Below are 64,982 nucleotides of genomic sequence, written 5' to 3' on the forward strand. Positions count from 1 at the left end.
AAAAAAAAAAATATATATATGATATAATCATATATATAAATATATATATATACTTATCATATATATATAAATATATATATACATGTATATAGATATGAGGTATCTAAGTACTTTTATCCACGTACTGTGTATTTTCCATATATTAGGCCCATTACATTACATTGTAGATGTCCTTTATTCCTCCGTTTCATCAAGCTACAATAAGCAATTAATTTTATCGTCGCGTTAAAGATTAACATATCTAGAAGAAATGCTTGTCTATAATGAAACTAAACAATATAACAAAAATTAATGTGACAATAAGTTATATTCATTTTTATTGTCGAAACAAGTTTTCTCTATACATACCTGTATAGGGCCTATTTTGGATGAACTTTGGACGAATTCGTTTCGTATCATCAAAGAAATATTCCGCCTTTTCTCAGTCAGAAAATTGTAGGTACCCCAAATTAACAAGCGTTTGGAAGACAACGACCACTGACGAGTGAGGAAGATCTGCCGACTCGGGATAAATAAATTAACCTTGCTTATGCGTATCTAATGTGATTAATATTGGTAAGTGAGCATGCATTTGTGTAACTTAGTAATTTTATAGACGGTTATTGGAGAGTATACATTAATTTGTCCCCAATATACTGTCAAATGCAATGAATGTCTTTGGCGTACTCGGAAAAGTTTTCGGCACATGGCCGCCTCGCGCCATCTGGTTGGTAGTTTTGTGTCCATGTAGGAGCCAAAATATTCACTGATTCGGCCGCATAATATGAATTAATCGTATTTACCATAACATGAAATTATGGTACCAATCCAGCTTATTCGGCAGCAATACCAACACAAATTTTAATTGTTTTTATGCTACAAGACGTTTCGGACACAATAACCGAAACGTCTTGTGGACACAATATCGAAAATCTAAATTTATACAAAAAATGAGACAACCCATCTCGTCGTTTTTAACGCTTTATGAAGAGCAAGTTAAATATGTTTTAATCCATAGCAATTAGCATGCCATTGAAATTCTTGCAGTGCTTACAGTCACAGGTTATTTTTATGGCATTGATATTTACAATTTATTTGTAATTGAAAAATACACTTATTAGTTTACATGTAATAGTAAAATTTGCAAATCATACAAATGTTTCATGACTTTTACAAAAATGAAAATATTGGTTGGCAGCCTGCTGTGTGCTAGAAGAAGAGAAGGGGGTATTTGTTTGAAGTTCAGAAGCCATATTGTAATACTAAGATAAAAATTGACTGCATATAAGACAGTAACAAGTGCTGTAGAAGAACAGGGAAAAAACACATATGATTCCTGTCGAGTGCCCCGACCAGGAATGGAACCCGGATCTCCAGTGTGGAAATCTATGGCTCTACTGACTGAGCCAAAGAAGCATGCTCCATCAGCTGAGTGACAGCTGAGACCATATTTAACACTATGTACAAACCACACCTACCCGCTCCTTTTACACGTTGAGATATTGTAAGAAAAAAATGACCTGCATGGGTGTGTCTCTTTTACAGTTAACTTGAAGAATAAAAAATGAACCTTTGCAATATGGTGATGCATCAATATACATACAATCAACTAGCTAACATGCATGGATGCAGGATTTGAAATGAGCTCTATTGAAACATTGCATTTTAATATGATCACCATTAATCCACTTACTCAGAGTAGGGGTGGCCCACAGGTTCAATGCCTCTGAGTATTAGCTAATGAGATCTAGAAATAAGTTATAACATTATGAAGCAAATATCTACCAATCATATGTATTTGGACATGTTGATAGAAGGAGTATTTAAAATTATATTGATAGATAAATGTGTTTTATTTACTGTATTTCAGAAATATAATGTCGCAGTTTGGGGGAACAAAAAACCCACCCTGGGCTAGACCACAGTCTCAGTCAGGTAATTTGTAAACTATATTTGCAGTGTTCACCATGACCTGTTTTATGAAATTATGATGGTGGGCCGCCATGGTTAAATTATGCAGCGCCATCATAAACAATCGGTTGCGCCATCGTAAAATATCCCTTGGTGAACCCCCAGATTCTACCTGGACTGGCCTTCAATGTAAATGCTTGCTGGCAAATAGAACAATGGACTGTCGAGACCCACGCTCACCTGAGTGCCTATATCGTACATGGGTCAATGCACACACCACAGGAGATCAATTACTGTTAATTCATAAATTACGTACACATCCTAATTAGCAGGCCTAGAATGGTTGCGTATCTCGTGGGTTGTGGTTTCCATCAACTCACATCAATAAGATACTTTGTAGCGATGATAATATTTTTCTATTTGATTCAAACACAGAGCAATTTTTTTTCAGAAGCTATCAAAGATAGAAAGTGTAGACATTGTTCAATATTAATAGCATGTTGATGAAGAAAAATCACTAAACTTATCAGCTATTACAACTGAAATTAAAAGTTAACTGAATCTAACACAATCCATGATGAGGTGCAATGCAAGTGAGCGGTTACACCATAGAAGTTTATACGACTTGTGTCTGCCCAAACATAGGCCTACCGTTAGGTATGCACTTTGTGAAGGTTTAGCACACAATGGAAAAAATATTATCATGATCTCCATAAAATAATCAGGTAATGTTGTTGAAATGTCTATGTATTCTGCTCCAGTCTAATTTCATTTTTAAACAAATTGAACTTATTTAGAAAATCTATCTTATTTCCTGGGTCATCTGCAGGCATTTGATGCTAAAATACAAATGTCCACATGTCATAATGAATTACTAGCATAAATTCCATAAAATTAACTATACAATCATATATTATATGCATATTACATTATATGGTTAAGTTTCATTAAAGTACAAGGCTATTTTGCAGCAATAATATATTAAAATTTTTTTACATCATTGAAATATGTACATGATTTAAGAAATACAAGATGTAGAAGAGGCCACTCTTGATAAATGTTTAATGACCACAGACTTTTCATTTTATGCCAATCATAACGTCAATGTGATCACTTTATAGTAAAGCTTTGCTGGACTGATAATCATTAGCAATTGTTGGATTTTTGTCATAATAACTAATGATATAAGAAATAAATTCAACCTTTATTAAGTAATGTTGGTTGCAAAGGAAAAAAATCACTTTGATATAATTTTATTGTGTAATTTTAAATACCCTATAGGGAAAAAGCTTGTGCGTGAATTCTTCGTGACTAACTTTCATCCATCATAACATTTTCACCTGTGGTGATCCCTGAAAATTTTGGTTTGTGAGTCTGATAGATAGTATACAATGAATCCTAATAGGATGATAAACATGTTTAATCAACTCCTTTAACTTAAATATATTTTGATCTTGCTTATTTATAACAAGTTTTTTTACTATGATTGAATTTATGTGCATTAATATTGTATATATAGAGAGAGGATTCAAATATTGTGCATATATATCAATTAGATTATTTCTTCTGTCAAATTCAAAATAATCCGAAACACAGGACAGCTCTTACATTCAATTTTGATGCATTTTCATGTTCTGATTAATTCTCTGGGTTTTTTTTTTCTGCAGAATTTATTAATGTTTCATCAACAAACACCATTGCTGCGGCCAACTCTATCAACCAGAGCCAAGTGGCCAACAACACAATGCTTCCTCAGTCAGTGGTGGCCAACCCTACCATATACAGTCTGAATAACTCCACACCTAACCTAGGCACCTCTCAGTACACTGCTGCTCCACAGTACTCCGCCCAGCAGCTGGTCGGTCTCCAGGCACAGGTACCATAGTCAAATGAAGTCGAGTAATAGGCCTAGCCATGTAGGCAGTAAATCAATAATAAAATAAAGCTATCCAACAGGTTAAGTTAAACATGGCAATCGAGTAAATGTAATATGTAGATAATTTGATCAGCTAGAATTATGACAGTTAGGCAACTCTCAAGGTCAAAGGTATGACAAGAGATGAGACAGCCAACATGTTCTTAAGATAACTCTTAACAAATTCTTTTGGCTACCAATATGTATAGGCTAAACAGAGAGGGAAGCTAGAACAGAATTACAAAGTTGGACATGGATAGTGCAAAAAGCACAAGGCCTTGGTTGAGGACATTTGTCCCTGAAAAGAGTCAGATTAATACAACCGCAAGGGGATTAAGGTTTTATACAGATAAAGCAGACATGAGCAAGCCTATGCATATCTTTATACTGCCTATCAAAAAGAATAGGGTGTCAAAGTCATGATATAATGCTCAATAACATAGGCAGGTAGATTAGTTGTTCTGATTAAAAGGGACAATCCTCTGTTATCTAACAGCAAGCAGCAGCTCAGGCAGCCATGCAGCAGCCGTCTATTTCTTCACCAGCATCCACAGGACCTGTGATCCCTCAGCCTGGCATAGCCATACCCACGTCCCTGGCTACTACACCTAATGTTAGTTACCCAGCCCCCCGGGCAGCCCAGCCCCAGGGGCCCAAGCAGCGAGTCTTTACTGGCACCATTACCAAGCTTCATGATAACTTTGGATTTGTGGACGAGGATGTCTTCTTCCAGACGAGGTTTATATCCTGAGAAAATTCTTCTTTTATGAAATGAGGGTCATGTATTATAGTGGTATGCATGCTCCGTCCTATGCTGTACCATCACAAAGTAGGATCATTTGTGCCTTACAGACATTTCTGGTTTAACTAGGAAGAATGATAATTTGTCACTTTTGTATTATTTAGTAAAGAGTTCTTTAAAAACTTAATTATTAGTCTTAGGGCTTAGTTTAATTTGTTATGAAGAGATGTTCGAATTTCTATTCTTTCTCCTCTTCTTTAGAAAAACAACAACACAGTTTTTTCTGTTTAAAATTAATTAAGTTTGATATCTCATCATTTAACCTCAAAATAATATATATTTAATGTATGTCAGGTTTATGTTGTATATTAGACTGACTTCATCAAAAGCTTCATATTAATTTAGAATGTTACATGTTTTACAGTTGTGTAAAAGGGGCCCAGCCTAAGGTTGGAGATAGAGTGTTGGTGGAGGCAACTTTTAATGCTAACATGCCCTTCAAGTGGAATGCTGTCAGGATACAAGTACTTCCTAACCAGGTATAGTGCATCACACATATCTTACAGACTATAGTTAACAAATGAAAATTCTCTATCCATAAGTAAAATATACTTGTCAGTTTGTTTGAACAAGACGGTGATTGATTTTGTCTAACAATGTCTTTAGGTGATTGTATGTAATAAAAATGAGAAAATGAGAAATGCTTTTATAAGCTGTCTTCTTAATTTGAAGGGCCCACAACAGGCAGGGATGGGAGGTGGTTTTAACAAAGCCTGGGAGGTGGTTTTAACAAAGCCTCTGGGCCCATATCTATGGCTAACTCTATGATGCAGTCGATGGGCAGCAACATGCCCCCGTCAGGACCTATGAATCACGGTGGGAATATGAACCAGCCTCTACAGTCTCTTATGCAGACTCACCAGCCACCTCCAGGTGTGTATAAACAATGGGTATTATATAACCAAACAATAGGTAAATCTATAGGTACGCAGGTGTATGGTGGGAAGATGATCCTTATTCAATTCAGATTGATGCTTACACACAGATCATATTTCATATTGCCATTTGAGTGATGATAAAAAGAATTTTATCATTACTATCATTATAAGGCTGTTGTAATAAAAATAAAAAAGATTACATTCATTTGTTACAAGATTGCATTGAATGGTTGTTTCCAGCGCCGTTACAACAAGTGTTCCTGTTAACATTCATTCACTCGATAGACACGTTGGCTGATAGCTGATGTAGTAGGTTGGTAACTGATGCAGTAGGGCAGACAAGATCATCGACAGCATTGAGAAGTAGGCAGAGCCTGCAGATCTTTGATGTTCGAACCTGACTCTGTTGTACAATGTGTTTGATCACGTCATGTTCTATTTAATTGTTTACAATGTATACATTCAATCACTGTATTCAAAATTTGTTATTGTTTTGTTTCACTTATTAAGCGAATGTTTTGAGGATGTTTTGTTCATAAATTATTGGCCATTTCTCTCGACTTCAGGGAGTATTCAAACTGTAGTGTATATCTCGCTTATAAATCCATATATCAATGTTCCAATGGATCAAATTTTATTAATGTGTTGGGTTTAGATCTATTGCATCCATTGTAATGTTACATGTAATGTCACAGCCAAATCTAGCTACTGTTGTACCTTCTGACGGACTTTTCCCCTGCAAGGTCTTTGGTGTGGAAAGCAAATCGGGTAGGGCTGACAATAGATTATGTCATATCAGAATAAATTCCAATCAAATACAGTTCTGATACATACCTGGATGTTAGTACGGGATGTTATTCTAGTTGTAGATGTCGAGTTTGAATGCAATGCCTACATATTTATAATTTAATATGATTCATATTTGCGCAACCCTCACAGGTAATGTTCTCGGAGGTTGGCGCATGCGCGGCGGTAGTATACAAAATGTAGGTTGATTTTAGCCGAGAAATTGTCAACACTAGATTCAAATGCATCTTAATAAAATTAAGAAGAAAAAGTTTTCAAAATCTACGCCTACAGCTGGAATAGCTTTCCCTACTAACATCCAGTTGCACATGTTTGTGCCAAAGCCGTCTTTTATCGGAATATATTTTGACTAGACACGATTGTTGGTCGTACCTTGTACCCTATTTGGTTTCCCACACCTTGCGGTAAAGTTATAATTAGTCAGAAGCAGGTGATATCTTTTCAATACGTCTTCTGACTGACTTTTCCGCTTCAACAGTAGCTCTTTCCACAGGTACCTCACTGAGTAGCGCTGATTCAGAGTCTATACATGAGGTGATTAAAATGTACTTGTGTAATCTTTTTACATTATGAAGGTTACGATGCCGATCATCTTATATATATATACTGTCTGCTGGTACATAGTCCGCTAAATGTGCCTGTATTATAACGGTTTTTGTTTTGTTTTTTTGCCTAATGTATATTAGGCAAAAACAATTAAAATTTAAAAAAGCCTTATATTATAGGCAGGTTTAGCAGACAAACTGATACAGTACACGTTTCTGATCTTGGTAATCGCCAAGACAGACAGACATTTTCCGACTGTTTAGCTCCGTCCAACATTGAAGCGACAGCCAATGAGAGCTGCTCTTACCCAGCTTATTGAATGTCATTGGCAAACTGACAAGCTACCATGCAAACTGACTACCAACCAATCAATGGAACCACCTACTAGACTAACCGTCACATGTACGCTTATTGTAACGGCGCTGTAAAAGCCAAAAGCTAAAACTTATATATGATATGAATGGCATGATTCTTGCCATTATGTTGACTGACAAAATAGTTATGACAGATTTAGATATCATGAAAATTGCTTGATAAAGATATGTTGATTTTTTAAAGCAAATAGCTGTTATTAAAGACATTTTTTCCACACTGTAGGCCTAATGTCAGCTTCTGGAATGAGAGGTCCTATTTCATCAGCTCGTAGGAATGAACCGGCTCGGTTTGAGAGGAACCGTGAAAGGAAAAGGGAGATGATGCAAGAGAAGAGAGAGAGACAGGAACGTTTACAGGTTGCTAGGAAACGATCACGTTCTAGGTCTCCTGTTCCCAAACGCAGTGACTCTACACATCAACGAAGCCCTGCTAGAAGGAGGCCCCGTATAGTACCAAGATATGTTGTTCAGGTCCCAAAGATCTCTTGTGACTTGTAAGTCAGCTCCAACAGTTTAATTATGGAGTACCTATATATAGGTTATAACTTTTAATGACAGTTATTTTGAAGAGTCTGTATAATTTGAAAGCATTTAGTTGGTCATGAATAAACTTACTACTTCATATTCAACTACAATCAACTACAATATTCAGCTACATAATTAGGGTCTGTGATGGCTAACACTAATCACCATATTTTGTTTGTCATTAACTTTGATATGAAACGAATCTTACTTTTCAGGAAATTTGCCAATGTTATGTCATTGAAGGCACGTTATACAAACATGTACATCCCTAGTGACTTTTTCAATGCCAACTTTGCATGGACAGATGCCTTCCCCATCGTTCGACCATTCCAGCTTGGAAATCACTGTTCTTTCCACCTATTCCATAAAGATGTAGAGAGTGTAGAACCCAACACCGCAGTCCTTGACCCACCAGACAGCGATCACGCCTACAATGCCAAGGTCAGTAGTCGAAGAATTCTCCTCGTTATTGTTGACATTCATGGGGTTTTGATTTTCTAAATTTTTAGATTCCCCCAAATTCACAAACGTTTAATACCTTTTGAAATTCTGCATATATCATGGATAAATATGTCACACCATGTCACATAAATAACACTTTCAAAGGTGTAAATGAGTAAATCACAATTATTTCTGTGTTACAATTAGTTCCTTGTTAATTAAAGATATAGTGAGTTTGAGTTTCATTTAGTGCTTGTTTTCCTGCTTGTCTTGACCTCTAGTCTGTCAACATATAAAATTAATTTAAAATGAAGTAAATAACAATTGAACATCTGACAGTATTTAGGAAGTAAGTTTAGTTACTGTTATACCAATTTACCAGGTGACCCCCAAACATATTTTGGTCCAATCTCACCTGTCTTTGTGGAACACGTTACCACTTTGCCACATGACCACCAACAGTTTGTTTTCTTCTTCAGGTGATGCTTCTGTCCTGTCCCAGTCTTGACGAGCTGTACCACAAATCTTGCGCCCTGGCTGAGGACTCCCAAGATGCCCAAGAAGGATTTGTGCACCCAACCAGACTATTAAATTTCCTTGTAGGTCTGAAAGGAAAAAATGAGACGATGGCCATCGGAGGACCTTGGTCCCCTTCACTGGATGGTCCAAACCCTGGGGAGGATCCGGGTGTGTTGATTAAGACAGCAATTCGTACTACGAAGGCTTTGACAGGGATTGACTTAGCTGCTTGTACACAATGGTAAGAATTACAGAGAGGGACAAGGCTGCTGGGCCCTCTCATATATAGGTCAATGTTGATAACATACATAAAATAACTTCCGAAGTCCATTATTGATGTATTGTATGAATTGACTTAAATGATAATGTGTTATGATTTCAAGAAAATCAAGGTATGGAAATTTTAAAATCTATGATTAGCAGAAATTCTCCCATAATGACTGATATTTCTAATGAATTTCCACTCACTACTTTGTTTTCATGAATTTTTCAGAATTTCACAGATATAATAATAATAAAACAACTGAATTCAAAATTACAATATAAATACAGTACTTTTACTTACATTTATACTATGTACTTATATGACATAGTTTCATGGTCTTGGTCACAAATTAAGATACATTGGAGAAGTAGAATTTTTATTGTTGTTAATGATGTGTAACATCATGAAAGTTTTATGTTTTAATACAAACCAAATAAAACTACAAAAAATTAAATATATAGACTAAATATATACATCTCCGCCAGATATTACTGATATCACTCATCCATGACTGAAGGGTTGTAGTTTAAGCATATGACATCAGAGCTACATGTGATTTATTCCTTACTTTCACAGATAACCATTACACTACCACTGTTAGGGTATGTTTGATGGTAGACTGTTTCTTTATGTTTGAGATATCTTTCTGATAATTAGATCCCTTTTCTACCGAGACATCTTGTTATTTTATTGTACCCTTTTATAGCTTGTGAGATGCTTGCCATATTTCAACATCTTGATAACAATTTTCACAGAATATCTGCATGTCAAATAATTTTCGAACAGTTCTGTATAGAATGTATAAAATTGTAAAATTAGCTGGATTTTAGTAGAATCTTATACATACTAATTTACTTAAAATAATTCAGTCCATTTAAATCACTTGTACTTTGGTGTTGGTAAAATTGTATCAGGTAAAACAATGATGGTGTAAATAAATGGAAAAAAAACCCATTTAGAATATGTTGAACATGATGATAAGAATTGTGAAATGAAGAATGTAAAATGATTACTATGTTTAAACTTAAAATATAATATTTGAACTTGTAAAGAGAAAACAATCCTAACCTGGTAAGTATATTGTAGATAAGTAGGGACTGTACATGTGTAGGGCATTGGTTAATGAGTTTGTTTATAAGGATTGTAGTGATACCTTGATGTGTGTTTGTTGATGCATGTCATGGCCTATGGTTTGTTGTACAACTTTTGACAATGGTCTGTTTCCACCCCACCCCTTCTACAGGTATCGATTTGTCGAGATGCAGTACCTGCGGCCAGAGGAGACCCACAAGGGGAAACACGTGGCGGCCCGGGTAGAAACCACCGTCATTTTCTTTCCCGATGTGTGGAGCTGTACCCCAACCCGCCTCGAGTGGGCCACTTTGCAGGCATCCTACAAAAAACAACTTCAGAAGAAGTTGTCTACGGTTTGCAGTTCGGACAAGGACGACAACTCACAGGCACCCACCATTATATATATTTTTATTTATTTTTTTCTCAAGTTATAGGTGTAACATAATGTACAGTGCGGCCCTTGTGGTCTGCTACAGTACACACAGGCCTGAGATGTACCCATACAGCCATGGGACAACAGATACATTTAATCTCTAATAGCTCATGGTCACTGTAGTAACCCACAGGTAGGAGCAGTCTGCAGATGACCTTTGACCCCGCCGACCCTGTAACCCATTACCTTGCTGGCCCTGTAACAGTCAGATCATCTTATCTGTCCAATAAATAGTTTGTCTTTTTTGATTGTTGAATGTGATCAAAGTCACATATTTCAAAATTGGATCAATTTTCTATAAATATTTTAAAGACCAATTGTTTTATTGAATCAATATTGTAGTGAATATATCAATCGTCTTTCAGGATTCTGCCCAGAAAAAGAGTCATAATAATGCTGCAGCTCCTTACCATTGTGGAACATTTAAATATTTCAGTTGCCTTGTATCAATAAGAAGCAGATACCTAAATTTTCTGTTGATATGAAAATCACAGCTGACTGTCTTCACAACCAGTCAATCAAAGTTTTAAAATCAGGGAACTGATACAGGCATATGAGGTGAACGACTATGCTGTGATTTTCAGAAGGAAAACCCCAAACCATGTAGGAATGGTCTTGCAACTCCAACCAGTTCGTAGCACAGGAGGATTTCTCATACTAATGCTAATTTCATGATTGTAGGAAGAAGAAAATTCAGAAGAAAATAGTGAACCAACCCATTTTTCTGAACTGGATCCTAAAACAATGAAGGTAAATATTATCTATAAGATTCTCATTTCTAGCTCTTAGATAGAACCTTTGGACCTTTGGGTTACCGTCTACAAATCATAGTAGGATATATAGTTGCTAGGTACTGAGTAGAATTCTTCAACTTCCTAAACCTAAAAAAATCTTTCAAGACTCTGAATGTTAATGTAATAGTAAATAAGAATAAACGAAAATGCTGTTTTGTGGCTCTTTACAATGGTGTTTCATGTGAGTTATTTTGCTATAGATTGTTGACCTGAGGAAGGAACTTGAAAGTCGCACTCTCAGTTCTAAAGGACTCAAATCTCAATTGATCGCTCGTCTCACCAAGGCCATCAAGTCTGAGCAAGAGAAGGAGGAGACACAAGAGCACATGGAAGTGGTGAGTTAAAGAATAGAGAGGGGCGGGGGTGGGTGTGATTTATATAGAATAGAGAGGGGCAGGGGAGAGTGTGGTTTATATAGAATAGAGAGGGGAGGGGTGAGTGTGGTTTATATAGAATAGAGAGGGGTGGGGGTGAGTGTGGTTTATATAGAATAGAGAGGGGGGGGGTGGGTGTGGTTTATATAGAATAGATAGGGGCGGGGGTGAGTGTGGTTTAGATAGAATAGAGAGGGGCGGGGTGAGTGTGGTTTAGATAGAATAGAGAGGGGGGGGGGGGGGGGGGGGGTGAGTGTGGTTTATATAGAATAGAGAGGGGAGGGGTGAGTGTGGTTTATATAGAATAGAGAGGGGCGGGGTTGGGTGTGGTTTTAGATAGAATAGAGAGGGGCGGGGGTTAGTGTGGTTTAGATAGAATAGAGAGGGGCGGAGTGAGTGCGGTTCAGATAGAATAGATAGGGGCGGGGTGAGTGTGGTTTAGATAGAATAGAGAGGGGCGGGGGTGAGTGTGGTTTAGATAGAATAGAGAGGGGCGGGGTTTGATGTGGTTTTATATAGAATATAGAGGGGCGGGGGTGAGTGTGATTTAGATAGAATAGAGAGGGGCGGGGTGAGTGCGGTTCAGATAGAATAGATAGGGGCGGGGTGAGTGTGGTTTAGATAGAATAGAGAGGGGCGGGGGTGAGAGTGGTTTAGATAGAATAGAGAGGGACAGTGCAGTGATTTACAGGACTCGCCTAGACAAGTCCTGGACTCATGGTTTTTCTGTGGGACAATACTCACCAAATTTTGAGAACCCGCTATATATCTTTGTTTTTTGACTCATCAATATTTGAAATTTAGTCCCCTGGATTTGTCTTAAAAAATCCTACTTAAATTGCTGCAGTGGTGGGTGTGGTTTTTATAGAAAAAAAGGGGGCAGAACTCTATTGAATGCTTAGGATGATTGTATTTTATGAAAGTAGAGACTAAGATGTTTTGAGAATAGAATAGAATTTATTCAGATAAACTACAATTTGTATTTTCTGGTTCCTACAGTCTGTAGGATATCAACATTCTGCTATATATAAGGGAAAGTAAAGAATGGATTTTAATTCAATCTTTCCTGGTACTGAAGAATCTAAATACTGGTACATTTTATTTTGACTGCTCTGTTTAAAATTACGTTGATGGTGATTTGAATGTTTAGGAAGAAGAGGTACCAGAGGACCCGAAAAAATCACAGGAACCCGAAGAGAAAACGGATGAGAAGAAAAAAGAGGTAACAGGCAGACATATCTTGCTTCAGATATATCATATTTAATAGGGCTGCCGCGATACGACAGAAGCGTACCACAATATATTGTGATACACAACAACTGTATTGTGATATATATTGCAATATTTTGACCTTAACATATGTGGTGTTTATTTTGTATATATTCCATAATAAAAACACCCTTTACATTATACAAACATACAGTGCTATGTTATGTAGTTTTACATCGATTTCAACCATGTTGTTGAGTAACAAAAATGTTCAAATGTGAGGTTTTTGTAAAAATTACGAGTCTGTGAAAAAGCTAGGCTACAGACGATCGTAACCTAATAATGCAATATCTAAACATGATAGTGTCTGCAAATATTTACACTTTTGAACCTAAATAATGAACAAATTTACGTACAATTGTCCTGGCAAAATACGTTTACGATCGTGATTAAACTTCAAAGGGCTGATCGGCTTGCAGTGTTGTTTTGACACGTGTAGGAATTCGAAAATGGCGGCGGACGATGAAGCCTGAAATAGCTGGCAAAATCCCTGCAGCCATTTCTTTAAATTATTACTTTAAAATAATTTGAATATATGTTAGACTACATTTAGATTAATGAATACAGATCGTAATACTGTAAATGTCGACTAAGACACATTGCGCACGGCTTTGAAAATCCTAAAATACTAAAAGTTTTTTTTAAAAATATGATAAAAAGTAACTATAAACTGACTCATTTGTATGTCATAAACTAAAATCCAAAATTTCTTACGAAAAAAATATCCAGAATACGTAATTTTGTGACTCTGAAAAAGGACGAAATTCAAGATATTGGAAGTACTGTACGTAATGGCTGCCGTGCGCTTGGGGTGATCTAAGAAAGCAAACTTTAATTTGGTAATAATCACACATGCTTAAAGCTGACAATGCAAGTTAAAAACATGCATTTGAAATTTAAAAAAAATATATATTAGCGAAATATTTTTTTCAAAAATTGTTTCTGAGACATCCCCTAGTTATGACAGTGTGGTATCTAAGGAAGTGGCAGCCATTTTTCTTTTGCTCTGCTTAGTAACCTTCACTGGCCAACCCCCTATATAAAGCACGGGACACTTGACACACGTGTGTCATTCTAAACATGTCTTGTCTCAGATACACATGCCCCGATATTGCAAATAACAATGTCAAATTGAAAATAAACACTGCACTCACCTGACAATATTTCATTGATGTAATAGATGAATGTGTTGTCAGCTATATCCCAACATATGTCCAATACGAACTAATAAAACACTTCAATATACACCAAGTTTTACACGTACATGTACATCGACACGTGTGTGTCCTTGATAGTTGTCGCTCGTTCGGGTCAGGTACGTAGTCACGTGTACATGGTCAGTTGAGTGCATCGAGTACGATGATATACGTGGAGATATGTGGACGGATTATTGTTTGGATTTCTATTCACTTGCGTTGGAATTTTATTTTGAGAAACATCTAAACGACAGCTTAGAGGAGTTGACTTGTGTTTTCTTGCTAAAAAAAAGTCCCATATAGTTTTACAGGTGAGGGATTCGTTTACCTATTTGTAGGTGATATATAGTGTGGACTGCCAGCTAGGTGTATGGGTACATGAATGAGCGCACGTGTGTCGATTCACGCACTTTATATAGGGGTCGGTGAGTCGTCGGAATGTAAAACAAAAATGGCTGTCCTCAACCGGGGAATGTCTCATAAACGATTCTTGGAAAAACGAGTATACTTATTTAAAAAAAAATCATGTTAATAATTTTTAACTTGCATAATCACACATCTTAAGGTGTTTTACAAAATAAGACTAAGAAAACAGTAATCGCTTATTAAAATTTCAGTACGATATTTGCATAACTTGGAATTTATTTTGTAATTTCAAGCTGATATTTGCAATATTCTGTCAATGTTTATACATAATGGCGACCGTGTTTTTCTCATGCAGTCAGAAATGGAGTATAAACATCATAAAATATATGAATACCATATGTTTATATCTATATATTATTGTTACATATTTGTATTTACACCTTTTGAAATTAGATAAAGCAACAATTGTCTGATTGCCGAACTATTTATTATAATAAAATGTAAACAAATCGAAGCGGCTGTGTTCCCACCATGTTAATGTGTACAGATATACGGAGTTGTACCTTTGAGCGCCCGGATGTACCTTTGTTTGACGTCATCGCCATCTTTTCTGAAATCTCCTATTAAATGCCTCATTATTTGTTTGGCAATTTTGGAGCATCCTGGGCACTAATTTGGTCAAATACGGTATATATATTGATTTACATATATAACAGTGTTTGTATATGATGTGTTGTAATTTTGAAGGAGGAAGAGGAGAAAAAAAAGGAAAGGGAGAAAGTGTCATTGGAGAGGAAATATGTGTTGCCAGACGATCCTGCTGTCATCGTACACCCAAATCCCACGGCAAAGAGTGGAAAGTTTGACTGTGCCGTGATGTCCCTGAGTGTACTCCTAGACTATAGACCAGAAGATAACAAAGAACACTCGTTTGAGGTATATCATAGGCCTTGGTATTAGTGTGAACATCAAAGTAAGGCAAAAGAAATAAAAATAGTTGTAGTTGACAAAGGTAACTGTTGTAGAGAAAGGGCATTTCCAAGATAAAAAAAATGAAATTATAAATTCATTCTTCAAAAAAAAAAAAAAAAAAAAAAAAAATGTCACCCCCTAGACATCATGAAACTACAATGTGTTACCATATAGGATATAAGTCTTGTCCTGTCACAACCCCTCCCATTTAAATATCATATGGAAGGGGGGAATTATGTTTTATAGACATTCCTAGTTTATATAAAATGTCTTTAACTTAGTACATCCCTTTCAATTTGATGAAGACATATTTTCTAACAACTGTGTTCATTTAACTTTTGAATTGCACTATTCTTTCTTTACTTGAAGAGACATCAGGATAAATGAATATTGTATAAGAGGAGCTATTGATGACATTGCAACTACTATTTGTAGAATATAAAGTTGTCTTGTTCATTTTCTGCCTTGACAATATGGCTATACATATACTTGATCACAGATAAGTAAGATTCTGTTATGAACTTGTATTTAAATGTGATACTTCTATTTTAGGTGTCCATTTTTGCTGAATTGTTCAATGAGATGCTGATGCGTGATTTTGGGTTTGAGATTTACAAAGTTCTAGTGAAGGCTCCAGAGAAAAAAGAAGAGGAAAAGAAAGAAAAGAAAAAAGAAGAAGAGAAAAAAGATAAGGACAAGAAATCAGATGAGAAGTCGTCAAAGGTATTCACATACATTGTCACGTGCTACTCTAATTTTAGCAATGTTTGTTTTATGAACATAACTGTACATGTTCATTTAAATTGCTGTTGTTTGATTTAATGTTATACTTACCTATCAACCATTTACTCAATCAGAAGATTTTCCAGGTAACCACTCAGCAAATCCTGACCTGTTTGACAATATTAGTATATATTTAATTATATACAATAATTTAATCTATGACTAGGTAAAGAGATTATATTGAGGTTAAGTGTTTATGCATCATAAAAACACTTTTGATAGCTCATGTAGCATTCACTCTTTGGTATTAGAGATATATGATTTAATTTCAAAATATTTCATTTGCAATCAACATATCATTGATAATTACAGTAAGTTATTCATGTACAGAAAGTAGTTCAGTTATCTACATCGTAGGAGGTAGTGTTTTGATAAACTGTAAAATTCTGAGGAGATAGTAGACAGACTTTTGATAAACTGAATTATTCTGAGGAGACCGAAAGCCTTTTGATATCTGTAATATTCTGAGGAGATATCCTTTTGATAACTGTATTACTTTGAGGGATAGCCTTTTGATAACTGTATTACTTTGAGGGATAGCCTTTTGATAACTGTAATACTTTGAGGAGATAGATATCCTTTTGATATTTGTAATACTTTGAGGGATAGCCTTTTGATAACTGTATTACTTTGAGGGATAGCCTTTTGATAACTGTATTACTTTGAGGGATAGCCTTTTGATAACTGTATTACTTTGAGGGATAGCCTTTTGATAACTGTAATACTTTGAGGAGATAGATATCCTTTGATATTGTAATATTTGAGGATAGCCTTTTGATAACTGTATACTTTGAGGGTAGCCTTTTGATAACTGTATTACTTTGAGGGATAGCCTTTTGATAACTGTAATACTTTGAGGGATAGCCTTTTGATAAACTGTATTATTTTGAGGAGATAGCCTTTTGATAACTGTAATATTCTGAGGAGATAGCCTTTTGATAACGGTATATACTTTGAGGGATAGCCTTTTGATAACTGTAATACTTTGAGGGATAGCCTTTTGTAACTGTATTACTTTGAGGGATAGCCTTTTGATAACTGTATACTTTGAGGGATAGCCTTTTGATATTATACTTAGCTTTGATAACTGTATTACTTTGAGGAGATAGCCTTTTGATAACGGTAATACTTTGAGGAGATAGCCTTTTGATAACTGTAATACTTTGAGGGATAGCCTTTTGATAACTGTATTACTTTGAGGGATAGCCTTTTGATAACTGTATTACTTTGAGGGATAGCCTTTTGATAACTGTATTACTTTGAGGGATAGCCTTTTGATAACTGTAATACTTTGAGGGATAGCCTTTTTGCTGTATTACTTTGAGGGATAGCCTTTTGATAACTGTATTACTTTGAGGGATAGCCTTTTGATAAACTGTATTATTTTGAGGAGATAGCCTTTTGATAACTGTAATATTCTGAGGAGATAGCCTTTTGAAAACTGTAATATTCTGAGGAGATAGCCTTTTGATAACTGTAATATTCTGAGGAATAGCCTTTTGATAACATTTGTGTTGTTATAGGATGGTAGCAGCAGCAGCAAGAAGAAAAAGACAGAAGAAAAGGATCGCAAGGACAGTGATAAAAAGGTATGAAATCCTCTTATTGTTTGACGTTATGTAATGTTTAAAGGGAGACAACCCGTACTAGTTGGATTATATTACAATGAACTTTATTTTGATATGTCCACGTTACAATAGCCCAATGTTTATTGTTTTAATGGATCTGTGAGAATGTTTAAGTTCTGTTTGATATATGAAATATTCATAGAGCTATGAATATTATAAAACCTCAATATTTATCAACCAAAATGGTTTTAATATTATTTACAGGACAAAGACAGGAAAAAGGATGAAGACAAGAAAAGTGATAGTGACAAGAAAGAAGAAAAAGCAGATGATAATGATGGAGAAGATGAAGGAGATGACAAAGGTAAATATTTCTTATTGGTGTCCATTACCGCCGCTCCACTTATGTAAGTCTAGTAATTATTATCTACATACTCTGACTCATTAAGTTTAAGTAGTCGCTGGATTGATCTATTAAAGGTTTACTAAGATCCATGATGTGTATTTGTTTGTGATTCATAGTATTTCTGAAATCGCATTTCAGATTCAATTAAAATTGTTGATTTCACAACAATTTCAAGCCTAATACTAAATTCCAATTTGAATTACAGAATCAGGATCTAAAGTTCTTTATTTACTTATAATATTTACATGTGGATTAGTTGTCTGTTTAGAAATTTTATCATGGCATAAAGTAATGGGTTTGAATATTTTATCCTACAGGAAAGAAGGACAAGAAGAAAGAGAAAAAGAAGCTCTTTACTAAAGACAAGGATGTACTCCTATCATTTACCTACTTTGACCAGAACCACACTGGATATTTGTTGGATAAGGATGTGGAGGAAATCGTTCATACAATAGGCCTTCAGCTGTCTCGGGCTCAGGTAATTATCTGTTACTAAAAGCTCCTTTGATTTTATTGGCGGCCTCCACTGGAGTTTTCGCAATACATTTTGACATGAGATTCTTGGAAATATAGGTTGTTGTATTTTAAATGTGATAAAGAGTATCTTTTGTGTTCATTTCAAATGAGATTTTATCAATCTTGTCTCAAAGTTTTAATTTTTGCTCGCCAAGACTCGCAAAAATGTAAGCTACATTTCATAAAATCTCTGAAGCATTGAACGTCTGTTCTCTCCCACATATTGTACAGTTTTAGGTAGTGGTGTTCCAATTAATCAAGTTTGTCAAGTATTGGTAGTTCGAGGTGTTTGATCAATTAATCGAGTAAAAAATCTGTAATTGAGTTTTATCAGAATTTTCCAACACCATGATAAAAGTAAGCTGATCAGTAAAACATGCAAAATAATCATAGCCAACTTCTTAAAATCATTCCCTCATATGTGGTTGTCACTCATATCATTTCAAATTTCAAGCATCTAGAGGAATTGAAGAGCGCATAAGCACTACGTAGTAATGTAAACATTCAGATGCGCATGATTGTGAAGAAATAAGCAACATGAAAATAAGACAGCTCAGAGAGGCCCCGCAATCGTAAGCCTTTGAAGAAATTTTTATATGAGACTTGTTTATACATTAAGGAAAAAAATAATCAATTTTAATCGACCATTGATTGGTTAAACAAAAGTAGTGATTAAAGAGATGTAAACAAACATGTAGGTGAACCCATTTTGTTATGAAGAAGGCCCTATAGTGGCTGAATATATATTCCATAGAAATGATTTTTGATTTTTGATTTATTATGGCCTTTTATTTCAGATTATCCATATACTATCTTTATATTGTTTTTATCTCATTAAACTGATGATCGACCATGGAATTTGAACTGATTCCCAACATTAGTTTGAGGCTTATCTCTAACTCAAAGCATAGCAACTATTTCACTGTATGGTAACGGGATCCGGCCCCGGTTGTTTGGTATCTACTTCCGGAAAAATCATACCTAAACAAATAAGAGGGGTGCGTGCTAAATCGCTTTAAAAACTCGATAGTATTTCATTTGTTTATTGAAACCTATCAAAAATTAGGACAGTGAAAGCTTAAAATTGTAATATGTCCAACTATTGTATGTGAAAATGAGAATAAAGTCTCTCAGTTTGTATTCAAACATGTAACCTGGATGGTTTTTCCATGCAAATCTGAGGAAAAATGCGTGAGAATATGAATATATCTCGAGATATCGGTTGCATTTCTTTAAGGTAAGATGTTGAATGAAGAATTAGGATAGAACAAAAACTTTAGTATACGGTTTGGTGTAACAACCTGGATCACAGTGATTTAGCACGTACCCCTCTCATTTATTTGGGTACGATATTTCCGGAAATAGATACCAAACAACCGGGGCCGCGGATCCCATTACCATACAGTGTATTTGTGTTAATAAAGTCCACTTTAATTTCTAATATAAGCCTCTTTTTTTTTTTGCTTTTGTCTATATGAGCTCAGGTAACTCACATACTAATATGCATTCAACCATGAAAAATCAAATATAGACAATGGAAACATAGAATTACCTTTGCCAGTGTTAAATGTGATGAATAGCAATTCATGGACGGAATGCATGAAGCATGCTTTTTGGATGGACAATTCCTATCTGTAAATTACTTTTACCATGTCCACCAATAGTGATGAAAGGATATTATTTCTCAATTCAAGCGATTTAATAAGGTGATTTTACTGACTTTTGTTGCTAAATTGAATGTCTTTCTAATACGTCTGATGTGGTAGAGAAATGACATGAAACTAAACCAATATAGGCATTTGTTAGAAAGGGTCCTGCTAAAATGGTCGCATATAGCAGTGATTTCCAGGCCAGTTCTAAACAGTTGTTGCCCCCCAGAACTTTAATTGAATTTAGAGGATTTAAAAATTTAGACCTCCCTTGGGACCATCTTGGATTTATTGGGGAAATACAAAATCACTATGCACACATGTATCTATATACCATGCACAATTTCATTCAACAAGCCGATGGGATTTAGATGAAATTTCAATTCTGAAATATAATTATTGAAACAATATCAAAATAAATGTAAAAGTAGATAATTTGTAGATTAAAAGTCAAAAGTGGTATACAAAAACACAAGTTTTCAGAAAACAGAAATTGGAATTAATGCTGTAGATAAGTGTTAAAATGGTGAATTCATAAAAAGAAGGGAAAACTCTTGAGATATATATATACAGAAATTCTGTCGATGTGTTTAATTCCGCATCAATAGAGGATTAAATTCTCTTCATATTTGTTGTTTGGATGTTTTTTCGTATTTGGATAGAAAATAATGGAATATTCTGGCAGGTTGTGTATTGTGTATTAACTTCATTATGGAATTATGCCCGGAGACATACTCGCCAGTATTGTGTTACTCTCACATATGTTTCCTTTTACTGTGTTATAAGTATCTTATATTAGAGTCACATAAGACAGTGAAAGGTAACATGTAGAACAGTTACAGGCAATGGTCCCATAATCAGAGAGTTAAAGTACACAAACAACAATAGATCACAACTATGTTTTAATGTTCAATATGCTTTTCTGTAACGAAATTGTTTGTCACACTTTATTATGATGTATAATTCCAGGTACGTAAGCTGGTACAGAAGTTGGTGTCACACTTTCATATACATGTACTAACGTCATTATCATGTGTATTTGCAGGTACGTAAGCTGGTACAGAAGTTGGTGTCACACTTTCATATACTTGTACTAACGTCATTATCATGTGTATTTGCAGGTACGTAAGCTGGTACAGAAGCTGGTGTCCCGAGATGCCCTCAACTACAGGAAGCTGACCGACTGCCCTGTACCTGGTCAGACAGACAATAAGGAGGATGTAGAGGATATGGCTAGAGAACTCAAGGTCAATGAAATAGAAAAATTAGCCACAGGTAAATATACTTCTCTCTGTAATTCACCAAATTATTTCAATGTCCGACGTCAGCCTGAAATGATCTTTTACATGACAAATTAATATATTTGCTATGCTTTATAATTGTTTTGCATTGACACCTAGTTTTGTTTGATACATTTTGTGTTAGAAGGTGTATGAGTTACAAATGTACTGTAAAGGTTCGGAGGGTGTGGTGATCGCGGGATTTGTAACATTGACTTATACTTGTTACATATGCTTTGAACATCTGATATTCTAAATTTGCAATGGAAATGTATGGAGTACTTTTTTGTAGGCAATAAGACTTATGTACAGTCGAGAGTTAAACTGGAGGAGGTCCAGCAGAGCCCCACCAAGAACACGGAATCAAAGGAGGACATGACCACATCCGTTGAGGACCAGGACTCTAAGGAGGAGGTGAAGGGCTTCGTTATGTACAAAGGCAGTATGTTAGATATCAGCAGTGTGATGCAGAGGTTGGACCGGAGTGAACGCACACGCAACGAGATGGAGAAACAGATGCAAAACCTCACTACACAGAAGGGTACGTTTTCCGTAGATTTCGGTGTACGTAAAAGATTTTGTAACTTGCAGTACAAAATTTCAACATTTATTACATTAAGTAAACATTCTATTGCCTGCATCAAGCTGATGACTTATACGTATAACTATGACAGTAGCAACACGAAAAGTACAGTTCTGTGCCAATAGTAAAAATTAATTCCCTTTAGTTGATCACAATTCATACACTCCTTCCTTTGCTAAACCTGCTTGCTAAGGATCGTTTTTCAGGTCTGTTTCCATGATATTCTTGAATATTATCTCATACTGTCTGCCTGTTACTATTAACTTGCCCCATAATACACATCAACGAGTTTTGGAACTTATAGATTGGGATATTAAGAGAAACATTGTTGAAGAGATCAATTAAAGTGTAATGGGATATCATGATTTTATTTGTAAGGGCCTAGTTCATCTCAAGCTTACAATAATTTTTATATATGCTTCCAGATGGTCTGAAGAAGAATTTAGTCAGCAAAGAAGATTCCTGTCAGAGATTGGCTCTTGAAGTAAAACAACTGAAACAGAAACTACAGAGTCAAGAAAAATTAACGAACTTAAGTGACACTGCGTGTAAGAAATACCTGTCGGCTTTGCAGGAGTCTCGTACGTGTCTGACCAGTGCTGTGGACACCATTGTAAATGCCCTCTCTAGTGACAAGGCCAAAAAGGAAGAGGAATCTAATGGCAGCTGATTATGTTTTAGATTAAAATACAAATTCATGGAATATCTAATGTATGGTGGTGCATGTATACAGTAAAACTCGTTTATAATGAATTCCAATGGACCTGTCGGATATACAAAAACCAATAATTAATTATGTTTATTGAAAAAAATTCTTATCTAGTCAGGAAATGTGGTTTCAGAAATTATCATATGTTTTCTTGTAAAAGTTAACCATACACATTTGCTTATAATCTAGGTTGATTGAAAATTTGCTATAAAAGTGTTAAAGGCCCACTACCTTTCCGAAACGGCTTTTAATTTTTAAAATGGGAATGTAAAACAAGATCGATAATTTTGTAGAGTCCTAAAAATTATTAACTTACCGTTGATACTACATTTATCATCACCTTCTGAACGATTTGATTAAAATAAATAAAATGTTTATTTTCATAACGCGGGTCGTATTATGTTTTCCGCCGTCGTTCTAAATACCGCGCGGTAGTTGACTATCACTGCGCCAGACGGCAAAACAGCGAATTGACTCTCCACTGTTTTCATATATTACGCAGGCAATCTTGCATATGTTTGGTGTCTTAACCTTATTTTAGATCATCGGTATGCATTTTCTAGTGTTATTAATGTTTTTAAAGAAACCTTTATATTTTGCTCTGGAAAGGTAATGGGCCTTTAAATGAACAGATGCGAAACTGAATTTGTTATGAACAATCATATAATAATATAATTAGTTAAAATGTGAAGTACAAATGGTTACATTACTAATTCTATATAGTGCTGTGGAGGGGGTTAGTTTTTATTTCTTTATACATGGTACCATGTTTTTCCTATTAAGAGCGCCTCCTTTAATAAGAGCGCCCCCTCGTTTTTTGCTGGAAAAAAAAGAAATCAAATTTTTGTGGCAGCTTGTGACGATTTGTCTTTGCTGGTGCTAATAATATACTGTTTCACATTAGTTAAATCCTTAACATCTATAAATCATCTAGAAGAACTAGATTTATTGCATTGGACGAGGTAGGGCATTTTTGTCGAGTGTTTACACATAGAAACAGCTGCGAGATTGCTATGTTCAAAACAAAACGTGTCATTGGCAACAACATTTTAGCAATGTCAATACAAGTTTTATAAATGCTTACTGTATATCTATGATGAAGGTTCCTAAATAACAGGAGTGCTATCAGTTCTAAGTGTTTTATTGTGTGCTCTTGTCAGTATTTCCCATCTGCCACAAAACAAAATAACGATCGAAAGCACCGTCTGCTATTTTGTGTACGCATGGTAAACAAACAGGCTAGAATGAAATGCCAAAATTCTGTGAAACAGACACATATACATGTAATTAATTTTGAATACTTCTGGTGTATTCATTTTTTCATAATTATGAAATTTCAATACTTACTTGGCTTAAAAACCTAATTTGGTTATAGTAAGTTTCTGAAAATATGACAATAAAAGCAAAATGACTATAGTCTGTTTCATAAAAAAACACATCTAGAAAGGGTCTCAATAAAGACATCCCTCTTGGCCAATTAGCTGCGCCCGGCGCCTTTATTAGGGAAAATAGGGTAATTTGTATTAAACAAGTTTGTTATATATTAGTTTTACTGTATTGAGATGTTTATCAGTGAGAGTTTGTACTGGTTTGTATGGTTGTGTTAACACACCAAACTTGAATACATTGTTTTCCTAAAATGTTTCGACACACAACACTGGCATACATTGTACATGTATAACTCACAAACTTGAATACATTGTTTTCCTAAAATGTTTCGACACACAACACTGGCATACATTGTACTTGTATAACTCACAAACTTGAATACATTGTTTTCCTAAAATGTTTCGACACACAACACTGGCATACATTGTACTTGTATAACTCACAAACTTGAATACATTGTTTTCCTAAAATGTTTCGACACACAACACTGGCATACATTGTACTTGTATAACTCACAAACTTGAATACATTGTTTTCCTAAAATGTTTCGACACACAACACTGGCATACATTGTACATGTATAACTCAAACTTGTATACATTGTTGTAAAAGCGCCCCAGAACACAACATTTGTTGTACTTACTGTTCCCGATCACAAAAAAACACCAGTTGTTGTAAAAAATGATCCAACACAAAACACTTGCTGTATAAATGGTCCAAAACAAAACTGATATACATGTACCTTGTATTGGTGGAATGTCTCAAAACTTCTTAACACATTGTTGTACAACAGTTCTCACAAACTTGATGTATACCTTGTTGTAAAAAGGTTTCAATGAACAGAATAACATATATTGTTATTGAAATGCTTGAACACATATACATGTTTGTGCTACTACTCCTGTACACAAGCAGATATGAATTGTTTCCATGCATTAGAATGTATATCCATTTTTTGTTTGCAACTCTGAATATGTTATTTTGATATGAATTGTTATCTCATTTCTTATCACATATTGGTGTGTCAGGTAGAAAGGATGTAAGAATGATTATGGAATGAAGATTGTTATTTATGAAAAACATGTGTTCAAAGATAAGGGGGAAATCGCTTTCCATAAAGCTTTTATGATATCTAATAAATTATGTTAGATTGGAAGGACTGATTAGCAACAGACTGCATATGTTTAGAAAACGATAATTAAAATAATTTTTGTAATGCGTCTAAGTCTTTTTTTTTCTAAGTCCTTTTTATGTTTGGAAATGACTTTCATATGTTTTATTGGATGAAACTATCATGAAAATATACCCATATTTACGATTAATCTGATTAAGAAAGTCAGTAATGTGATGGTAGCATGGGACACCCGTCTCTTATTGTCATGCAGGATGGGGGTGGGAGGGGGAAGGCTGTTGGAATGTTCTTCATGATGTGTTCTTGTATGTTACATGTCTGTATGCCTGAATCTGTTATTTGTTAAACATATTTTGATATATCCGAGATAATTGATGAACTCATGCAGAGTGACTTGGAAGTCACCAATTATTGCACTGACATATTTAATGAAAGTCAATAAACAAGTTTTTTCTCGTAAGTTATGATTTTGGTTTTAATTTACCTCATCGGATGCTTTAGTTATCCCTTTTGATATATTATAAAGTACAATTAAAGTTCAATCGACCGGACCACTTTAACACTGTTATCGAAGTACAAAATGTATTTGAGTTAGTAAGATTTATATGTAGTGAAAAGTTAAGTCTGGATAAATGTAAAACTGTTGGGAATAAAAATCATGGCACTGCCCTATATGGAATGAGGTTGTACATGGAGTGATTGCGCAGACAACAAGAGCAGAACAAATTATTCTATATGTATTTTTGTGTTAATTAGACATACAGATATGCATGATTAAACATCAATTACTGTCCAAAGGATTAATATATTTATGCTTTGTTGGCGATGGAACATCTTTAAGCTTTCATCTTTAGTCACAATATGGAAATTAAATGTAAATGCAATTCACAATAGGTTCTTATAATAATTGCGGATCAAATGCATGTTTTCATAAAATTTTCTGATGAAAAAGATTTTTAAGAAGACCCATGTCAAGTGCCTTGAGCATATGGCAGGGATTTGTAAAAACTTAAAGACGAGCAATAAGCAGCTAGATATAATCATAATTTAAGGAACCAAAAATATAATTTGTTGAATAATAGTCAAAACAGGAATCGTCTTTAACACCAAATGATACTTTAATTTTTCTTAACATACATTGCAATTCGACAGCGGTATGACTTTCCAAAGAACGACATTCTGTCTTACGGCAGATGTGTCAGGATGTTTGTGTGGCCGCCCGGACACGTTGGGTGTTTGTCGCACTGTGTGATGATAAAGATGGTATGGTTGTGGGGATCGCGGGTCATTTGGATAAAGTGCTGGTGTCCAAGTGCCACGGTCGTGTAGACAGACACATTTTTACCGCGAGTGACCTCATGGTATTGGTTTTGGTTCAGGTAGATGTCATGTACGTGAGGCCCTGGATTGTTCCACGTGGTGTTGGATGTCTGGAAGTGCTCGTCATTTGGGTTTATTACAAGGGTTTGGTTGACAGTGTGTGTTTCCACTGCTGGTGGCCTTTCAAAATATTTCATGTTGTCCTGCATATGCATTACCATTTCTTTAAGTGCGTCTATCTCTTTATAGACAGCATTGCCCTCGAAATGAGCTGGGGCGATTGGGTACCTTAGTCTCACCTTGCCTACGCCTTCAATATGGGGAAGAAAGATTCTAGTTCCGGAGGATCGGACGCTCCTCACCTGACCGTGCTTGTCAAGGACGCCTACTGCCTCCCTAGTTACATCTGTTCCTGGTTTGAAGAAATCATTTGGAGTGAAATAAAAGGCGTCAGAGCGGGTACCATTAAAGGCTTTATTGTGAGACATGCCTCCGTCACGACCGTTTGCGTCGACAGCGTTTGCTGGTGAAAGTGTGGATGGCCCGTGGTGGAAAGCTAGATCATACGGGTTCCATTTTAACAATGGTGTAAGCCAGATGATCTCTAGTGGGATGGCGTAAGTGTATCTGGAGGCGATATCACCACACACACGTTTGTGGGTGTGTGGGTCAGTATGGCACTGCCTGAGGGTACGGGGTGTGATCTGGGACTGTGTGGTCTGGGCAGTCCACAGATTCTGGTCAGAGTACCCACGGAACAAAGTGTGTGTCTTGGAGTCACCTGCTTGTTTATACTTCAGCCAGCGGTGGTAGTAGCCAGTGTTCAAGAGAGTAAGGTTCGAATACTTCATATCGTATTCTGTTCTCTGGAAGTCGTGATCATTTAAGTTTGCAGGGTAATTGTCTTTTCCTGGAATCTCCTGCATGATGTTATCTATAATGCCTTGCCCATACGTCCTGACGTCAAGTTTCCCATGCATGGTGGTGCTGTTGTATTGATGACTACTGTGTGTGGGATTCAAGGTGAATCGTGCTGCCTTAGTCAGTGACATCTGATCCATGGTCTTCCTGTTAGCCAGACGCGCACCAAGGTCGTCTACAAGAGCGAAGTCTCCAAGCCCTAGCTCAGTTTTAATTGGATTACAAAGGATACGGTAGTTCCATTGAGCGTAAACTGGTGTTCCGTTCTTGACATCTACAAGGGTGGTTGGTAAGAATCCATAGTTCTCCATCAAACTCTTGCTTCCAGTGTAAGATGTAAATCGGATCTTCCTCTGAAGGTCAGTCCATCCAGCTGCGTCCAGAAAATGTCGGTCGCTGTGGAAAGGCTCTTCTAGTGTGTCTGTGTTAGTAGTCCAGCCGCCCTCAAGGTAACACATGGCGGGCTTGAAGTACTGTTTGTAGTCTGAGCGGATGTGTGTATTCTGTTCTTTGAATGCCCGGAAATACTCTCGCATCTCTTTGATTTGATCTGCGACGGTTTGCTTACTTCTAACCGATGGTGGGACATTAGGGAACGGGAGGTCCTCCATTGCGTTGTATGTTTTGGAATTCCTACTTGGCATTCGAAGTTTGTAGTCGTTGTGCCTGGTGCGGAACTCTACGCCATTGAGAACAACAATTAGTTCGCCCATACCTACTGTACGATCGTAGTTGGAGTGGTCGTGGATGGCCAGGGCGGACCGTTGAGTGATGGAGTCGGAGAAGAAACTCCTTGTTCCCTTGTTTTCGATCCTGATTTGCTTGACACCCGAGTCCCCATCCGATCTTATTCTCTCTTCCACGAACAGTTGTTGGAGCATAAGCTGACGGGCTAGAGTCTGCATTGTACCCTTTAGTACATTCAGATCGTGACCTCGATTGGCGCTAGCTGCCATCACCATGGCGGTTAATACCGCAACCAACAGCATCTACAACACATACGTCAGAATGATTAAACAATAATGCACTTATTAACGGAACGAGAACAGCAAAAGACATAAGGACTAGCATTGATGAGAATCGTAAACACTTTTAAGGAAATGTATAGTTATACGGACTACTCCTTGCGAGAATGAAAACATAACGTAAATAGGATATCGCTTCTAGTCATGGTGTATGAATGCTCGTTATTTAATGATCTTAATTTTTCAAAGAGCTCGGAGATGCAGAGTCATTGTAAGATTAGGAATTTCTCGGTGTTCTCTCGTCTTTGACAGCCATAACAAAGGGCAATGTACAAGGTACCAATATCATAATTCAAAGTGCTTGACTTGGTCATCGTAAAACATTTTACGACTGCTCTAAAATTCAATATTCATAATGGAAATAAATGGTTTTATCAACGATAAGAGAATAGATAGAGAAACAACACATTTCAAGAAATCGATATAAAAAGAGAAAAAAGGAAACTGACAACGATAGAATTATATCAAATACAGATTTATATGCAAACAAGTTAAAAGTGACTAGCATTAAGCTTTTTTTCAGTCAGTTTAAATAATAATCGTCGAACAAAATTTTAGAAATTACAAAAATAAAATGAATACTTAACCCAGTAATCAAAATGTGAAATGGTCGCATGTCTTTTAGCTACTCATTTTTTTCTAACGCGGTCATAGCAATTGCTACCTTATTTCATGTCACTCTAATTCTAATAAAAACTACAGTTACTAATGTCTATCCTATTTTTCATATTTGTATTCATAAAAATAATAAAAAGACGACAAATACTTTATACTTTAAATATTTTAAATTTGTCTAATTTCTATTGAATCATCAACTCACTACACACTAAATTTATCCTTACCTTGAATGCCATTCTGTGCAGTCTGAGGAGATGTGATGTTTTACCTGTAGAACCTCTGTATAAATACGGACGTGGTTCACACCTGCCAGATACGGGAGTATCAGTTTGTCGCTGTCTGATACCCGTCCTGATATATCCTCGGCAGATGTCCGATAGGTTGGCGTCCTCAGTAGGTCAAATTATATATTGATTTACCTAAATATATTCAGGTTATACAGTTTGAGTGACTTATTGAAATGAGTCCATAATCGTTTTTACCAGAATTATAATTATTATAACTACACTAAGAACAAATAAATGCTAAATTTGATGTTTTGTACTCCAATTTGATTTTAATACATCACTATACACTACGTTCATATAGCAGTGTATAATGGGGATCTGCTTTAAATCAGATTGTTGGTACTCCAAATTAAAAGAAAATAGGCAAATTTTATTCATTACGCATTTAGCTATTTTGCATGAGTTACCAATCATCAGATATTCCAGAAGGAATTGTTTCCATCTTTTGTTGATATTTATTCGTGTTATTACTGTAATTTAGCACTACATCTAAACACATTTCCATTGCTTATGTAAATTGTTAGAAGTTGTTTTGGTAAAAGATGTAAAAACAAGCAAAGAAACCGAATGAATAAACACAAACAAGGATACCATGGTATCACATAGTCATCTATTATATTTGTACATAGAACATGGTCTATCTGATCAGTCTGGGCTTTGTGGCGACAGAAACATTGATAGTTTGAGACTCATGGGCTGACACATAACTAGTGCCTATGGTCGTAGGCTTACTTCTAAGTTTCTGTAATGAGCATGTAAACTGTTGGAATAATGCAAAACAACATCTCTTGCTAAATTGGAGGTCATTTTGTATTTTGTAATAACGATTTAAAGATGCCTATAGGGTCTAATCTAGCTTTGTTGAAATGTACATGGAAACCGAACACACGTTTGTGTACATCGTAACCGAACACACGTACGTTTGTGTTACCCGATGAGGCCTCCCACGGGATGACTCGCCAAACTCGTAAACAAATGAAAGTAAACACAAACACGCCATGTCGTTACCTGCTATATAGATATACATACATACATACGAAGTCTGGAAAACCTACATGTTCTACTCCATCGCAGACCGATCGCGAACATGTACATGAAACTTAGACCAGGTGTTTGAGACAACGACGATATCGGCATTATCGGATATATCAATGACAAGTGATCATGATCATGAATTACTAACTGAGTACAATCCACATTATAGCATAATATCATATTTGAACTTTGTAATTACTACATGCAAAAACATATATACATAATATATGTTTATGCTACATGTAAAGATACATGTATATGAACCACAGGTGTTTGGCTCTATAGACTTTTTTTTCTTTATATATGATATATACATGTACAAATGTATATGTAATACTGTGTCAATATATAAAGAGAGAAAAAATGTCTATAGAGCCAAACACCAGTGCATGAACCACATATGTAGGCCAATGTGATTCATTTTATCTCATAATTCATTGCATGCACGGGACAGGAAAAGGAATGCATGTACAAAATGTAGAATAGTTTGGTTTGATTGAATAGTACTAATTAAAAATGGAGTATAAAAACAGTCCGTTAATGATTTCTATACAGTTCATCAAGTGAAGAAGATCTGATGGAAAAGTATAGCAAAACAGCTAAAGAAAACCTGGATCAGTCCTTCATTAAAAGCAGAGAAAATGGGGAAAATATCCGTTTAAATAAGACTGGTAAAGTCCTTAGCAGGCATCACGAACTTATTTTTTCTCACATATTTTATACAAATCGAACTTTTCCTATGAAAACAAATGGGCTGAATGCTAATAAACATAATTCACGTTCAGCGTAAAATGGAATGCACACTCGTGAAATTAGAGAAATTTCAGTTTCAATTTCCTTTTCCTTTTTACTACGTACATATAAGAATTACGTACCGACGGCAAATGATAGTCCACCAGGTAGTATCAAGGGTCAAGATAATATATGTTGTGTCTTTTTAATGATGAAACTCCAATAGTCTGACAATATTTATATCCCCTTAGTTCACTCTAATACTGACGTTTGTACTAATATAAATGCGAGTCTTTGATTAGTTTAATTTGCTCCGTGTACATAAAATTGTAGGCCTATATTTAAAAATGCCCATACGATAATTAGGACTCATGCACCTGGTAATCACTACTTGATGTATATAATCCTTTTCTAAATACACGAAACGTAATCGAAAAACATTTAATCAGCAGTTAATTATATAGAAATGAAATCTCGACAGGTATCGGTATATAGATACAACATACAGATTGATGTATCTCGACTAGCGTCGATTCCAGTGATCTTTCATCTATATGTACATGCATGTACTATCACATATTTCATAGACGAATATCGTTCTAAAATACCCAAAGAATAAATAGAAAGCAGTTATAATACATGTATATAGTAAGCTATTAGTCCACCTCTTTACGTATGTTCTAAGTATTTAGATATACTGTGCTCTCCTTACTCTCAAATTATGAATAGATTAGTAGCATCATGGTATTTATTTATCTATATATAGTTTTGGATTAATACTGTATTTATCTCAAATTATTACACGAGAGGAAAGAAAATCAACCGATCATCACCAAAAATGACACGGCCACGTGTTTATATATTTGTACGATAAAATACCCCATATGGTGCCCCACGTATGCATTTCACTATTTACATCCACTATTTTTCGATTAATACGTATTTTGTATTAAGCTTTATATAAACTATATGTAACCTTTGACAGGACACATTTATAATCTGTGGAATCTAATATGTATCATATACTAAACAATTATAGAACATTGTATTGCTCACCGTTTCCTCAAAACTGCCCTCTGTCTCGGCCATGCGTGTTTTGTTTACTATATCCGGGTATCGAACACATACGTATACACGAGGTATTTTTAACTATGCAAATCAACCCGTTCTATTTTAAGAATTCTTTACTAATTGATTATTGCGTAATTATCTTCATTGTAAAGAAACCAAATGAAGAACCTTTCATAAGGAATGTTAATGTATATTTTAGCAAAGTTTGGTGAAAGCATAATGGGACTTTAAGATGAAAACATATCTACCCAAGTCACATTATAATTACCGATATAATTACTCTAAGATGTGAAATGAAACTGCATAGACAACTTGACCGTTTGGTTATGCCGTGTGTACTCATTTCACTGTATTGTAGACGTACATATCAGGATTTTTTGCATTACTACCAAAGTTCATCTGCGCTTTTATTTTACTTTGTAAAATCAAAACCTATGCATTGTAAGTATTGCAGTTCTCAAAATATGGGTAACTCTTGGTAGTGAATAACATATGTTGATTTGTGGACTTAATTGAAGACGCTATATAATTGCAGTGTGCTGTCTGATATATAGTCCACTATAATTAGATGGTGGCCATATATCTCGATATTGATATTGATATCTCGGTACTAGATAAACAGAAGTACAAATGCACATGTATATCTGACCGAGTTTTCTACTTGTTGTACCATATCGTTATATAATCACGAACTTTCTTTTGACCATATGTTTTTAAATAAACAAAGTGAATAAAATCGTATATATATATTCTTTGAATATTTTAAATGGTAGGTAGGCCTACAAAACAACTTTTGAAGTTTCTCATCATAAAACGAAATCTAGAAATCTTAATGATGAATTATGTAAGTTACATGAATAAGAAACACATTTTTCAGTGGATTGTTCCACACGTCTTTCGATCACAGGAACATGTACCGTATGAGAATAAGATACAGTTCTATGCTGGCATTGTACATATAGATACTTGTGAAGTACTCCTGTAGTACTTCGTAAGAATCAGTATTTGCTGTAACCCTCGTATCAAATTGTCTGAGAAATCTGCTACATACATGTATACATCATAGGGTTGCCATCGAAACTTTGGATCTCAGCTATTGATATTATTAGGTGGATGTTTTATCAATTACCATTAACATATTTTGTCGCAAGAATACCACTACGTCGTTAATGTTGTATAAATAATGCGACGTTTAATACGATTTATTGAATCTTAAATCTTAACGAATGTTTAAACTTATCCTTACATTAATCGGGCATTATATACGGCCTAGGGGGTCATGAAAACATGAAAATTTTATATAAGAAAGATTACTTTTATGCTATACCTAGTACCAAAATACCGGATACGAGTGCGAAATGGTCGAAATCAGCTACAGCAGAAAACGTTTAAGACATAATAATGTAATGAGTTGGTAAGGTTCTAATATATGTATACCGGTATTTTAACTATAATTCTGAGGTCATTGTGTCCGAATTGTTACTAGAATTTAATCTATATCTGAGACAAAACCAGCAGATGTAGTCTGTAACATTTAAAAAAGACACCGGAACACTATCATAGCAGGACACAGAGGAAGATAATTCTAGAGGGAGATAACTTCAGGTTATAGGTTAACGTTTTGTCGGACTCGGTAAGCAACACCTGTCCGGTAAAACATATATATAATAAGGACGGTTACATAACAATAATCATTGTCAGCAGCGACTTGGAGCACTCGTCAATATGGTAAGCATTTGACCATGTATGACATTTCTGTGATGGCAGTGTCTAGTTGTATCTCTTTGTATGTTTAGGTTCACCATCATTAACTTTAAGCTTATCATCTTTCCGAAACTACTTTTAATTTAAAAAAAAAATGTAAATGTAGAAAACGAGATTGATAATCTTGTGGTGTCGCAAAAGTTAATAAGCTTTCCGATAATACTACACTTATCATCACCTTCTGAACTTTTTACTTAAGATAAATAAAATGATGATTTTCATAACGTCTTATATGTTTTCCGTCATCGTCCTAAATACGTTAGTTGGCTATCATTGCGTCTGACGGAAAAACAGCAAAATGAATCTTCGCAGTTAAACATGTTTTAAGCAGGAAATCCCTTTTGCATTAAGTTGATGTCACCTTTTCTTAGGCCATCGATATACATTTCCTTATGTTCTGATTTTTTTTTCGAAAGGTAGTGGGCAAATAGTTCAACAAGTGTCTTTTCTGTGACACTAATCGAGGTTTTGTAATTGTGAGTTATGATGAGTAATCCTTATCGTTTTTTTAATATATGTTTTATTTACTTTCTGTTAAACATTTTAATTGAGATTCATATGATTCTATTTAAGACGTCAGTGTTTAAAAGACAACGCTCACGGAACTCAGACAATTATCATAGGTTAGAACCCTATCCTCGGGATGATTTCGGCTGTTTAATTTGGCATCGGATGGATAACCTTTGAATTTAAGCATAAGAAAAAATACCTAGTTTTGTTTTCCTATTTTTATCTGCATTCCTTTGGCGTTGTCATGTGGGAATTGAAGTCTGTAATAGCAGAGGTGATTAATTCACTTGCCCATTGGGGAAAGGAAAATATATCACAATCTAAACGAAAATGTAGTCGGATAATGACATATAAGTTCGAGTAAAAACGTATCTTTACATGGTGACATACGAAAATTAATTTAAACTAAAATTTGTAATATTCAAAAAATCACCGTATTGTGTTTTAACGCAATTGCTAGCTGCAATAATAATTATTGCTCTATAAGCTGATCAACACTTTAAGTAACCGCATACAATTTGTTATTCTCAAAAGAAATAAGAAAGCCATTTATTTTCTTTTATCATCGATGGCTGCTGTCTGTCAGTCGAAATTGCGAGAACATGTAGGTTATGTAATTTAAAGGTCCGCTACATTTTCCAGACAAAAATCAAAATTTTCTTTAAAAAACAATGATGATATAGGAAAATATATATCGATGGTCTAAAATGAGATAATAACACTAATCAAATACATTATTTACATTGTAATCTATGTTAACAGGGAAGATTTTTTTCACTGTTTTGTCGTCTGGCGCAGTGGTTGTCAGCATAATACGATCTGCGTTGTGAAAATTAACATATATTTTAATAAAATTGTTCAAAAGATATTGATCAATTCAGTATTAACGGTAATCTAACTCTACAATTGCGACTCTACAAGATTATCAATCTACACGATTATCAATCTCGTTGTACACTCCCATTTTAAAAATCAAAAGCCATTTCGGAAAGGTACTGGGCCTTTAATCAAAACAAGTTTTTTTAAGTTAAATTATATCATGTTGGCCGGTAACTTAGATTAGAAGTGGTCTATGGTCGAATTACTTATTAACCAACCTAGTTTGTATTTGACATATAAGATTAATGCAACTTCTGTAACAGATTTTATATGCTTCTAAACTCAATCCACCTGACTGTGATATTTGAACGCGAGAACTGCAACTGCAATTTCATATTTAGTTTTATGATTAATTTCAGTAATGTATAATAGCTATTGTAATTCTACCGAAACTCAATGTTTGGTTTACATTTTTCTTAATGTTGCAGCTTGTGATCGTGTTGACATTTGCCTGCTTGCTGCACCATAGCAACGGGGCGACCGGAAGTAACACACATCATGTTACCCATAAGGCGACCCACCATCCCGCCCACCATGCGACGCATAGGCCGACAACACCGACCACTAGCATCAACCCATTAGACGCACAGCTAGGGGACGCGCGTCAGACACTGGAGGGCATGAGTCGGCAGCTAATGATGCAGCAGCTGGGAGTGGAAGAGCGAATCCGGTCGGACGGAGACTCGGGGATCAAGCAATCGATGGTCCGGCATAGAGGCACCAGACCCTACCTCAATGACGTCATCAATCCATATCCCGATGTATTGTTAGATGTTCGGAATAACAGAGACCGACTTGCTATCAGCACCAACGTTTTTGTCTTAAATGGCGTTGAGTTCAGATTACCATGGCAGAAATTTCAGCTTAGGATGCCAAGTAAGACAACTCATGACTGGCACAAAACAGAACCCATTCCTTACCCTAGGGTTCCCCCTTCAGTCCTCTCCAAGCACAAGATCAGCGAGCAAATCTTCGAGCTGCAGGAATACTTCAGGGCTTTCAAATACCAGGACACCAAAATACGGAGTGACTACGCTGACTTTTTCAAACCCGTGTTATGTTACTTAGAAGGTACATGGTTAAACGGAGCAGTTCATGACCAAAGTAGGTGGATGGCGGCTCCGTTGGAGCTTGAAGTATTGGCAGGTGATGGAATGGAAACAGGTCAAGCATTTAACCCGATCAAGATCATGAGTGTTGTCAATGGTACGGCCAGCTATGCTTATTGGAATTCACGTATCCTTTGTCATCCTATCCAGCAAGAACTTAAACTAGGGTCCTTCTTCATCAAAGATGACTTAGCCGCCAGATTGTCATCCAAAAAAAGTTTGTACGATTTCGGTAAGTCGAATTTAGCCAGATTTGACCTCATTGAATTTGGAAGACATCAACGTGGGTTCTCTGCAGATCTTGGTTACGGTGAGGGTATACCGACATTTAGTCATTACTCGACGCTAGATGCCATCATGGAGGAGATTCCAGGTAAAGACAATTATCCAGCAAATATTACCGGAGGAGAATTCGGTCTTATTGCTTACAACGCACACTTTCCCCGCAACAACACAAAACTGAACTTAGGTAACTACCACCATTGGTACCGTGTTGATCAGAAAGGAGCCATGGGTACCAAAGTTATCAATCGCGGGTTTGCTGACCGAACGTTGTGGGTGGCAGCCAATACACAACATAACGTAGCACCTATGTCTTATACATCATGCGTGAAGAGCAAAATCACGCACAAACAAGTTTGCACTCCTGATACATCACGATATTCCTACGCCATACCACTGGAAATTGTTTGGTTGACCCCACTACTTACATGGAACCCGTATAACTTGGCACGTATCGACGGAGACATTCATAAAAGCCCAGCAAACACCGTAACGGCGAATGGTCGCAATGGTCAAACGCCGGAGAAAGCTCTGAACGGAACAAACAAAGAGACCTTCTATCAAACTCCTACAGAGTTCTTCAGAGAACGGGAAGCAGTTCATTATGTGCTGGACAGCGCAGGCCACCCACAGTCCGTGGTGCCATCTGGTACACAAACCATTCTGAAGGACATTCCTAGAGTCGGAAATGTACGTCTAAGGTACCCAATCTTACCAACCCACCAGGACGGTAATGCTATCTACAAAGAAGTAGACGCGCTAAAAGAGCTTGTGATGAACATGGCCAACGATGTCAGGTACTTGCACGAGAAACCCGCCGCCATCCAAAGCGTATTCAATCCCGCAGGTAGCGAGGAACACTACCACACATCTCATTCCTCAGCGGGAGCCCAAGTTGGCCTTCATCTTCACGATGTCTTCCTGTCTCAAGACGACCTGGATCAACTCCGTAAAGGTCAAACCGTAGCGGTCTACACCACGCTTAATAACGGACATCAGCACGTGCTGGAGATCTATAAGCAGTCTCCCTCCCACGGCTCTTACAGGAACAACCTCCGGATTTCACTTTGTGACGGGGAGCTTAGATGTTCCGATGGACACAGCAAAGTTCTCTATTACACAAACTTATAAGACTTGTCTAACTTATCCCGATTTGTTCCGTTTTCTTGAAACGAAATCTAAATAAACTTTATAACTTCAATCTTATGGATTTTGTTTTAATTCGGCTGATGTATTATGCCATGTCGTCTTTGTCCGCCGTCCATCCACTTAATGGTGTTGGTTTCAGTTAGCTTATAACTTTTCTTTTGGGCCTGTAATGCCATGAATCAAAAATTAAAAAAAGAGTTTAATTGTCAATATTTAGGATATAGCTTTCAGAAAATTATTTGTTAAAAGTTCTAGTTGGAACACACATCGAGATTCAGTTACCCAGAAGTATTCATGTTGTCTGTATGCCGTTAGAGCCAAACTTGTAAAGGATTATGCAAGAAGCAAATGACCAAAGACCAATGAGAGTGAATCGAAAGTCAATGTCGAAGGTCAAAAGCTCTGGTTACATTTTTATGAGTATCTTACTTTGACATACTAAAGCAAAGATGAGGATAATGAATCATAAAATGGTTCAATGACCAAAAACCAATGCCAAATGTTAGAGGCCGTGGTTAGTGGCATGGGTCGACATTTTGTTATGACGTCATTCAAGCAAATATCATAAGGATTTATAATAAGGAATATGTGTGCCGTGTATTGTGTGTTGTTTGTTTTCGGACCGTCAAATTTGGGTTTAATTAGATGGACACAAAACAAAAAGTTCGATTGGCTTGTACTCGTTCTTGTATTGTTAATTTGAATTTGGTTTTCATATTATAAATAAACAAAATATTGGCACATTGCTTAGAAAGTAAATTAAGTTCACCGGTATTGGTAATCCAATATAGGCAATATGTATTATGTCCGTAGATGACAATCCAGTAAGAAGTCCGTAGTTTCACATTCACTATTTGGAAATCCAACCTTGAAATGTATAATGAATATCCGATGGTTGACGTCCTGTACGTTTGATCGTTGGCAATCCAACTGCCTCCAAGTCACATGATTACGAATTCTTAAAACAGGAATGACCATTGTCCAGTTTCACAGGTAAACCGGATGTAACAAGATTAGTTGTAGAAAGGGTAATTATATTGGACGAAGGTACATCTACGCACGCCTATGACGAAACTAATACCGGTAGAAAGTGTTGAGATTAAAACACAAGGCATGTAGTAATCTTGGCATCATGCTTAGGCCAAAACAAATATGTCTGTTTAGGGTTACCCGACCGGCCCTGTTTTTTAACCCCCGACCCTAATTCCCCCCACTTTTCTACGAAAAAATGGGATTTCGATCTCAGACTCCAGTTCCGACCATTATTTTAGAGTGAAAGTCACTATTTTTGCCTATATGACCCTAAACAGACATATTTTTTTGGGCCTAATGCATGTACTTATATAAGACTAGTGAACAAAGAAAACATAAGGATATTCTCTGTGATAAAAACACGGAGTCAACTGACCAAAGTCAATGATTAAAATGAATATTTGTATCACTAATTAATTGTTGAATCAAAGCCAATAACTTAAATGCCAACATAAAATATTGTAGATGCTCCACCGCTGACAAGTGGGTTTTTTCACTATCAAAAACAGTAGCAGACGATTTGGTATTTTTCTTCAGTTACAAAAGTTACTTACTTTACATCATTACCACCATTGAAAAGTTTGAGCTTCTAATTTTACTTCAAGTTAAAAATTAAAAAAAAAAAATAATTGCATCCAGAAAAAATTCCGTGGCACTATATCTTATATGGAATTAAGTACTGATTACGCATGCACCAAAAGCAAAATAAATTATCTTATATTATTTTTGTGTTAATTAGACATATATACACACGATTAAACACCAATTATTGTTCAAGTAATGAATATCATTTATGCTCTGTCGGCGGTGGGGCATCTTTAAGTTTGTTCTTGAGGCCGGAACAGGTCAAGGACAAACTTTGTATCGTTACACTCAATCAAAACCATATGACATTATTATTTAAAGCTGACCGGAATCACGTGTTTCAAACGACTTATCCTCAATCTTCAGAGGTTGTCATCACTATCGTTATACCAACGCTTGGTTTATATTTTCGGTAAAAACTGACCAATCACAGGCCGGCAGAGACCTCTTTCGAATATCACAAAGGAGCGACGCCAAAGCCAGTAGATTCTATAGTGTACCACTATTCAACCGGATTTCTTTTTATGTATATCAAAGGACCAAACTATTTCACCTAATTCGTAAGTTGTCGCACACATAACTTTGATATGGTATAGCCCAGGAGTATATGTAACCATAACCAATAACGACAATCAATGGACAATTTAAAAGTAAATAAATTTGATTTTGTTCAGGTTGTGTATTGTCGTTGTGTATACGACGTGCCATCGTTAGCATTGATAGATTGCTAAGTTGCCAATAAAGGAATGCGTTGTATGACAAACTTCTGTATAAGTTTTTACTTTTTAGATATTTTAGTATATATTTACAATTACGAACATTTAAAGACCGCACCTATAAGTTATATGGTCTATGAATTGTTTTCTGTATGTCATCAATGAATACATGGTTTCGAAAAACTGCTCTATTCTTGTTGTAACTTTTCGTTGTGGTGATGGGGACTTATAATTGGGTTTTATAGTGCTATCTCACTGAAACACATAGTATCCCCAGCTGGTAACATTATGCTCATAAGAATCACTCTTCCCTTTAAAACAGATATACTGGGCACAAAGCAAGGGCATAAATTGCCATTGCTCAAGACTAATTGGGACCAAATTGGTGGTGATGATCAATGTAATTGTACTGTGTGTAACGTCATGTTACCCAAATTGGCACGCTACCCAAAATGACACACTTTTTGATAATAATGCTTCCGTTTTAAATAATTCACTTTGGAAATTTTGTTCAGCTGTTGCAATAGTTATTCCCTGATCATCATAAACTATTTTAATGGTGATATTTCCACATGACCATAGATAGGAGGAATTTTGTACAGCCATAAACTTGAGAAAATACCCGAAATCAAGTGTTACGGTAAATATTGCCCCGTGCAATGACTAGTTTTCCTCTTTTCGCTCAAAAGTCTCCTCTAAAAAGTGGGGAAATGGTATAAACTATGTCTAGAACACAAATTTAATCAATTAAGTTGTCAGCTATTTGGTAGTTTCATAATTCGGAGCTGTTTTATCCTCAGTAAATGTCGATTTTCTAGTTTGGAAATTTTCATCTGCGATAATGTGCGCTTGCGAAATGAAACAAAGGTGCGCTCGAATAGCACTTATAAATCCTAGAGTTACTTCCCTTATGCCATTTATGCATGAATATTGTCGCAAAAATCATGTGAGAAAGGCAAGTGATAACCATAATGATGAAATTTTACCTGCGCATTGACTACAGTGATTTTGACGTAAATCTTTCTAAGAATACATAAGGAGAAAAGTGTTCAATTGCAATTATTGTTGATTTTTGTATTGTAGTTTCAATATAAGTAAAATTATATTTGAAATATCCCAATATTTTTCTATGCTCACTGTTTTTGTCTGGGTGTTCCAATCTGGGTACCAGCACCTGGTTGATATCAGGTGCGTTCTAGACCTGTATCCAAGGATGCTATGTAAGGAAACATATGCAGGAAGATTCCAAACATAGACCAACAGACAGATGATAGGCTCTATTTATAAGATTAATACAAAAATTGGAATTATATTACATGTACAATCTGACAAATAGATGCTTAAAATAAGAAACATGTGTACCAATCTGGGTTATATGACGTTATGTTATGAAAATCAATAAAAAATGAAATGTTAAAAAAGAGTAAATATGTGTCAAATTTATCATGATAATAAAAGTATTGAAATAAAAAACCCAACTAGGTGATGCCAATGAGAAGTCAAGAAGGTCGACTAAAGGGAAATAGAAAAATACATCGTTTGATATTTGAGTTGTTTTGTGATAATTGGTCTTCTTTATCGTATATTTAAGTAATTGATATAAACTGAAAAGTGATATAAAAGGCACATGCACGTGTCGTGTTCGGGTATCATATACATGTACGTAAGATGCGAGAGTGATCTTTCTTAGAACACTAAATTGCTAGCTACTTGCTGAATGATAGGAGCCTGTTTTTAGATCACAGCAGAAGATACAAAATGTGACTTTGTGCCTTTTAAATCTCAAGACAGTTTTAAGTTCAAAAAAGAAGAGTGCGGGTTTATGCCAAAAATACTAAGAAGTGGGTTTGGATCTAAACAGTGAGTGTGTATCAAAGTAGTTAGCGTCAATAAATTAACATAAAATTTCACATAGTTGAGTAACATTTATTTAATATATTAATATATATTGTCAAAAAATACAAAGTATACTTAATGGTGTAAAATATTGAAATAAACAATAATACTATGCTTTACAAAAACACGTGCATTTCTGTCACACCGGTCCTAACATATGTATGCTAACTTACTAAGTACATATCAGCATGAATATCACATGGTAAATGTACTACATTAACAATTATTTAGTATAACGGTTCTCGATCGGGTTGATCAGCATGTATCTGGCTTCTGTTTTAATGCTAGAGGTTCGAAACCCGGTCTGACCGTACATTTTCCAACTCCTGTCACCATTATTTATATACCTGTTGACTCAGGTATTCAAATAATGGTGAATGATATGCTTGTCGTTCCTTACTTATCAGCCAATAAGAACATGTGTAAAAAATTGCACCCAATTCTATTAATGTAATTTTCTTAACTAATCAAACACAATACTGAAACTTTAATATCCTACCTTACATTAAAAGTTGAAAAAACAAGATTCGAAAATAATGATTTTGTATATTTAAATACTAATGTATAGCTCATTTTAATTATAAACATCACATTTTGAATTTAATAAACAAATAATGGTTAATGATATACTAACTTTCTTTTCAAACTGTACAATATTGTACCACAACATTATTACAAAATACAACCGAATCACGACGAGTTGTTTTAGATGAGACACACAGTTTAATGTAGTAATGCTCGACATATCTATAAATCACAACAAAAATGTTCAATAACTATGTGTTATCTCAGCAGTATACGTAGGGGGGGGGGGACGGATGTAGGCAAGACGGGCGCCAGGATTTTATTTTTACTACGCTCTATTATAGTTCACTAGACCATAATTAATCAAACATAAACTACCTAGTCTAATCATCACAATGAAGTGTATTAAATTACTTACAATTAGTCATTGGATTTCTTTTAATTAAATTTTTTACCTTAACAGTGGAATGACAAAACGGCAGCTCTTAATATCATATTGCTTTCTTTTGAAAGTAAAACATTATAACGGTGCCTACAAAGACAATGAGACAGTCACAGATCTTGTACATATATAACTGTTTCCACAGTGGAGACATATAACTGCACAGGACTAAATACATCAAATGGGGAGACAGGAAAACAGTAGGTAAATAAGTAAGCATGCCTTTACCAGCAAACCGGAAATACACAACAATCAGCGCCATATATATCAGTTATATCAACTGTTGCAGTAACATCATTAAACAGGCTTAGGTATGTTTTACACGACAAAGTAAATAGAGACAGGTTAACCAGACAGGTATATTGTAGTATACACTGAAGATATCTAAATATATAAAATAATAAACCAACCATACGTTTGTAGAGACATGGGCAGAAACAGATCTATAATACAGTGAGTATGGGAGTTAACCTATTCACCCCTTAAATTCGAAAATGGACTATCCCAGCCTCTGAATTAGAAGAATCTAAATATGTCTTCAGGGGTGAATGACTTGGTCAGGACGTCAACCGGGGAGGTTTGGGAGGTCAAACGCCTTTTTAAATTCGATGAAAACCTATGACCAATTTCGCTGCTTCATATTGCTTTTCCTTTAATAAATAGTGTGTTGTGACGTCAGCAAATATGTAGGCAACTAAACAGGAACTTGTCACCGAAACTGGTATACAGCAGTTGTAGCAATACTTCTATAGTTCAGATATATATTTGTGTCTGAGCAGTACACCACTTAGTCCCGTCCAATGTCAACCGAATGAGTTGTACTTTCGGGTCTCATTGACGTCATCGTAGTCTTTCCTGAGGAGACACAAGAAAATGAATCCCTCCAGGAGACAGAGTCCGGTCCCTCCCCATCCTAAGGCGAAGGACCAGCCGTATGAATATGTCACTTGGCTGGGATAAATCATACGTGAATAAATGTCATGGTCTCTTAGGGCAATAAAACAGATGCCGCTGGCTATACCACACATACCTGTAAAACAAATGATAGTTCTATATTGATACCTGTCATTCGACACAGCTATCATACAATGTCATACCACTTCCTGACAAAGATTGTAGTAGAAATAGTAAAGGGAAATTCGTGATTCTTGGAAAGTTTAAATGGTGGCAGTACATCTGTAGAATATAATCACTGTACATTGGACTATTGGTATCAAACAGCAAACTAAAATATCTTTGCTGATGTCCTTTCGTTAGTGGGTCCGTTTTTGCATATTAGATATTTATCTTCCCTTTTGGGTAGGTATTGATTGTGACGTCATGTACTTACGATCGTATATTCTATTTTCTAAGAAAACAACAGTAATTTTGCTCACAATAAAAACCTTATAGAATATGCCATTAATATTTACCTGCAATGAGACTCAATATGGCGGACACCAGATAGAGACTGGACTTCTTTATACTTTTACAGTCGGCTGGCCAGAGCCCACAGATCAGGGTTAGGACACTGAACACCTGTACTGCAGCACACGCCAACATACAGCCTAACCACGATCTCTCTAAATCTGTAACAAAAATAATATAGTCAATGGAATAGCATAGCGTGAATTTTAATACCTGTTATTGGCTAACTTAAAAATGTTTCGCTGGTAAACAGTTTCTGATTAGTCCAGCTATAGAATTTAAACTTGTCTGTTAAAAGCATTTCGATTGGTTCATTTGAAATACGATTGCTTGTTTTCAATCCATTTGAGATCGATTTTCAAATTGGATATACAAACAAAGGTTGGCCGATAAAGGGTGTTCGATGTTTGATTTTTACATATGACTTACGTAAGTAACGTTTCTGTTCGAAGGTACGTGTATCCTCACGGACAGGAATCAGATCTTGGTACGTGTAACCACACATCCCAGCACGACGCTCATCTGGTACACCTACACAACAACAGATATATGCAAATCACACATACAATACCTAGTACTGTCGTATAATGCGACTAAATTTGAGATCATGTCCTTTCTTTTCTTTCTCAACGACAATTCTTCTTTCCAATGTCGACACGAGGTTTTCCCGTCGGCTTCAGCATTGATATGATCGGATGAATATGTTTCAGTGACGTGGAGTACGCATGAGTTTCTCCATCGCAAGGAGACATCAGTGTCCCAAAAATGCACAATGTAGGACAAGTAGGCCTACTTACATTATCACTAGTCACATGCATCAATATATATCCAATAAAAGGCGGTCTTCAATGACCGAACCTTGTGTGATGTTAATCAGTATACAACCAAACCCGACTCTTTTTCCGTGACTGAGGGTCTGGTCAGCAATCGTGTACCTTAATTCGGGCTTTTAACATTCTATTGTCCCTGACAATTATGCAATTATACCAGAGAGATAATGCAGGTTCTGCTTGCACACATTTCCATACATTACAACTTTGCCACACACAAAAGAAAAAAATCACATTTGTTTTCCGATGTTTTTGTAAGATTACCTCTGAATAACACGCCTTGGAAGACAAATAGACACAGATCTCAGAAAAAAATACCGGCGTCGTGACCTTTATCTTGAACTATTTAAGAACATCTCAACTGCTGCTGAGCACGTGAGTTTGATCGTAAGACCGCGCGGGGGTGTGACCATTATTACTGGTCCACATATATCCAATACTGTCATTCTTCTGTCATCACACTAGCATATGTTACTAGGAGAGGATCTTCTAAATCAGGCGAGGAACACAAATAGACCATGAACAATTCATGCATGTAGGCCATGACCAAGTAAGCATAGTAATTCAACGAAATACGGAGAATTTATAGATCAAAATCCCCGGATGAGAAGATCGGTAGTAGGGATGATAATTAAAGTCGGTAGACCATAACAAACTAGGAATGAGAATTTGGTAGACCGTAACAAACCAAGAACGAGGTAGTCGGTAGACCATAACAAACCAAGAACGAGGTAGTCGGTAGATCGTAACAAACCAAGAACGAGGTAGTCGGTAGACCGTAACAAACTAGGGATGAGAAAGTCAGTAGACCATAACAAACTAGGGGTGAGGAAGTCGGCAGACCGTAACAAACCAGGAATGAGAAAGTCGGTAGACCGTAACAAACTAGGGATGAGAAAGTCGGTAGACCGTAACAAACTAGGAATGAGAGGGATGAGAAAGTCGGACAAATTAGTGATGAGAAAGTCGGTAGACGGTAACAATATATAGATGATAGAGTCGATAGACCTGCTAAATCGATTTTGGACGACAAAGTCGTTATATTAATTGTAACAAACTTGGGATAAGAAAAACGAAATGTGTAGTTGAACAGTAAATTACTTGCGATCGGCAGACCGTAACAAAGTAGGCATGGGGGAATATTCAAATTCTAAAATCATTGATCCCGTCAGTGAATGATTATAAACATAATGTATTGTGTTTACCGTATATATATATCGGTCATTGGAGGTGGTCAGGTCGTCACACAGTTGGCTAGCTAAGTCAATATTCCGTCTATAAATCACGACCGAAGGGAATGTGGCAGTATTTATATCAAATACATTATGATCATTTGTGTATTGGAATAGTATCAATGTCGAATGCTATATTTGTATATACAGACAGTTTTAAATAACAGTAGACTATGTTTTTATGTGTGCATATAAACAGGCAGGTAAAACGTACATGTGATTTATGTGTTATGTCAGTGACATTTATCACCTGGGAACAAAGGTAAACACACGTGTTTATAATGTATGTGTTAGTAACATTAAAATCAGTACGGACCAGTAATTTGTCTACTACACGTGTTCATACACTATATACACATTATATTTGTTAGTGTGGAATGGGTGGGGCTATAGGGCGTGTCCCTAATTATTACAGGAGAAACATATACACCGTAATAAATATGCGTACTATCATAGACAACACTTACTGTCGGGTATATTGTATGTGTAACATTTCCTCCACATGCCGAAGTGGTAAGAGAAGACATTCTGTACAGTTTGGTTGGTGGCTGAAGTGGCATCGGCAGTGTACCAATAGTCGGTCACAATGCTGGCCAGGGTCAGTCCTAGAGAGACCAGGAGGAAAAGTAACGCGAAAAACAGAAGACACAACGATCCCCGGCCCATGATGGCGTTCCTATAAGTCTTCTAAGTCCAAAATGTCCGTACCACGCCACACACTCTTCTTGTTATTACAGAGGACAGTCACGTCCACGGGCCTCGGCAGACTATACAAGTCCGAGCGAGTCCTCAGCAGGGAGCGGCCATTGTCCCATTCAATGTAAATGAGTTTCATTCAACCGGTTCTAGCTAAATACCTGTAGAAAATGGCGCCGATCGGGGGCCGTCTCAGCGAGATTACCTGTGACACACACAATCAATACACCTGGTAAACAGGTAAAAATGACACACCTGGGTGACGTTTCTACTTTAATGATCTACGATAAATTAACAATGACATTCCAGTAAGGAAACTACTTCCTTTTAAAGTTAACGCAATGACATTATATATAGTAGACTGTATAAAAAGTGAAGTATTTAAAAATAACGGAATTTAAATCTGTGATAATTGATCACATAATCATGTGGCATTTTAGGAAGGTGTAAAACTAACCTCATTGTTTATTCTGTAAGGACAATAAGTTTAAGTTGCTTTATTACGATTTGGTTTAGTACAATACGTGTTGTAATCCATTCCTTGTTCCTATAGTTTAAAATTGTGATAAAAACCATTGTATGCATATCATATACTGTATCATTTAATAATATGACTACCATTCATTTTCAAACATTTTCTTGGATGAACTTTACAATTTCACGGTATGTAAAAAATGATTACAATCAATTATTTTTATATAAACATAATAATTCTGATAATAAAATAACTACCATACAGTATACGTTTACATTTATACAGTAGTACATTGTAATAACAGAATGGGTGAAAACGCCCCCACCTCAAAAAAAAAAAAAATAAAAAAAAATAAATAAATACACAAACAAACAAAAGACCCACTTCATTGATAAAAATTAGAAACGAAAAACTCGTAGTTATATATAATGTTATGCCATATTTGGATTTATTATTTGGCTTATACGGTGACACCTGAAACTGATTTATGGTCTAGCTTACTTCAGTGGCTCATTATTAATAGGTGTCATTTTATTTGAGAGAAAAGTTGTTGGTGTCGTTTCTCATGTAAAGTATACAGTTACAATATGGCGAAATACTACAACTGCTATTAAATTGGTTTTGAATGGAATCATACAACGACGCTTGATACATTGTACAGTATACAATGAAGATATGAGGATTTGATAAGTAAGAAAGATTTGAATAGTGGCGTAGCATCAACTTCTGCCGTCTTTATCGGAGGACTTGATTCAAAATTTATCAAGTACTTAATATCACTTAAGCATAATGTTTATAAATCCTCTCTCACAACACACCGTCTCTCCCATTCATTCAGTTTTATATAATATGTACATGTATTAACTCAATTTTGTTTGTAAAACGAGCTTTTCATTGGTTTAAAACTTTACTTTATCAGTCCATAAAGGAAAAAATGGCGTCGATGTTTGTAACGTCGCTTCTTATTGGCTGATATAACGGTGAAATAATTTCTTAGAGGAAAGAGTCCTAAAATCTTCAGTAAATTGAATTATAAGGATTAACTTGAATATATTTTTTTATGTTATGGAGATATAACACAAAAATCGAAGTGTATTATTTAGAGAACACTCAGAATTTTATGTTATTTAGAGTACACTCAGATTTGTATGTTATTTAGAGTACACTCAGATTTTATGTCATTTAGAGTACACTCAGATTTTTATGTCGTTTAGAGTACACTCAGATTTATATGTTATTTAGAGTACACTCAGATTTTAAGTCATTTAGAGTACACTCAGATTTTTATGTCGTTTAGAGTACACTAAGATTTTATGTCATTTAGAGTACACTCAGATTTTTATGTCGTTTAGAGTACACTCAGATTTGTATGTTATTTAGAGTACACTCAGATTTTTATGTCGTTTAGAGTACACTCAGATTTGTATGTTATTTAGAGTACACTAAGATTTTATGTCATTTAGAGTACACTCAGATTTTTATGTCGTTTAGAGTACACTCAGATTTTATGTCATTTAGAGTACACTAAGATTTTTTATGTCGTTTAGAGTACACTCAGATTTGTATGTTATTTAGAGTAAACTCAGATTTGTATGTTATTTAGAGTACACTCAGATATTTGAGTTATTTAGAGTACGCTCCGAGTTTTGTGTTATATAAAATTTTAATGACTGTAAACGCCATCTTGACCGTGTAATGAAATTGGTTAATTCTGGGGAAAAAACATTTTATCAGTTGTATAACTTAGGCCCAATTTAATTCCACCGTATGAAAATAAAAAGGTTTTAAAATCAAAAAGCTTGTAGCATACATGGTATGACAGAGAATTCGGTAGATTTGATCTGTTTTACATACGTTTTCGAACGCATTATATAGTTCGATGCCATACTTCATCTTAGAATATAATTACCGGGCCATTAGTGATGACAACAGATAATGAATCAGGCATCAGATGGAAATCGAATGGACGCTATGTTTATAGGTTTAATTTCCTTTCACAGACCTGACCAGTTGACAGCCAATTTGTCCAGCCAATTTTCTCATCTTGATGAGATCACGGAAGACAACAATTGTTTCAGGTATGCAGCAGTGAACAGAAACTACAGGTAAAGAAAGAAAATTTATGTACATCTCATGATATTATATACAACAGATATGTAAAGGAAGGAAGCAAAATAAACATTTGAGAATGCTCCTCTTTAATCAAATGTTTTGGTCTTTATACCTTGTGTTTAATACCTCTTTCACAACGTTTATTTTGCGTTCCATTTTATATTCCATGAGATGTGTTTTGTTTGATAAATTATGTTGTTGTTCACAGCGCAGTGTCAATGAGACAGCAAATGGAAGCCAAAATGGTAAATAAAACTAACACATAAAAAAGTGCGATTATTATTTCTTTATCATCTGGTAAGAAATTAAATCATGCGAATTCAAGTTAAAACACGAAAATATATGAAAGAATATATTTACGAAAAGTTGACTCTTTGGCATTCCATATACAGTACAAAAATGTACATGTAGTTTATACAATATCCCCAAAGACGAACAGAATATTCATTGTAACACAGTACGGTTAAGAAAGTAAGTAAAATTTTACAGCAACGAATTCAACCCACCTTTGGCAAGTTGACACCAAACGCATGTCAGACATATTTAGGACTACAATTGGAATCGTTTCGTATTATCAACTAAGAGCACAAATTCCCGTATTTCTATGAACAAATACTATTATTTAATATCACTTAAATTACATACTAATTAAACATTATAAAATGACACCACTATCTAACATGACCATTTTCTCACAAATACCAGCACCATTATACCTGGCCACACCAAACCGATATCGCAGTCAGTTATCTAGGTAGCAATAAACTGCCACCATAATCTCAAGGCGCAACTACCAATACCGGAATATCCAGACGAAGATTCAAAGATACGAAGCTAAAATACCAATACCACAATACATGCGGCACAACATACAAATACATCAATCTACGAGGCGCAAAATACTATTACGACAATTCAGGAGGCGCAAAATACAAATACCACAATCTTCGAGGTGCAAAATACCAATACCACATTCTTTGAGGTGTAAAATACCAATACCACAATACACGAGGCGCAACATACAAATACTTCAATCTACGAGATGCAAAACACCAATACCACAATTCACGAGGCACAGAATACTAATACCACAATCTCCAAGACACAAACTACCAATACATGTGCCACAATCTCCAGACCACAAAATCCTCGCAATCTTCAGGTCGCGATATAACAATGCCAAGAGATCTTCCTACCACACAATTCCCATAATGCTTTCTTACGGCCAAAGAATATCAGCATCACAGAAGAGCGATACTGCAATCTTAGGTCGCAGAATACATTTACCTTTTTATTAATGGTTCAGAAATAGCTGTTTTAGTGAAATTTGCTGTAAAAAGAAAGCTGATAATTTGTAGATAGTTGAAGGTGGATGACCGGAATACATTGAGCGTCGGGTAATAGCCCGTACAAATATTAGCAACAATAAAAAGACACTATATCCCCAATCAGAGCTCCGCTTGGCTATTATCAACAGATTGATACGGTGGAGACGTTTTGGGGAGAATGGCCAACACCAATTCCGTCCTCTACTCTAACATAATCATATATAAAACTGGCCTTATCTCGACCAATTTACTCATATATGCCTCTGTCATAGATTTGGCCACAAATCTCGAGAGTGTATTGATTGGCAGAGAGTGGGCTGCTAGGGTGGGGGGAGCCACCATCGACTCCTCTTTACCAGGGCGGGAGGTGTCGCCGCGTAATTTGGCTAAGCGTACGAACTGGTATGGGGTGTGAGAATCAATAAATTAACAACTCACTTATTAGATTACGACTGGTGTTTGTGTTCTGATGACAGGAAAATGATTTCCCATCGCCACACTATAACCACTGTGTAGATTGAGGGAAATAACGGAGGGATACACAGACGACGGGATCGGATTAAGGGACGAAGTGTCCTAGGGTATGACGGATGGAGGATAAAATGTTAGGAGTATAATAGGGGTTGGATTAAGGGACGAAATGTCCTAGGGTATGACGGATGGTCCTGGAGGATAAGAGCTAGGTAAAGGGTACATACATGTAGACCTGCACACGTATGATAGGGGTTGGATTAAGGGAGGAAGTGTCCTCGGATATGATGGGTTGAGGCGAGGGGTGCATAGGTATTTTTTATAGGTATAAAATGAAAAAGAAAAAAAAAAGAAAGAAAAAAAAGAGCCGAAATGAGGTCGTCTTTTACGATTTTACAACAGATTTACTGGTATGATAGAAGGATGAAGGAACGAGGGACTAAACACAAGTTTGACGGGGAGAGGGTGAGGTCGCGCGGCGTACACTAATATGTGCCCGAGTCCTACAAGTCCCAAAGTTCTCTACAATTAACCCATGCACAGGCTGATGATTATCCTCCAAATCACATTTCTATTCCAGGAGCTGAAACACTGTTTAGAAAAGCGCCAAGTCCATTATTGGCATTCAAGAAAAGTTCAAAGTGTATCCGAGATGTCAATTCCTATTAGTGTTTCCTAATGATTAATTTAACGTCGGGATGCGATAGGTCGAATTGAAATATCACTAGTACGTTTGTTGGAGTCCCTAACACCCGTTAATGACAGTCGAAAACCTACAACACGACTCTAGCAATACAATGCAATTTAAAGACTATTACACATTGTCTAAAAACTTTCTTACAATTCTCAAACGGATTACCTGTTTTAAGGGACGACTGGTATGGCGATAGCTGCACAAGTCGAAGGGTACTGATTGAAATCTAGAGTGTGCAGCTGGACAGTTGCGTTGTCATGGTGACTTCACAGTACTTAGCGGGCAAAATCATTTCAAAGTGAAATCAAGGTGTCAAGATGAGTGTTTGACCAAAAATACAAAACAGGTGCCCGAATGAGGGAAACGTTATTATTAGACAATTGTGAAGTAAAGGTAACGTGGAGTTAAAACAACGATATCAAGGGTAATCGACATCAAGGACTATGACCAACGGTTACTAATGTTATTGTTTGTGGACAATTGTGAGGTGAAGAATTTTAGACAGGTGGGTTACTTAAGAGTAGTAAGTGTCAGGTAGATGTGCAGGTGTGAGGTCAATGTTACATACACAGACGAGGTCAAGGCTGTTAAATTGGTTTAGGGCCAGGTTAGTGGAAAGATGTGTTGTCAGGGTTACTCGACAGTTACGAGGTAACATAAGTGGACAATCAAATCTTCGGGATAGATATTCTGTAAAATTTCCCTGCAGGGAGGGCGTAAGAATTGTACCTGTTGCCCCGTTGTAGGAATCGTAAAATGCGACCGGAAATTTCATCTTTTCTTTTTTTCCTAAGATACTTTCTTCTTCCCAACGTCTTCCTCGACACCGCCTCACTTTTGAAATTGCGTTTAGTTCCCGCCTCTGAGGAAGACTCTGTTTTCTAACCCCTGGCCGAGACACGCCATAGTCTATAAAATTGCTCCTGCTAAGAGCTCAACGTAAAGGGAATGAGACGACTGATTCGTCCGTTGTCCGTATAATGTGACCATATTAGATACGCTGTCGGGTGTGTGGCGGTATGCGTCAAGGATCTTCAATAAAAAGTCAAAGGTTTCCATTATTTCATAGAGACACGCATATATTATAAACAACTTATTTTCGTGACTATTTTAGTGTTTTCATGCCCGACGACGTTTTCATGCCACTTTGATTTTGCGTATTAAAGGTGTAACGCTGGATACTGTACTCTAATTTATTTGTAACTTTTTAGCACCGATTTATTTTCATGAATTCTGACCGCCCACGAAATGCGCGAAATAAGGGCGCAAGCGAAAGTCACAGACATAACACACTGCATACAGATGAGGCCACAGTCCACCAAAACATTTAGACAGTCACACACATCACACACTGAATACAGGGGAGGCTGCAGTCTACCAAAACATTTAGACAGTCAAACACATCACACACTGAATACAGGGGAGGCCACAGTCTACCAAAACATTTAGACAGTCAAACACATAAAACACTGTATACAGGGGAGGCCGCAGTCTACCAAAACATTTAGACATTCACACACATCACACACTGTATACAGGGGAGGCCACAGTCTACCAAAACATTTAGACATTCACACACATCACACACTGAATACAGGGGAGGCCACAGTCTACCAAAACATTTAGACATTCATATAAACTGTATACAGGGGAGGCCGCAGTCTACCAAAACATTTAGACATTCACACACATCACACACTGTATACAGGGGAGGCCACAGTCTACCAAAACATTTAGACATTCACACACATCACACACTGTATACAGGGGAGGCCACAGTCTACCAAAACATTTAGACATTCATATAAACTGTATACAGGGGAGGCCGCAGTCTACCAAAACAATTAGACATTCACACAAACTGTATACAGGTGAGGCCGCAGTCTACCAAAACATTTAGACATTCATATAAACTGTATACAGGGGAGGCCGCAGTCTACCAAAACAATTAGACATTAACACAAATTGTATACAGGTGAGGCCGAAGTCTACCAAAACATTTAGACATTCATATAAACTGTATACAGGGGAGGCCGCAGTCTACCAAAATATTTAGACATTCACACAAACTGTATACAGGGGGCCACAGTCTTCTAAAACATTTAGACATTCATATAAACTGTATACAGGGGAGGCCACAGTCTCCCAAAACATTTAGACATCCACACAAACTGTATACAGGGGAGGCCGCAGTCTACCAAAACATTTAGACATTCATACACATCAAACACTGTAAACAGGTGAGGCCGCAGTCTACCAAAACATTTAGACAGTCAAACACATCACACACTGAATACAGGGGAGGCCACAGTCTACCAAAACATTTAGACAGTCAAACACATAACACACTGTATACAGGGGAGGCCGCAGTCTACCAAAACATTTAGACATTCACACACATCACACACTGTATACAGGGGAGGCCACAGTCTACAAAAACATTTAGACATTCACACACATCACACACTGTATACAGGGGAGGCCACAGTCTACCAAAACATTTAGACATTCACACACACTGTATACAGGGGAGGCCGCAGTCTACCAAAACATTTAGACATTCACACAAACTGTATACAGGGGAGGCCACAGTCTCCCAAAACATTTAGACATCCACACAAACTGTATACAGGGGAGGCCGCAGTCTACCAAAACATTTAGACATTCACACAAACTGTATACAGGGGAGGCCACAGTCTACCAAAACATTTAGACATTCACACAAACTGTATACAGGGGAGGCCGCAGTCTACCAAAACATTTAGACATTCATATAAACTGTACACAGGGGAGGCCGCAGTCTACCAAAACAATTAGACATTCACACAAACTGTATACAGGTGAGGCCGCAGTCTACCAAAACATTTAGACATTCATATAAACTGTATACAGGGGAGGCCGCAGTCTACCAAAACATTTAGACATTCACACAAACTGTATACAGGGGAGGCCACAGTCTCCCAAAACATTAAGACATCCACACAAACAGTATACAGGGGAGGCCACAGTCTACCAAAACATTTAGACATTCACACAAACTGTATACAGGGGAGGCCACAGTCTCCCAAAACATTTAGACATCCACACAAACTGTATACAGGGGAGGCCGCAGTCTACCAAAACATTTAGACATTCACACAAACTGTATACAGGGGAGGCCACAGTCTCCCAAAACATTTAGACATCCACACAAACTGTATACAGGGGAGGCCGCAGTCTACCAAAACATTTAGACATTCACACAAACTGTATACAGGGGAGGCCACAGTCTACCAAAACATTTAGACATTCATATAAACTGTATACAGGGGAGGCCACAGTCTCCCAAAACATTTAGACATCCACACAAACTGTATACAGGGGAGGCCGCAGTCTACCAAAACATTTAGACATTCATACATATCAAACGCTGTAAACAGGTGAGGCCGCAGTCTGCCAAAACATTTAGACATTCACACAAACTGTTTACAGGGGATGCCACAGTCTACCAAAACATTTAGACAGTCACACACATCACACACTGTAAACAGGTGAGGCCGCAGTCTGCCAAAACATTTAGACATTCACACAAACTGTATACAGGAGAGGCCGCAGTCTACCAAAACATTTAGACATTCACACACATCACACACTGTATACAGGGGAGGCCACAGTCTACCAAAACATTTAGACATTCACACACATCACACACTGTATACAGGGGAGGCCACAGTCTACCAAAACATTTAGACATTCATATAAACTGTATACAGGGGAGGCCGCAGTCTACCAAAACAATTAGACATTCACACAAACTGTATACAGGTGAGGCCGCAGTCTACCAAAACATTTAGACATTCATATAAACTGTATACAGGGGAGGCCGCAGTCTACCAAAACAATTAGACATTCACACAAACTGTATACAGGTGAGGCCGCAGTCTACCAAAACATTTAGACATTCATATAAACTGTATACAGGGGAGGCCGCAGTCTACCAAAATATTTAGACATTCACACAAACTGTATACAGGGGGCCACAGTAGTCTACCAAAACATTTAGACATTCATATAAACTGTATACAGGGGAGGCCACAGTCTCCCAAAACATTTAGACATCCACACAAACTGTATACAGGGGAGGCCGCAGTCTACCAAAACATTTAGACATTCATACACATCAAACACTGTAAACAGGTGAGGCCGCAGTCTACCAAAACATTTAGACAGTCAAACACATCACACACTGAATACAGGGGAGGCCACAGTCTACCAAAACATTTAGACAGTCAAACACATAACACACTGTATACAGGGGAGGCCGCAGTCTACCAAAACATTTAGACATTCACACACATCACACACTGTATACAGGGGAGGCCACAGTCTACAAAAACATTTAGACATTCACACACATCACACACTGTATACAGGGGAGGCCACAGTCTACCAAAACATTTAGACATTCACACAAACTGTATACAGGGGAGGCCACAGTCTCCCAAAACATTTAGACATCATCCACACACAAACTGTATACAGGGGAGGCCGCAGTCTACCAAAACATTTAGACATTCACACAAACTGTATACAGGGGAGGCCACAGTCTACCAAAACATTTAGACATTCACACAAACTGTATACAGGGGAGGCCGCAGTCTACCAAAACATTTAGACATTCATATAAACTGTACACAGGGGAGGCCGCAGTCTACCAAAACAATTAGACATTCACACAAACTGTATACAGGTGAGGCCGCAGTCTACCAAAACATTTAGACATTCATATAAACTGTATACAGGGGAGGCCGCAGTCTACCAAAACATTTAGACATTCACACAAACTGTATACAGGGGAGGCCACAGTCTCCCAAAACATTAAGACATCCACACAAACAGTATACAGGGGAGGCCACAGTCTACCAAAACATTTAGACATTCACACAAACTGTATACAGGGGAGGCCACAGTCTCCCAAAACATTTAGACATCCACACAAACTGTATACAGGGGAGGCCGCAGTCTACCAAAACATTTAGACATTCACACAAACTGTATACAGGGGAGGCCACAGTCTCCCAAAACATTTAGACATCCACACAAACTGTATACAGGGGAGGCCGCAGTCTACCAAAACATTTAGACATTCACACAAACTGTATACAGGGGAGGCCACAGTCTACCAAAACATTTAGACATTCATATAAACTGTATACAGGGGAGGCCACAGTCTCCCAAAACATTTAGACATCCACACAAACTGTATACAGGGGAGGCCGCAGTCTACCAAAACATTTAGACATTCATACATATCAAACGCTGTAAACAGGTGAGGCCGCAGTCTGCCAAAACATTTAGACATTCACACAAACTGTATACAGGGGATGCCACAGTCTACCAAAACATTTATTACAGTCACACACATCACACACTGTAAACAGGTGAGGCCGCAGTCTGCCAAAACATTTAGACATTCACACAAACTGTATACAGGAGAGGCCGCAGTCTACCAAAACATTTAGACATTCACACACATCACACACTGTATACAGGGGAGGCCACAGTCTACCAAAACATTTAGACATTCACACACATCACACACTGTATACAGGGGAGGCCACAGTCTACCAAAACATTTAGACATTCATATAAACTGTATACAGGGGAGGCCGCAGTCTACCAAAACAATTAGACATTCACACAAACTGTATACAGGTGAGGCCGCAGTCTACCAAAACATTTAGACATTCACACAAACTGTATACAGGGGAGGCCGCAGTCTACCAAAACATTTAGACATTCATACATATCAAACTGTATACAGGTGAGGCCGCAGTCTACCAAAACATTTAGACATTCACACAAACTGTATACAGGGGAGGCCGCAGTCTACCAAAACATTTAGACATTCACACAAACTGTATACAGGGGATGCCACACTCTGCCAAAACATTTAGACATTCACATAAACTGAATACAGGGGATGCCACAGTCTCTCCAAAACATTTAGACATCCACACAAACTGTATACAGGGGAGGCCGCAGTCTCCAAAACATTAACACATAACATCACACTGTATACAGGGAGGCCGCAGTCTACCAAAACATTTAGACAGTCAAACACATCACACACTGAATACAGGGGAGGCCACAGTCTACCAAAACATTTAGACAGTCAAACACATAAACACACTGTATACAGGGGAGGCCACAGTCTACCAAAACATTTAGACATTCACACACATCTCACACTGTATACAGGGGAGGCCACAGTCTACCAAAACATTTAGACATTCACACACATCACACACTGTATACAGGGGAGGCCACAGTCTACCAAAACATTTAGACATTCACACACACTGTATACAGGGGAGGCCGCAGTCTACCAAAACATTTAGACATTCACACAAACTGTATACAGGGGAGGCCACAGTCTCCCAAAACATTTAGACATCCACACAAACTGTATACAGGGGAGGCCGCAGTCTACCAAAACATTTAGACATTCACACAAACTGTATACAGGGGAGGCCACAGTCTACCAAAACATTTAGACATTCACACACATCTCACACTGTATACAGGGGAGGCCACAGTCTACCAAAACATTTAGACATTCACACAAACTGTATACAGGGGAGGCCGCAGTCTACCAAAACATTTAGACATTCATATAAACTGTACACAGGGGAGGCCGCAGTCTACCAAAACAATTAGACATTCACACAAACTGTATACAGGTGAGGCCGCAGTCTACCAAAACATTTAGACATTCATATAAACTGTATACAGGGGAGGCCACAGTCTACCAAAACATTTAGACATTCACACAAACTGTATACAGGGGAGGCCACAGTCTCCCAAAACATTTAGACATCCACACAAACTGTATACAGGGGAGGCCGCAGTCTACCAAAACATTTAGACATTCACACAAACTGTATACAGGGGAGGCCACAGTCTCCCAAAAAAACACTGTTTAGTTACAAACATAGACATTCCACACAAACTGTATACAGGGGAGGCCGCAGTCTACCAAAACATTAGACACACACAAATGTATACAGGGAGCCACAGTCTACCAAAACATTTAGACATTCACACAAACTGTATACAGGGGAGGCCACAGTCTCCCAAAACATTTAGACATCCACACAAACTGTATACAGGGGAGGCCGCAGTCTACCAAAACATTTAGACATTCACACAAACTGTATACAGGGGAGGCCACAGTCTACCAAAACATTTAGACATTCACACAAACTGTATACAGGGGAGGCCGCAGTCTACCAAAACATTTAGACATTCACACAAACTGTATACAGGGGAGGCCACAGTCTCCCAAAACATTTAGACATCCACACAAACTGTATACAGGGGAGGCCGCAGTCTACCAAAACATTTAGACAGTCACACACATCACACACTGTAAACAGGTGAGGCCGCAGTCTGCCAAAACATTTAGACATTCACACAAACTGTATACAGGAGAGGCCGCAGTCTCCCAAAACATTTAGACATTCACACAAACTGTATACAGGGGATGCCACACTCTGCCAAAACATTTAGACATCACACACTGTAACAGGTGAGGCCGCAGTCTCCAAAACATTTAGACATTCACACAAACTGTATACAGGGGAGGCCGCAGTCTCCCAAAACATTTAGACATTCACACAAACTGTATACAGGGGATGCCACACTCTGCCAAAACATTTTAGAATTCACATAAACTGAATACAGGGGATGCCACACTCTGCCAAAACAGACATTCACAAACATACAGGGACAGCCGACCAAAACATTACGACATTCACACAAACTGTATACAGGGGAGGCCACAGTCTACCAAAACATTTAGACATTCACACACACACATCTCACACTGTATACAGGGGAGGCCACAGTCTACCAAAACATTTAGACATTCACACACACATCTCACACTGTATACAGGGGAGGCCACAGTCTACCAAAACATTTAGACATTCACACACATCACACACTGTATACAGGGGAGGCCACAGTCTACCAAAACATTTAGACATTCACACACATCTCACACTGTATACAGGGGAGGCCGCAGTCTACCAAAACATTTAGACATTCATACACATCAAACACTGAATATAGAGGAGGCCGCAGTCTACAGTTCCAAAAATGATGTCAGTTGCCTTGTTGTCTCCAAAACTGTGAGAGCTTTGATCATTTTTTTGATCATGTCCTGCAAAATACTCACTATCATCCCGAATAGAAGTTTGGAGGTGGCCAATACAATTTTAAAAGCATTGTTCAACAGCAGATTCCAAGAATCTAGACACCTTGCCTCAAGATACGCAACTTACAACTAACAGAAGAAAGACTGGTTAGCCATAATATCATACCAATAGAGATTCATCTTGCGTTCAGGAGATGAAACCTTAAAGATATATTCATGCCTATATGCCCATGCAGACTTTTGTTATTTTGGATTTTCTAGATTTGTACAGAAATAATGGCGCTTTCATGTTTGTAATTGTCATAGCACACAATTATAAAATCTTAGTTTTTTAAACCAAATTGTTTCAGTTTATTTGCTTATTTTGCCAGATTCAAATTCAACACACCGATTCCTAATAGCTTTTGGAACTAGCCATGAAATTCAAATTAACCTCATAGTAACAGATCATAAATATCGGTTGTCACGGATTCCGCCAGCTATTGTAACAGGCCGTACATCAGTATACTGTGAAAGACTCATATCATTGACTTCTATCTAACTCTAATTATTCTTAATGTACATCCAGTATCTCAGTCATTAATGTTCATTGTACGCTGTATCCATTAAGGTCCGCTGTTTTATTAGATTGAATTTCAGTGTTATTCAACACATCGTTCATATCCATACGTATAAGTCCTGACTCAGAAACCGGGATTACAAATGCCGGAATGACGACCTAATCTGCTGATCGCGGTGACGATACACGTCCAAAAAATTCAAGTGATTTTGTCTGCCATAAATATTTAACAAGTAAAGGAAGGAAGGCTTAAAACTTTGCAGCTCTATTTTAATTACTGATTGGTTTAGGTGGGTACGGTGAGCCTTGCTAACCCCGCCACTACCCCTGGGATTTCTGTAAAACAATTATATATATGTTATCTAGATTTTCGTCCTGCACCAAAGGAATATGTTCACTCTTGTTTCCCTAATATTGATTTTCTTGCTCAGAAATCTGCTTATACTTAAAACAAGATATGGCCACGTCTCCCCCAATGGAACATGTATATACGGACTTCTTCCTTTATTTCTATAGCCCTATAGTTTCAGACGTATCAAAAATAATTTTGAATGTCAGTAGATCTGCAGTTAGCTGGAGGATACATGTTGACGGGAATAGAGCAAGGTAGGCGTCTATGTATTGTGTGTTACAAAGGTCAACGAACATACGACGCAAACGTGTCCCCATCATGGTCGACACAAAGCAAAGCATTCTTTGTCACCATAAATATCATTCGAATGTGTATGTTCTTAACTAACAACACATATCTTATAGCACATTATTTGTCTAAACTGTTTATGTAATGTATTTGAAAATGTCAAATATCAGCTCAAATATGTTAAATTGTTGGTCAACCAATAATATGACACCTATCTCAATGGTCAATGAAATATGACACCTCAATGGTCAATTAAATATATACCACTGTAAAGGTCGACATACAGTGTAACACCTTTTTTGTCAACCCAAACTATGACATCTCAATGGTCACTGCAAGTCATGAAACCTATATGGCCAGCGTATCATATGGCATCTGCATGTTCGACGTAAATCAATGTATGACATTTCTAAGTAAACGCAATGTAATGGTTGCCGAAAATTATCATACCTCATTTGGTTAACGCAACATATGGCGTCTCGATGTTCAACACATATTATTACACATCGATGGTCAACGCAAATAATTGCATTTTTATGGTCAAAAGCAGATTATGACAGTTTATTCGTCTATTCATTGGTCAACGCAGCTTGTGGCATGTCATGAGCAGCGGTCAGCGAAAATATTAAAACCTTGTTGTCAACGCCAGGAATCATTTGTGAACGCAACGTTTGACATGGACACCTCATGATAAGATTGTCTCAGGTTCGTGTATCTTCTATTTGGATTCAGCCTATTCGTCCGTTGTCCAAGGAATGCTAATTTATGCTCATAAACACTACTTCTCATTAATATCAAAGCTGATTTATGCCAAACGTATTTAAAATCTTTTATTTGGGCACTGCGATGTCTCTACGCTGAGGACAGAGTTGAAGACTTATATGTAGTTGGACGTTTTGCTTGTGAATCTGTAGTTGATATTTTTAGTAATAATTCTGATTAAAAGTCATTTAGGAAGGAAGGAGAAAAGAGTAGAGTTTAAAAGGGGCTGGACTGAAAGGTAAACATAGTTATGGTTAAAAAAAGAAATTTGATTTTTTCTCCATTTGCTTTCCTCTATCAACTCTAAACTCCGTAAATTATTCGATCATAAACACCTAAAATAAACCACGACATTATTTCATCATCAAACCTCTCTATAAACGTTGTTTGTTGTTTATCTTTAACCCTCTATAAACTAATCGCCCCCCCCCCATTAACTCTGTTGTTTCATTAACCCTCCATAAACTCTGTTGTTTACTCAACCCTCCAAAAACTATATTGTTCCATCAATACTCTAAAAACTCTGTTGTTTCATTAACCCTCCATAAACTCTGTTGTTTACTCAACCCTCCAAAAACTCTGTTGTTCCATCAATACTCTAAAACTCTGTTGTTTCATTAACTCCATAAACTCTGTTGTTTTATCTTCATCCCTCCATAAACTCTGTTGTTTCATTAACCCTCTATAATCATCAAATCCCCATTAAACTGTTTTGTCATTCATCCCGTCTTTTTTCTACCATTTATTTTCCATTCTTTTGTCATTAAAATCCCAAAGTCATCGTCTGTTGTTTTGTCACTAACCCTCCATAAACTCTCTCTGTTGTTTTGTCACTAACCCTCCATAAACTCTCTGTTGTTTTGTCACTAACCCTCCATAAACTCTCTCTGTTGTTTTGTAATCAACCCCCGTAAATTTTGTCTCATGCTTTATTCGTTTAACAGATTCAATACTTTACGAACATTTAAGTTGTGTCTGCATTTGAATTTATCTTGGCGTTATAAATTGTCTAAAACTTTTATAAACTAAAAAGGTTTCCAAAGATACACCCGTCAATATATGACAATTAAACCCAATACAACAGTACATCTTATAGCGCCAATTTACATAAGACTACACCCAGCATAAAAGCCTGCTGAAACCCACCACTCGATTATATACCTCGGAGCTCTACACAAGATATCTGCCTGTACATTCTATAATGCATTTTGGCAATCAGGTGTGATGTTGACGTTCTAAATGTTGTGTTCTATTTTAAGTAGATTTTTCTATTTGTTAATTATGTTTATCTGAGGTAGTTACTGGAGACAGAGACATTAGCAGTATTGCACAGTGATAATGCAGGTGTTAAGCTATGCTCGGTAATGATGAAGCCGCTAGCTAATTACCCTACTGTGTACCTGTTAGGTATCACTCATTATCTTGGATAGTTTTTATACACAATATCGCTCATTGCTACGGATATTTTTTATACATTATATCACTCATTGTTTCTGATTGTTTTTATACACAATATCACTCATTGTCTTGGATAGTTTTTATACACAATATCACTCATTGTTCCGGATAGTTTTTATACACAATATCACTCATTGTCTTGGATAGTTTTTATACACAATATCACTCATTGTTCCGGATAGTTTTTATACACAATATCACTCATTGTCTTGGATAGTTTTTATACACAATATCGCTCATTGCTACGGATATTTTTATACATTATATCATTCATTGTTTCTAATTGTTTTTATACACAATATCACTCATTGTCTTGGATAGTTTTTATACACAATATCGCTCATTGCTACGGATATTTTTATACATTATATCACTCATTGTTCCGGATAGTTTTTATACACAATATCACTCAATGCTACGGATATTTTTTATACACAATATCACTCATTATTTTGGATAGTTTTTATACGCAATATCACTCATTGTTTTGGATAGTTTTTATCCACAATATCACTCATTGTTCCGGATAGCTTTTATACAGAATATCGCTCATTGTTTTGGATAGCTTTTAAACACAATATCGCTCATTCGTTTTGATAGTTTTTATACAAATATAGCTCATTGTTCCGGTTAGCTTTTTTACACACAATATCGCTCAATGTTTCGGATAGTTTTTATACACAATATCGCTCATTGTTTCAGATAGTTTTTATACAAATATCGTTGATTGTTTAGGATAGTTTTTTGTACAAATATTGCCTATTG

The 64,982-nt window shown here is 36.7% G+C and overlaps 4 protein-coding genes across 4 annotated transcripts; 2 read left to right on the forward strand and 2 right to left on the reverse strand.

The window, feature by feature from the left end:
- The first annotated feature begins 436 nt into the window (after positions 1-436).
- LOC138323442 (cell division cycle and apoptosis regulator protein 1-like) lies at positions 437-25,915 on the forward strand. The gene is given in 22 exon segments (XM_069268067.1): positions 437-555; positions 1,850-1,914; positions 3,558-3,766; positions 4,302-4,543; positions 4,972-5,086; positions 5,280-5,300; positions 5,303-5,480; positions 7,436-7,706; positions 7,953-8,178; positions 8,658-8,938; positions 10,206-10,422; positions 11,151-11,219; positions 11,464-11,598; positions 12,788-12,859; positions 15,216-15,404; positions 15,993-16,163; positions 17,747-17,812; positions 18,056-18,155; positions 18,515-18,675; positions 21,484-21,637; positions 21,935-22,183; positions 22,651-25,915. Coding segments are annotated over 21 exon segments (3,429 nt in total). The 5' UTR covers positions 437-555; positions 1,850-1,856; the 3' UTR covers positions 22,896-25,915.
- A 639-nt stretch (positions 25,916-26,554) lies between these two features.
- Positions 26,555-29,712, reverse strand: LOC138323443 (uncharacterized). The gene is made up of 2 exons (XM_069268068.1): positions 29,564-29,712; positions 26,555-28,685 (listed from the first exon to the last, which is right to left on the reverse strand). The coding sequence occupies exons 1-2, from the start codon at positions 29,573-29,575 to the stop codon at positions 26,640-26,642; spliced, it is 2,058 nt and encodes a 685-aa protein (XP_069124169.1). The 5' UTR covers positions 29,576-29,712; the 3' UTR covers positions 26,555-26,639.
- Positions 29,713-34,159: 4,447 nt separating this feature from the next.
- On the forward strand, positions 34,160-38,209 carry LOC138323444 (uncharacterized). Its single transcript, XM_069268069.1, has 2 exons — positions 34,160-34,192; positions 36,046-38,209. Exons 1-2 carry the CDS (start codon positions 34,190-34,192, stop codon positions 38,137-38,139), a joined length of 2,097 nt encoding a protein of 698 aa, XP_069124170.1. The 5' UTR covers positions 34,160-34,189; the 3' UTR covers positions 38,140-38,209.
- Positions 38,210-42,402: 4,193 nt separating this feature from the next.
- LOC138323445 (transmembrane protein 178B-like) lies at positions 42,403-47,749 on the reverse strand. The gene is made up of 4 exons (XM_069268070.1): positions 47,290-47,749; positions 45,190-45,291; positions 44,766-44,921; positions 42,403-44,383 (listed from the first exon to the last, which is right to left on the reverse strand). Exons 1-4 carry the CDS (start codon positions 47,486-47,488, stop codon positions 44,157-44,159), a joined length of 684 nt encoding a protein of 227 aa, XP_069124171.1. The 5' UTR covers positions 47,489-47,749; the 3' UTR covers positions 42,403-44,156.
- Between the last annotated feature and the right edge of the window lie 17,233 nt (positions 47,750-64,982).

Source organism: Argopecten irradians, chromosome 5 (genome assembly GCF_041381155.1).
Source record: "Argopecten irradians isolate NY chromosome 5, Ai_NY, whole genome shotgun sequence".
Classification (NCBI taxonomy): Eukaryota; Metazoa; Mollusca; class Bivalvia; order Pectinida; family Pectinidae; genus Argopecten; species Argopecten irradians.

What these genes read in the sequence shown, in the direction of transcription:
- LOC138323445 (XM_069268070.1), bottom strand. Translation starts at nt 47,488, where the DNA reads ATGGGCCGGGGATCGTTGTGTCTTCTGTTTTTCGCGTTACTTTTCCTC. An exon ending in CGAACAGAAACGTTACTTAC is followed by an intron (nt 44,922 to 45,189) that starts GTAAGTCATATG and finishes TTTTTGTTACAG; the next exon opens with ATTTAGAGAGATCGTGGTTA. An exon ending in CATATTGAGTCTCATTGCAG is followed by an intron (nt 44,384 to 44,765) that starts GTAAATATTAAT and finishes TTTGTTTTACAG; the next exon opens with GTATGTGTGGTATAGCCAGC.